Consider the following 72,089-nt stretch of genomic DNA (forward strand, 5'->3'; position numbering starts at 1 on the left):
AATTGTTTTGAAATGTACTTAGGAAATGACAAGTATCTGGCTCTAACTTTAATAGTTTCAACTTTAAAAAACCTTGGAGATAGATTTTTTTCTTTTAACAGGAAGAGGAAAATATTATTTTGTAAAAAGTGATCTCAAAACCTTTTGATTAAATTTTTCATCCAAGAAATTATACTTGTCAATAAACAAATCCATGGGTGTGGGTATTACAGAAGAGTATTGTAATATAATATTTTTTAGATTTCGATTTATATAATTTAATTAGATTTCTCAAAGCTACAGGAATAGGAGCTTTGATAACTAAAGAATATCCAAGTTAAACTTTATCTTAAGATTATCATAACTTGACATATTACATCTTCATCCATTAAATGTATTACAGCCCAAACTCCTTTTTCAATCCCATCTTAATAAAATAAAGTTTTCCTCTTATGTAAAATACATCTGTTATTCCAAATTATAGCCTTATGTGGAGTAAAATGATGCTTGTACAGCATTTTCCAGTAGAGTAACACCTGCATATGAAAATCAGATAACTTAAAAGGCAGTTTTAATGGTTCAAAATCACATCTTTTTTTTATTATTATCTTTTATTGGAAAAGCATGTTGAATTTTACATATTGTTGGGCATATGAAGTACAAACTTTGCTAATTTTAATTTTAACTTCCAGAATCTGGCAGTACGTTTTGGGAGTTCATTTTTAGTCCATCTCTGCAAAACGGACTTCAGGATGGACTAAAATGAACTCCCGAAACGTACTGCCAGATTCTGGAAGATGAATTCTTCAAACAGTTGTACTAGAGGATGTGGTGCTGGTCCTTCAAGAGTCACTCTCAACCTATCTGTCCATAAAGCCTATAAAAAAACCTTCTTCATGTATTTTACAACACTTCAGCTTGTGATTCTTATCTAGTGGGGGTCATTTTTTAGGATTCTTTACCTAACTGAAGTCTCTGAGATCCTGACACCTTCACTTCTGGAGACTCCAGGTAGGTTGCAGCTCTGGAAAATGGTGGCGCTGGAGACTAAAGGGTTCCTGATGGTTTCACCCTTAATTCTTCACCTTAATTCTTAATTCTTTTGCAGTTAACAGATGTCTTTTCTTCACCACCTGTTTTTGTCTGACCCTGCTGACCCAACGAGCATTTCACTGTCCAATGGTCACGCCTTAACTGCAATGTCTAGTATTGCATTAGTATTGCATCCTTCTCATGGGCATTTAATACTTTTTGACTTTTCAGTCTGAGTTAAATCTCTTTTTTGGCTCAATTTATCTGTAAAAGAAAACATGCCTAATAATTCTGCACACCTGAATATAAGGTGATTTTCATTTCCAGCCTTAATGAACAATAATATATCACTTATACATTATTAAATACTAAATCAATAGTAGTTATTAGGATTACTGTGGTTTGGAATTGGTCAAATGTGCCTGGAAAAAAAATATGATCAGAAAATCAACGTGCCTAATAATTCTTCACTCCCTGTATATCTATTAAAATACTGATATTCTGGTCTATAACTCCTGCCCAAACTGCAGGAGTTTGAATCGCCGACAGGTCCAGATATTTAGCATGCCAAATATCTCACGGGCATCTGCGACTCATCTGCGATTCTCTCTGATCGCGTTTTTGATCATCCACACTGCGTGATTGTCACTCGCATGCACAAGCACCTATGATTTCGGGCATTTGTCGGCGATTTCGCAAAACCTGTCGGCGAGTCAAAATCGGGCAGTCTGAACTTGCCATTACTTAGCAGAACTGGTGGACACTGTTGTGGATTCACAAATACCAGTACTGGATGGGCCGTTTTATGATAATAAAGGCATAAACGTTTCAGAAGTGCAACAAACACAGACTACTAAATCCTACTTGCAGCAGAAGGGTCAGCGTAGTTTTTATGCCACACCACTCAAGTCTCAGCCTGCTGATGCAGAGTATGTGCAATACCCTACCATTTCGCAATCCATGGATGTACGGTTTACACGCCCGGTTCAGCATGAGGCGTTCTCCAGGTCACCCCACAGTATATTATAAGTATATCACCAACGATTTGCAGCCATTTAAGGCAGTGAGGAAAGGTGAGTGGGGAGGTGGATGCAGCTCGACTATTCTCAGACTCAAGGCCAATTTATACTTATGCGTCGAGTGTACGCCGTAGGCTACGCGTGTAGCCGACGCCGTCGTGAGCATTTATACTTCTGCACTGTTGTCCGCGTCAATGTGCAATTACACATGCAGACGCTAGGAGGCAGTGTCCTCGGGCATGATGGTGTAATCAAGACAACAGCCGAAGAAGAAGCAGCTTGTTGTGTAGAATCTGTACATTCATGTCGGAATATCAGCAGCAGTGAGAGAGCGGCTTTTCTTGCAGCTTGAGTTGTTGTATCTAATACAAATTAAGCATATCTAGTTGATTAGTAAAGTTAAATAAGGCGATCTGGTGCTGGAATGCGTTTGTGAAATCATGTGCTCGTGGTCGCTGTTTTCACTAGCGGTGGCTCGAGCAATCGATTGCTGTTGCGGAGAAATGTACCCTAATGTGTCCCTGTTCTTGATATACAAAATATGATTAACGTCTTTGGTTTTAATGAGAAAATAAATAAACTATACTCAGCGGATCTATGTATTTATTTACTAGCATAAAGAATCACTGGACTACAAAATATTGTGTTATAGCAGACGTAAGGAACTATAATCCCATTTCTGGACACACACACACACACACACACTCCTATCGCAGATTTATTTATTTATTTGTTGACCTGAGGCGGTAGAGGTTCTGGCAGACCAATCACAGCGCTTGCGGTCCGCATAGAATTGACGCGTTGTTACATTTTTGGAGAGGTGCACGTCAGGGTACGGCATAGGGTACGCGCGTATCACACAGCCTACGGCGTAGGTCCGACGCAGAAGTATAAATTGGCCTTCAGTCAGCTTCACCCTTACAAGCTGGGCAGTATCAAGGTAATCTGTAAACAAATAATCAAATGTCTGATGTTGTCAAGTTTATCGCAAGATGTGAATTGGTATCCACCGACATTACGCAGTTTAACAATCATCCAGAGACTTTCAGAGCATGGAGGGCATCCTTCTTAAATGCCACTAAAGACCTTAACCTGTCACCTAGCGAGGAGATTTAGGACTTGCTAGTAAAATGACAAGGTTGTTAGTCAGCTAAGCATGCATGAATCAGAGCTGTGCACATTAACCATCCACTACAAGGGCTCAGTCTGATTTGGGAGAGACTTTATGAAACATATGGCTTGCCGGAAATGGTAGAAAGTGCTCTATTCAGGAAATATCAAACAGAGAAAGTCACAGACTGCGCGAGCTAGGAGATTTGCTCATGGAGATTCAAGCAGCTAAGCGGGATGGCGATCTGATGGGTTTTTCCTATCTAGACACTCCACTGGGAGTAAATCTGATAATACAGAAATTACCGTTCAGCTTACAAGAAAAGTGGCTCACAGTGGGGTCTAAGTACAAAGAGGACTACAGGGTTTCCTTTCCACCCTTCAAATTCCAAGTAGACTTTGTATGTCAGCAAGCTAAAATGCACAACGATCCAAGTTTCTTTCTCACAACTGTACAGGAAGAATCCCGCAAGCCAAACAGGCAGTTAAACAAACCTGTTTTTCCCAGAGCTGTCACGACACACAAGACTCAGGTCTCCTCTGAAAATTCATCAGCTTCCAGTGAACTCAAAAATAAGGTAAAGCCCAGGTTGCTTCTCTAAACAGAATACAACAAAGAAAACTGAGAATCAACTGGTTGTGATTTAAGTGTTATATCTAGTGCACTTGTCAGTAATGATAAATCACACTTACCCTGAGCCAGCAGCTCCTCAACTCCAGTAAACTTTTTCTTGAAGAGCAAAGCGACCCCTGCTCCCATGCGGCAGTCTTCACTGATGCAGTGCGCCAGGGCATCGGTGGACGGACAGGTGAACAAATCTCGACACGGGAGCGTTTCAGGAGTAGCCATTGTAACACTAGACTTGTAGACCGTTTCCTAGCTTCTTTAAATACCAAATTCATTGGGTAGGACCTGTAGCTTCGAGGTGGTTAGAGAGAATATGACGCCTTAAATAGTCAGCTTTAACACACTTTTAATCATGTTACAGCATCTAACCCCTGTTCTTTGAATGGTATTACACACTGTTAGACATTTCTGTAATTTGTACAGTTATTTACTATATATCACCCAGTATAATACTGTAAATTCTCTTTACAGTAAATAACTGTAAATCCCGTTGCATCATGGGTATTTTCAATGACGTCAAACACCAAATACAGTGATTTCCTGTATTTTTAAAAAATAAAGTATAATACTGTATTTACCACAACGGCCTCTTTGGCACAATTGGGATCGACAGGATTTGCTTTAGATTTATATTAGGAACCATCAGTGCAGCGTTGAAAGTTTCACCCGAGGAGAGAGCTCACGGTTCCAGAGAACATAACTGTGTCCGGACACCCTGCGAAGATTTTTTTCATCCCCCGTGAGAACAGCAAACAAGCAAGGTAAGTGTGATTTGTACTATCCGCGGTTGTCTGCACCCCAATTTTAGCTTGTCAGCATTGGTGCTAAAAACTGAGGTAAACCTAACGTTTTATATAAAAAAAAAAAGAGTAGTTTATTGAATTAGATTAGGAACCGGTGCTGCGTTGTAAGTTTTGCCCGAGGAGAGAGCTCACAGTCCGGACAACATACTTTACATAACGTTAGGTTATCATTTGCTTAAACTTTCCTGCTAAAAACTGAGGTAAACCTAACGTTTTATAAAAAAAAATGAGTTTATTGAATTCGATTAGGAACCAGTGCAGCCAGCGTCGTAAGTTTCGCCCGGAGGAGAGAGCTCACGGCCCGGACAACATACTTTACATAACGTTAGGTTATCATTTGCTTCAGCTTTGGTACTAAAACTGAGGTAACGTAAACCTAACGTTTTATTTTTAAAAAGACTTAACGTTAGTGAGTTTATTGAATTAACTTTACCAATACAATGAAGATTTTGTTTATCGAGCATATTAAGCGTACATTAGGACGACGTTAGTAAATTAACGTTGGCCACTAGTTGCAAAAATAACGTTGTTAACAAGCAAAGTTTACATTATTTACTTTACATTTTAGATAAGAATACCAGGAGCCTTCCTGTGCTGTGCGACACTGGAACTCATACAACGGTAAGTAACGTTACCCCTCTTTGTTTCTCCACATATTGTTAATTCAAAGTTTTTCTTGTATGTTTTAGTCGGGTCTGTTTAACTGAATCACAAAATTATTTAGTTTTTCCACCTCTTTTTAGCTGTAACTACCCATGTACCATGTTTTTTCATAAATTATATTATACTAAAATAATCCAAAACCAGGACTAACAGAATATAATTTTATTTTCTGGAATTTAAGCAGTCCTGGACAATTTTTGGATGATTTTGGCAGATTAAATATAATTTATGAAAAAAACATGGCAAAACTTTAGAATAATGTTGCTCAAGTGCAAACCTGAATACATTTCTGAACACAAAAGAAGATGAAGAATGTTTGTAACCTAACAGATTGAGGCACCATTCACTTCTATAGTAATTTTTTCCTACTATGGAAGTGAATGGTGCCTCAAAATTGTCTGGTTACAAACATTCTTTAAAAGGAAGGTTTAGAACAACAGGGCGAGTAAATGACAGAATGTACTTTTTTTTTTTTTTTTTGGTGAACTATCCGTTTAATGACGGACCATTATTCTAAAGTGTTACCAAAAACATTTAAAGCAAAGGCACTAAGGGTGATGAAATTTAAAATATCTTTGTTCTCTTAATTTTCTCGTGCTTTAAGTTTTTTTCGTGAGGAAAAACCCAGAGGAGGGAACAAGATGCACCACCAAAACCGGAGTGAGTCGGAAGACCGGGGAAGTTGTTAACAGGAAGACAACTGTAATCAACAACAGAGTGTCATCCTTCCTTCGCCACCTAATGGAGTTTGAATGGAAAAAACTTGGACTAGGTGAGACACTTTTTTAATAGGATATGTAATGTACACAGACACTTACGCTGCATTCACACAGGGCGTCATGTCGGTTATTAATTTTATCTGACTTGAGACAGCGCCGACGCCACGTGACAGTGACGTATGGCATCAAAGCACCGGGAGAGCGAGTCGAGAGCAGTCGGCTAATACAGCCGGTGCAGTTTCTCCAGAGCGACTGCACGGACTTTAATGATGACACAGCTGTTCCACGATTGGCCAGATTCTCTGCATGACAGCGATCACATGTGTTTCGTGTTTATTCTAAAACCTTCAGTTCCTCTAATGCGCACAAATCTGTTTTTTATAACAGTTAAACCTCTTTTCATGTAGTTGCGATGTTATATTGTCATGTTTATCAAAATAAAACAGATGAAAAACGTAGACCCCCACTTCATTGATAGTGTAGGCCATAGACCGTAAAAAAATATGGACGACGCGACTTCATTGACTTCCGCTGACCAAAGTTGAAGCTTTCATAGGTCCGCTCACGGCGCTGACATCTTGGGACCGAGTCTGCGCAGTAGCGATCTCGGGACCGGAGTTGCGCAGTAGAGAACAGGAAGTATTATCAAAAGCCCGCCCACACTCTCGCAGATGCAGAACAATTAATTATGTTGGTGTGAAATAAACAGTTATGGAAGTGTAGAAATGAAAGGTAAAGCTCCAATCTCCTCCCAAAAATCCAGAAAAAAGTCCGTTAGTGCCTCAGTGACAACTTCACTCAGGGAAGCCGTCAATCTCAGCTGTCAATCATGACGTCACACCCCCCGTTTTTATAGCATCAAATAACTCACTAAAACTAAACTTATTTAAAAAACGAACACTTGAAATGAAATTATTGTAATAAAAACTGCCTAAAATGACAGAAACCATCTTTAGGAAACAATTATTTGAAGTGTAATTAAATTGTTTAGTGTGTCTCGCGCCCATACAAATACATGGAGAGGCGGGGTTTAGGAGCTATACTGGGACCGGCCACCGGGGGGCGATCGAGGCCCAAAAGCTTCAATTTCTGACTGGAGCACTACAGGCTTGGTGTAGGCTTGTATGTTAACTTTATTCTTGTACAAACACACGCTGTATTAAGCAGTGCATAAAGTATTACATGACAAAAAATGTCTCTGAAACATCTGTGTATTGACAAATATTGCATTTATTTCACTTCAGCTGATAAAGTGTGCAAACACAGCGCAAGCGTCACTGCGGGAAGCAGAAAGTGTCCGACTTCACGTCTCCGTTTGCAGCTCCTCCCCGCCTGCACGCGGCTACTCACGCCGATTGGTTGCATCCAGCCGCAGCCGATGTCCAACACACCTTTCAACTTCTGCTGCTTGCAACGTGAGTGAAGCGATGCGACGGAACCAACAAGAACTGACAAAATGTAAAATGTGTATCTTGAATGCAATGCAAGTTGCTTTGGATAAAAGCGTCTGCCAAATGCATAAATGTAAATAAAATGTAAAATAAGTGATATTGAAAGCACTCTGATTACTTTTATACATGATTTTCTGAAAATAAGATTTTATTCGAGGATGTTTTAAAGTGAACTTTTTCCACACATTTACATGTTTAAGTTAAAGCACTTAAAATGTTTTAAATAAAGAATTTTATATTTCATAATAATTGTGTCTGTTTGTATTACTTCTGTAGAACAGATTAATGTAAGAATTTATGTAATTCAGTAAGTATTAATGATTGAATAGGACTAGGATTAATGCACTGTTAACCAAGGTTTACAGTAACGGTACTGTATTACAAAATTACAGTAACATGTAGTTACTGTAAACTGAAATGCGGTTATTGTACTGTAAATCTCAAATACAGTAATTTACTGGCAACAGTGTTGCCAGTAAGTTACTGTAAAATCTCTTATAAATGTCTAACAGTGCACAATCAAAATAAAATGTTTTCTTCCCCCTCCAAAAACATTTATGGTAGTATAAATACTATGTAAATGATGAATACGTTGGTTTAATGCATCATCTGATTAAATCAACCAAATGCTGTATACGAACCAAGAGATGTGTAAAACATCAAATGGTCGCTAGCATTACAGCAAAATGTTGGAAACGTAGTTTTAGTGGAAAGGGGATAACAAACATGCACATAAATAAAATTACGCACAAAGAAGAATGGTGATGTTTAAAAAAATAAAGTGGTAAAACACTGTTTCAGAAAAAACTTGAACAAAATCAAATAAACTTTTTAAGCAAAAAATAATAAGCGCATGAGGACGAGTACAGCACCCCTAAATGTTGATAACGTCAAGATATTCATTCTTGCCTATTCATTACCATAAAGTTTTGTATGTTTATATTTATTTCACTGCATACCGTTAATGAGTTTGCCTTAATGACTCTGAAATGTTTTATTAAAAGACGTCACAGAGGACCGCTTGAGTAACAACCTAATCACGTCTCTCATTTACTGCTAAGTTTTACCGCCTACAGGTATCAACAACCCAGAACATGTAACAATATCATAATTATATATAAGATATCATGCATGACACCTTTGTAAATGACTAAAAACTAATATTTAAGTTGAACATATATTAAAAATTGTAAAAAAAATTAAGAGATGTTAAACAATTCTACCGGTTATTGAATAATTATTAAGACAACCATGACGACATCCGTTTCATGGATCAAACCTAAAAGGCAGATGCCTAAAAGATAGTATTGGAGCGTGGGGGGAAATAAAACAGCCTGAATCATCTACCTTTTTACTTAGAATGACTACTTATCAAGGTAACTTTTTATTGAAGTTCGCATATTATAAACAAAAAAACGTGGTACCACATCATTCTCAAATGTAAAATGTTGTAACTAACTGTAATAGACGGGAGTGTTTTAAGCGCAATAGTGGTAAATGTAACAGAAATGTGTCTTGGCTTGTGACCACTTCCTAGATAGACCAGAAAGACGATCTGAAAGAACATCATAGTTTAATTTTCTTATGTTGTATTTTGTTTGACCGTGCTCAAAGAGTAGTTGTCATCTAAAAACAGTCCTTGGAAAGTGATTCATAAAAACTCAAAATATTATTTTCACTAAAACATGGTAAAACTGTCAACTTTCATATTCAAGTGTCCCATGAAGGAATTGAACAAAATAGGCTATAATTTGCTAGTTAGTTCACATGCATTATTTTACACACACTCAAAAAAAAGGATACGTTGGATTTACTTAATTTTATGTCAGCAGGTTCCACGTAATTGGAATATGTTGGATTTAATTAACATTGTTTATTTCAGTAAACTTAAGTTTTTTACATAAGATTAATTCAATGCCATTTACTTAAATCAGGTTAACATTCCTAATTTTGTCCAAACTATTTAATTTAATTATTGTAAAATGAATATAAAAACATAACAAATAATACAGTTGTATTGATTATTTTTATTTAGTGAAGTACTATGTTTACAACACCTTAGATCTTATTGGCTAGCCAGAAGATGGTTTTGTCACATCCGTGGCGTGCCCAAAGTAGTTGTTTGTTCTTATTGAAACAGCTTTAATTGTTATTAGCAGATCCTCAGCCCAAGCACACGCTCTACACTTCACCACAATAACCTCCAAACATAACACAAACTTTTAAATACCAACATAACATTAAACATTAAAAAGTCTCTCCATTTCTCATCTGGTTAAAAATGCATCAAATAGCACTTTATTTAAAACATTTACTCTCTGAATTCAGCCCCTTTGCAAAGCATGATGGGAAGTGAAAGTCTCGTTTGATTGGGTTACTCGATTGAAGCATGTTATCAAAATGAAAACCAAAGAGTAACAGTTTTAAAGGTCCTGTTCTTCGTGATCCCATTTTTCAAACTTAAGTTAGTGTGTAATGTTGCTGTTAGAGCATAAATAATACCTGTAAAATTATAAAGCTTAAAGTTCAATGCCAAGCGAGATATTTTATTTGACAGAAGTTCCCTTTCAAAGCCTACAGCGAACGGCCGGTTTGGACTACATCCTGGTACATCCTGCTTTAATGACGTCAGTAGAACAGTTTGTCGACTAACCTCCGCCCACAAGGATACGCGAAAAAGGGGGCGTGGTCTTGTTGCTCCCTCGTGGAGAAGAGGAAGTGTTGCGTTCGGTTCGGTTGCGTTTGTCGCCATGTCGTTCAGATTCAAATCACCTTTGTTTGGCCTTCAGGGGCTGTAGTTTGAGCGCGTTCATCTCCCCGTTATGGTAAGAGGCGTGACCTTCCCGGGCAAACGTGTGTAAGCTGCTGTCCAATCACAACACGGGAACCGCAGGCACAATCAGAACTCGATACGTGTTTCTGAAGGAGGGACTTCATAGAACGAGGAAATTCTCAGGCCGTTTTGAGGACAGTGAAAACAGCAGTATACAGATAAGTAAATTGTGTGAAAAATACTGTGTTTTTTTACACATGAAACATGAACACATGTTATATTGCACACTGTAAACACAATCAAAGCTTCAAAAAAACACGAAAAACGGGACCTTTAAGTCAGTTTAAAATGAAGCAATTACATTTGAACCTGATATAATGGTGTTAAATCAAGAGGAATTGCTTGAATAAAGTGAAAAACATCATAAAATCTTTTTTTTTTTTTTCAAGACTTTTTTAATGTTTTTGAAAGGAGAAGGCTGAATTATTTAATTAAAATACAGTAAAAACACAATATTAAGAAATATTAATACAATTTCTAATAGTTGCTGTGAATATATAGTAAAGTGTCATTTATTCCTGGGATCAAAGCTGAATTTATCATCATTACTCCAGTCTTCGGTGTCACATGACCCTTCACTAATCATTCTCATATGCTGTATTTTTCATTAAAATCAGGACCAATATAATTTTTAAACAATCGGAGCTCCATTCCATAAAATTACAGATGTCAAGCTCCTGAAATGACATATAACCACCAGAACGGCACCATAAACACTCCACATTCTACACTACACACCAAGTCTTAGACCAGAGCATTGCTTTATATGGACTGATCTCATCGTAGGTATTCAAATTTAGTGATATTAAACTTCCCTGTATGGTAAAGATTTCAAAATCTGTAAAACAAAAAAAAAACTAAAAAATCTAAATGATTTATTAATTGCCATATGCACCAGGAAAAAACAATTATAACCTTAAGAAGTATGCCTGTCATTCATTAATGTTAATTATAAGCATTTCAATAAAAATAGCATTCATATTTCTGTATAAATAGCATCTATATTGTTATGTTAGTAAGTGGTGTTTAAAATTGCTTTAATGAGCTGGTGAGTTTATGGTGAGATGAAAAACTGTTCTTCAAAAGCAAAATGAATGTCCTATTATCACTGTAAAGCTGCTTTAAAGCAATCTGTGTTGTAAAAGCGTTTATAAATGAAGGGGACTTGACGTGTTGTGGACCGCTTGTTATGGGCCGCTTTGTGCAAGAAGGTCCAAGGCCACTGTTTTGCCCCACACTGTAAAAATATTTTAGTGCTAATTTCCTCTAGCTTTTTCTTGTTGTCTCAACTTTTGTAAATAACAAAAAACAACAACCTTTAGTTGAGTCAACTTGACATTATTTGTTTTCTGGAGAGATGTAACTATTCTGTAACAAATCTTTTGTAGTTGAGCCAATTCAAAAATGTTTTTTTTTTTAATGAAATGGAAGCGAGTCAGATCGCAGCGCATGATGAGAATACTATACATGGCTTTTGTACGAGGTCGATGGTAGGTCACCTCATTGCTGGTAGTAATTTATTGCGTGTGAACATGCTTAAAAACAACAGGTGCTTAAAAAATAGGTTCAATGCATACAATATACGGATACACATGTGCTGTCCTCTGCATGACAGACATTCAGAAAATAACTTTAGCGCGCTTATTTACCCGAACCTGTCCCAAACACACACACACACACACACACACGGGTCCCCTGCGCCCTGTAACACTCCGCTTTGAGAGAGATAGAGATGTGAGTTAGGAGGACCCTATGGGTCAAAGACCGTCAAACGCTAGTGAGAGGAACTTCAGGAAAAAATAAAAATAAAAACAGGTCATAGTATATATGGACGGCAAGAGACAGTCAAGACTTAAAGATTGTAAGATGATTTTTATTTGATCTAAACACTGCACATTTTCAAATGATCAAAACATTTAACTCGTTGCAGATTTTTGTCAACCATTCATAAGCCGCATGTCTTTCCTCATCTCTCTCTAAACACTGATTGCAATTTTGTGTGACTCCATTTTATTTAAACTGAAATGGCTGGTTCAGTAGATTCTCTATCAAGATGATTATTTTATAAGCATTTCATTTATATACCTTTAAAGAATATTTTTTCAACTTTACTTAAATTAGTAAGATGTTTATTTTATAAGCATTTCATTTATAAACTTTAATGTTTTTTCAACTTTTGCTTGAAATATTATACTGCCTTTTTTTGCTCTGGAATGCGAGGGAAGATGTCAGAGGGGGGCGCGCACACACAGACACACACACATACAGGCGCGCGGCCCCTTGTTTTTTGAGAGGCAATATGACCGTTCAAGACGAACGCAGCTGTGTGAAAAGAGGGGGAATGATTTCTAAACATGTAAGTTGATTTTTTTTGTGAATCCCGTTTCATACATTGCTTTGTTTCTAAAGCTGTATGTTTTCTTCATCTCTATCTCTCTTCTGGAGGATTTTTTCTAAAGCCGGTTCAGTTAAACTATTCCTTTACTATTGTTTTCATTTTTTTTGTCACTGTTGTAGACTGTGCCTTCACATTTTCTAGTATTATATTTGGATAAAAGTTTCTGCTATGAATGGTGCAGTTTTGGGAAACGATAAATAAATGATATAAAAGTGGCCCCATTTATATACCCTGTGTAATGCTCTGGAATGCGGACACGCTCCTATAAAAAACACACACACACACACACACACACACACACACACACACACACACACACACATAGGGTAAGTCATAGGTCAAATCTCACTGTCAAAATCAAACACACACACACACATAGGGTAAGCCATAGGTCAAAACTAACTGTCAAAATCAAACACACACACACGCACACATAATGATTTAACATAGGGTAAGTAAAAAAAAACATTAGCAATGATAGATAGGGTCAAAGGTTAATCCCCTTACACACTTTGACAAGATGATATGATGGCTGATGGGAGTATGTTTGTGAGAGAGTGAGAGATGGTGTCTGAAGAGACACTAAGGCAAATCAATCATTTATCCAAAACAGCTATATCTAAATTTTAATAAGTGGGCCCACAGGGCAAATTGTGCCCAATAAAATAATGACCATGGGTGAATTTGGTTAAGTTTCCTGGTCAATACTATTGTGGCAGAAAAGGGAAAAAACAGTGCCACATTTGCGCAGTGTATAACATCTAACTTTCTTTTCAGTATATCATGATGGAGCAGATTCAAAAGTATAAATATTGCAGAGTGACACTTGAGTCCATGTATATCACCTTAAAATACATCAACCAGCTTCAGCAACCCCACATATCATGAGGTAGGGGATTCAGAGCGTGCTGGTAATGTCTCCCTTACCCACGAGAGAAAGCCCATTGCAACGATCACGGCGGCCTTTGACTTTTATGGTGGCGAAAAAAAATACTATGGTAGTCAATGGCTGCCGAGATCTGCTCGGTTACAAACATTCTTCAAAATATCTTCCTTTGTGTTCAGCAGAACAAAGAAATGTATACAGGTTTGGAACAACTTTTTGTGACTAAATGACAACAGAATTTTCATTTTTGGGTGAACTATCCCTTGAAGGTATTGAAAAGTTTCATGATTCAATTTCAATTAAAAAAAAAAAAGTTTAATTTGATTCAATATGACTATAATATGATACAACTAATTTAATATATATCAAGTGCTTATAGAATAATATTGAATTATATCATCCAATTGAGGTTGTGGTTATGTGTCAAAGGGGGGGCAAAAAAAAGACAAGAAAAAGAAAGATGAGCAAGATATTTGGCGTTCATGAAGGAAAGATTGTTGCACCAACACTTTTGAACATTCTTAGATGTGCATGGTTTTGACCATTATACAAGGGCGAAAGTTAAGGTTAATTCATTAAAGCAGGGATATTTATAAGCAATGGTAGAAAATGTTCTGTCCACAAGTGAAAATTTGTGCAAAAATAGACAGAACAAGAAATACATATATATGTAATCTGTAATATAGTGCAAAATGTTCGGTTCAATGAGTTTAGTCATTGAATGACTTTTCTGAGGTAACATTCCTCTAAAGCTTTCTCAGTTTAAGCGATTGCATGAGACATGATTAATTTAGTAAGTTGTGTTGTATCTTTTAACATCCCTTCTAATCAAGTTTATTTGGTTACTAGTAAAAAGAAAGAAATGATTGCTTCATGAGCAGCTTGAACTTAGCCACTACAGCAATCAGTCACGCATGTTAAAGAAAGTTACAATTATATTTATTGTTACATTTCTTAATCAAAAATACTTTCTAACAAAGAACAAAGTGTATTGTGATAAAAGGTGCGCTATAATGTTCTGTTCATTCATTTACTGAAAATGACTGACTAAAAGATTGATAAGAATTGATTTTGCTTCATAAAAATGGGAATCGATTAAAAATGAGAAATAGATATTTTCCTAGTTTGAATCAATATTTATATGGATCAAGCAAAACAAAAACATAGAATGGATCAATTATATTTACTAAAATCAGCAGAGATGTATTAATTACACCAATGATATCTGCGCTAGGACAACAATTACAGTAAATCAAACAAGTAGAATGTCATTGCAAAATAGACACGCCCTTAATTGATTATTAGCAGACAAAGGTTAGCCTGGGAAAACCCAGACAACTTCCGGCAAATTTAGATTTGCTCTGCAAGTAGTCTGGCAAAGACCCCATTCAAACCCATTTCTAAACCCCAGAAATCACGGCACCAATCAGAAACGTTGGGGCGGGCTTTACACGATGACGACAGCGCAGCGACATTGAAGCAGATTTGCCGCTACTGTGGAGCATCACTCGTTCGAATCAGCTATCGCGTCTGTTTTAAGCGATTTAAACTTTTCCTTTTCGTTAAAACCCGAGCAAAGAACAACACTCGAAGCCTTCATATCTAAAAAAGATGTTATCGCTGTCTTACCGACTGGATTCTGCAAAAGTCTGATACTAGCTTGGCCCTTTGGTGGCTAAACGAATGGGTCTTAGCGAGAGCCCTCTGGTAGTGTTAATGTTTTACAAAATATAGTTTTAAGTCCTTTTCAGGCGTGAATGTAGTTGTTTAAAGCTCAAATATGTGGTTTATTTATAAAGAGAGCGCCTTTTTTTTTAAATTTATCTGCCGTTCTCGGAGTTGTGAGCGCCAGTGGTTCAGCGGCGCTCAATTGATCATTGAGCCCGCCGAGAGGCTCCTTTCCTCGGCCAGTCCTTCTGCCGTCTGCCGCTGGCTCTGATGTCTCTGTAGTGGTTAAACCGTCTCGTCTTGTGTAGATCTAACGGCTGATCTTTGCTCTCATTAATCTATAATTTGTTCCTAGACAGATCGTTTTTCGATCTGTGGCCGGTACTTCGGCTGGTGGTCAGGGTGACCTGAGGGTTACGGTGTGGAACAAAGCCCCGACGCTCATGCCTCGGGCCACACCCCCTTCTAGCGTATCGCAACCCGTGAGTGTCCAGGCTGAAATCGCGGGGCCAGCTCCGGCTCCCCCGCGCATTTCGTTTGGCGCTCCAGAGGACGATGCGATGTCGGTCACCGCATCACAAGGTGGGCTCGAGTCCTCTGAGGATGAAGACTCGGCTGTGCTGCCGCCTTCGGGCGCGCCAGCATTGCCCGAGTCTGACCCAGAGCTGACAGCCATGTTGTCTCGGGCAGCCGCGAGTCTAGGGATAGAGTGGAACCCTCCGCCCTGTCCCGAACGCTCGCGGCTCGATGTTTGGTATCTGGGGGCCCGCGCTGACTCACGTCAGTCCCCGCCCTCAATACCTTTCTTTCCCGAGCTGCATGAGGAGATTGCCCGGTCCTGGAATTCCCCGTTGTCTTCCCGTGATCGGTCTGCAGTCTCCTCCGCCTTCTCCATCCTTGATGGGGCCGCGGCCAAAGGGTACACTGGGGTCCCCCAGGTTGAACGTTCTGTTGCGATGCAACTGTGTCCTCAGAGCGCTTCATCCTGGCGAGGCGATCCTAAGCACCCCTCCAAAGCCTGTCGATTCACATCAACCTTGGTGGCGAAATCGCACAGAGCTGCGGGGCAGGCTGCCGCCTCTTTGCATGCCATGGCGATCCTACAGGTCTACCAGGCCAGGATCCTCAGGGACATGCACGAGGGTGGAGTTGATCCGGGGCTCTTAAATGAGCTGCGTGCCGCCACCGACCTCGCTCTCCGGGCGACGAAGGTGACCGCACGCTCCCTGGGTCAAGTGATGTCCACAAATGTGGTCCAGGAGCGACATTTGTGGCTAAACCTGGCCGATATGCGGGACACCGAGCGAACACGTTTCCTCGATGCCCCCATATCCCAGGCTGGCCTCTTCGGCGGAGCGGTTGAAAACTTTGCCCAACAGTTTTCAACCGCCCAGAAGCAGACTGAGGCTCTCAAACATGTACTGCCCCGGCGGCCAGCTGCTGCCTCCACCCAGCCGCCGGCACAGTCGCCTCAGCCTGCTCGCCGCCGAGGACGCCCTCCTAAGGCTCCCGCCCCTCCCACCCGGTCCCAGCAGCAGCCTTCACCCGGGCCGGGTCGCGGAGGAAGCCGTAGGAAGGCGTCCAAGTCCCCTCAGGCCGCCCCGCGCCCCGCTAAACGCCAGGCCAAGCGGCGCTCCTGAGACGGACGGCTCAGGGATGGGATATTCTTTCCAGGAGATGGTAGCAGGACCACTCCTTCCCCCGGTGGAGGGCCGGGGGAGAATCCTTTGTTTAGCTGCTGGCCCCCGGGTCAGCAGCACCCTATTACGGTCAAAGAAAGAATTAACACTCCCATCCCTGAGCCCCCAGAGTCTGGCGATGCCAGTGCGCGCCACCCACGGGTCCCGCCACTCGCATCCCACTCTGTCGCCAGCCCCCTGGCAGAGCAGACCCCAGCGGAACGCGCGTCCTTCCCTGGTCTCCTCTGTCAGGACGCAGCCGTTAACCGCACCCCCACACCGGGACGCCCAACAGCCTCCCTTGTCCGGGTTGGTAACGCTGCATCGCTGCCCCACATCGGGTACGTCTGTAGTCCGAATGACCCCGCTCGTACAGTCCCTGGGAGCCTGGCTTCAGATTCCAGGGCTGTCCGGCTGGGTCGAGAAGACGATCAGGCGCGGCTACGCGATTCAGTTCGCGCAGGTTCCTCCCTGTTTCCGGGGAGTCCGCTTTACTATGGTCGGGGCCAATGCCCCTGTCATGCGAGCGGAGGTTGCCACCCTACTGGCGAAGGGTGCGATCGAACCTGTCCCTCCAGCCGAGATGAAGTCCGGGTTCTACAGCCCCTACTTCATTGTACCCAAAAAGACCGGTGGGTTGAGACCAATCCTGGACCTGCGCATCTTGAACCGTTACCTTCACAAGTTTCCGTTCAAGATGTTGACAGCGAAACGTCTTTTCGAATGCGTTCGTCCCGGCGATTGGTTTGCAGCGATCGACCTGAAGGACGCCTACTTTCATGTCTCCATCTTACCTCGACACAGACCGTTCCTACGGTTTGCTTTCGAGGGGCGGGCATACCAGTACGCGGTCCTCCCATTCGGGCTATCTCTGTCCCCTCGCGTCTTTACGAAGATTGCCGAGGCAGCCCTTGCGCCCCTTCGGCAGCACGGGGTTCGTATCCTGAACTACCTCGACGACTGGCTCATACTGAGTCACTCTCGAGAGCAGGTTGCGAACACAGAGATCTGGTTCTCCACCACTTAGCCTGTCTGGGCCTTCGGGTCAACTGGGAGAAGAGCAAACTCTGCCCAGTGCAGAGGATCTCTTTTCTCGGTATGGAGATCGACTCGGTCGCCATGTGCGCGCAGCTTACGAGCGAGCGCGCGCAGTCTCTGCTGACTTGCCTCCGTCAAATCGAGAGCAAGAGTGCGGTTCCACTGAAACATTTTCAGAGGCTCCTGGGGCATATGGCATCGGTAGCCGCGGTAACGCCGCTCGGTTTGCTACATATGAGACCGCTTCAGCACTGGCTTCGCGATCGAGTCCCGAGATGGGCATGGCGGTCTGGCACGCTCCAGGTCCAAGTGACCCGGGCCTGCTTACAGACACTCACTCCGTGGTCGAACCTCAGCTTTCTACGGGCCGGAGTGTCCTTAGAACGAGTTTCCAGGCATGTTGTTGTATCAACAGATGCCTCCGCCACGGGCTGGGGTGCCATGTGCAATGGACAAGCAGCCGCGGGCTCCTGGACAGGACCCCAGCGCCGCCTGCATTTCAATTGCCTCGAGTTGCTGGCAGTACGGTTCGCCCTGCACCGCTTCCGAGCGTTGCTGAGGGGTCAACACGTACTTGTCCGGACAGACAACACGGCCACAGTAGCGTACATCAACCACCAGGGCGGTCTACGCTCCCGCTGTATGTCTCAACTCGCCCGCCATCTCGTCTTATGGAGTCAGAAGCACCTGAGGTCCCTTCGTGCTATCCACATCCCGGGGGTCCTGAACCGTGCAGCCGACGAGCTCTCACGGGTTCAGCCACTTCCTGGAGAATGGAGACTCCATCCCCAGACGGTCCAGCTGATTGGGGAACAGTTCGGCGACGCACAGGTAGATCTGTTTGCCTCCCAAGACTCTTCCCACTGCAGCCTGTACTATTCCCTGACCGAGGGCACGCTCGGCACGGATGCACTGGCGCACAGCTGGCCCCAGGGCCTACGCTTATATGCGTTTCCCCCAGTGAGCCTTCTCGCACGAGTTCTGTGCAAGATCAGGGAGGACAAGGAGCAGGTCATGTTGGTCGCCCCGTATTGGCACGGCCAGACCTGGTTCTCAGAACTGCTACTCCTTGCGACAGCCCCTCCCTGGCCTATTCCTCTGAGACCGGACCTCCTCTCTCAGAGACGGGGCACTCTCTGGCACCCGCGCCCAGCGCTCTGGAAGCTCCACGTGTGGCTTCTGGACGGGGCGCGGCAGGTTTGGGTGGCCGCCACCATCACTTCCGCTAGGGCAGAGTCTACACGACACCTCTATGCGTTGAAGTGGAACCTCTTCGTCACCTGGTGCTCTTCCCGCCAAGAAGACCCCTGGAAATGCCCGATCGGGTCCGTGCTTGAGTTCCTCCAAGAGGGGCTGGAGCGAAGGCTGTCTCCCTCCACCCTCAAAGTTTATGTGGCCGCTATATCTGCCCACCACGATCTCTTGGAGAACAAGAAGGTAAGTCAGCACGACCTGGTCACTAGGTTCCTGAGGGGGGCGAGGAGACTGAATCCTCCTCGCTCTCCTCTCGTTCCCTCTTGGGACCTCTCAGTAGTCCTAAGTGCTCTGCAGAGGCCTCCCTTTGAGCCTTTGCGGTCGGTCGATATTAAGTTCCTGTCGATGAAGACGGCTCTGCTGACCGCATTGGCCTCTCTTAAGAGGGTCGGGGACCTACAGGCATTTTCGGTTGACGAAGCGTGCCTAGAATTCGGGCCGGCTAACTCTCACGTGACCTTGAGACCCCGGCCTGGATATGTGCCCAAGGTTCCTACCACTCCCTTCAGAGATCAGGTAGTGAACCTGCAAGCGCTGCCTTTGGAGGAGGCAGACCCAGCCTTGGCATTGCTCTGTCCAGTACGCGCTCTCCGCGCTTACGTAGACATGACGCAGTGTTTCAGGACCTCAGACCAGCTCTTTGTCTGTTATGGTGGAGAGCGGAAGGGAAGTGCTCTCTCAAAGCAAAGGTTGTCTCACTGGATAGTAGACACCATTGTTTTGGCTTACCAGCAGCAAGGTAGACCATGTCCCCTTGGTGTGAGGGCACACTCCACCCGGAGTGTGGCCTCCTCTTGGGCGCTAGCGCATGGCGCCTCGCTAACAGACATCTGCAGAGCTGCAGGCTGGGCGACACCCAACACATTCGCCAGATTCTACAATCTCCGAGTGGAGCCAGTGTCCGACTTTGTACTCGCCCCCCCGAGGGGCCGGTAATGGGCCAGGCTCAGGTGTCTTCGCTTGCTCGCCACTCCACTCCACGGACTGGATACGTGCGATATTTTTCCTCAGGTGAGCTCCCCGAGAGCCCTGAGCTCCTCCAGCACTGTCGACGCCGACATCAGTTCAGTCTGCCTTTTCGAGCCCAGACCCTCATGTCCGGCCAGGTGCCCCGTGTGCATGGTTCCCTCCGGCGACCCCCACACGAGTATTTCCACCGTAAGCCTCCTCAGTGAGCAGGTGTCTTTCCCTTGGCAAGCCCTGCCATCCCTAGGGTTAAAAATCCACCTTCGGCTGGTACCCTAGAGTTCTTCCATATGCAGCCCACAGCGGGTCATATGTGTACTCTCTAAGTCCTCCCTACGGGTAGGCATCTTTGGCATTCCCTCACTGGGATATGCTTCCCAGTGTACCTTGGTAATCCTGTGATAAGTGGGAGTCCTACGGCCTTAAGTGGCGGGATCTCACACTTACGCAGGGCACTGGACGACAGCTGAGTGGCGCGGTTATATTGGAACCCCCATTCGTCAGTCACTGACGTACGTCGGAGTGACTGAACGAAAGGGAACGTCTCGGTTACGTATGTAACCCTCGTTCCCTGAGGAGGGAACGGAGACGTACGTTCCTCAGCCACATCAGCTGTGCTGCTGGAACGCGGAGTTCAGATCTTGGCTCCGCAGCAGATACATAATGCGATGTTGCCACCGTACTTCCTTATATACCCACGCGGTGGGGCGGAGTTACGTATGCAAATTCCGCATTGCCCATGGCATTGGCACGCCATTGGGCGCTGTTAAACACCTCGAAGGTAATTGGCTTCTAGGCGAAACCCCCATTCGTCAGTCACTGACGTACGTCTCCGTTCCCTCCTCAGGGAACGAGGGTTACATACGTAACCGAGACGTTTCATAACTTTATATTTTTAAGATATTAAACTTTACCGTTGTAGTCTCCTAGCGCTGATTTTGACTGAATTGCTTTATTTATTGTATAGCTTCTTATACCTTTTACTTATACTTTTATGATTGCTATGGATGATCACACATAAACTGACATTTAACAAAAAGAGACTGGGTTGTGTTTTGTGTCATATTTAATTTATTACAGTGATAATCATAGCCTATATTATGTGTGTGTGTGTGTGTGTGTTTTTAAATGTAAACGAAAAGAGGCTGGTTTTTTATATTTCGTTTTGTTATAAACATGCATTGAAGATAATATGCATTGCCTGCACTACATATACAAATATATACTGAGTGATACTGTCAAGAACGGTGCTTGTCCATTAGCAGACTAGGCGGACTAGTTTCCTCCCGTCCTCGGGAGTTCATTCTCCGGAGTCAAACTTGGTAAGTCACGGAAGCAAGTCAGAAGTTCGCGTACGAAATATGTCATAAAAAACACCACTGCCTCATTTCATAAAAAAAAAATTATAATAATTAAACATAATAATAGCCACACGAATGTGGTTCAGGCAACGCATAGCTAGGCCTACATTGATTATCTTATATATTTATAATAAAACGAAGTATAAAACACCATGCCTCTTTTCGTTTACATTTTAAAAATAATATATTAAACATTAATATGTGGTTTAGGTAAAGTGACCAGATTTCTGAAATGGAAACCGGGGACATTTCCTATTTGAGAACACAAGTACAGACAAGAACACATATTGAGAAACGGCCAGAGTCTCAGATGTTTCTCCGTCGCTCTGCATACGTCATCTCCCTCATCGCTCTGATTGGTTTTAGGTCTATCCAATTGCGCCGAGAGGCATTTGAGCGACGCCCGTTGGTGACGCCCCTTTGGAAATGATTTGTCTATGAAGCTTTGCCAGACCATAACTCAGTTACTACTGAGAATGGTCTGGTTTTAACCAGGCTAGACAAAGGTATGAATAAGTTAAAAAAGTTAAAGAAAACTGGGTTGATTTAAAGGTTTAAAGAAAGCATGGGTTGCTAAATTAGGAATATTTTCCGGAGTTGCAATATTGATAGGGGGTTATTGTTCTGTTGTGTACTTCCACATTAATATCACTAGTTGTCAAAGCCACGTGAGGACAAAGATGAATAACCCTCTACAATGAGCAAAGTATCTGGTTGAAGATAAGGCTACATTGCAAAAAGATCTTTTAGTGGTATCATGCATTTTTATATTTGATATATTCTACATTGCTTTGACAATAACAGGCAAGGCTGAACCAATTGTATGCTCACGCTTATAATCAAGAAGTAGGGAGCAAAATAATCTTTTACTGAAAAACACCTGAAAAAAAGAAGAGAGATGGTTCTAATGTTCCTCCGGAGTGTGGCTGCATAATCTGGTCATCGGTAGAGACTGAGTGACCTATTTTAGTCTCAGCATAACTGAGGAAGATGGATTTTGAAAGTTCACGTCTGGGAAAATGATAGTGAAGGAGGGGCTTAGATAAGCCCAGGGGAGGGGAATGTAGAAGATTTTACTATTTAGAAAATTAGTCATTTCATTTCATTTAATATAAGCTATATTTGTGATCACACTTATTTTAACTGTGTGCTGACTGAGTAAACTTTCAGAAACGCCTGAGGGACCTGCAGGAGACTTGGAATGTGAATAAGCAGAAAGAAGCACAAAGAATAGTATCTAGATTCTTGACAAAGAGAATATGCACAGACACTGTTGTAATGCTGAGAACAATTTATTTGTTAGCCCTTAAAGCTTTAGAACTCATTAAAACAGATTAACAGATCATAAAGATTGACACAACTGTGTGGATGACAATGTGTGTGACGTTACAAGAATCAGTTATTTTCAGCCACTAGCACATTCCCAATGATCTCATATTTGATGGTGTTCCAATCAAACACGTTTCCCTTCGGCACATGCGGTTCCTGATTTGAATATAACGCCTTAATCTGACTGCCAGAGAGAACATAATCCCACATTTTCAAATCTGTAATTTCTCCTACAAAGCTCTGCTCTGGGTCAAACTTCCCTATATATGTATCAGGGTCCTGGCCGAGCAGGACGGTGCCGCCAGATTTAATTGAGAGACCTTTTCTATAGAGCTGGAACACATTGCGCCGTCCATCCACCCAAAAGGCAGTAAGACCAGTCGCAGAGTGCCAGGTGACGCACACGTGAGTTTCAAAGCTGGAGAGAGGAGGCAGGCGGAAAAACGCCCCATCATTACTAGACTGAATATACAAGGACAAGCGTCCGTCTTTCTCTCTCCACACGTTCAGCTCGTCATATTCAGGCGTGCGGTAGGCAAACAGAATGATATCTCTCCTGCCCTGGAGCTTCGGCGCGACGCGCATGCAGAGGGTAAAAGCTTTAAGACTCAGTGGCTTTTCAGGAGTGAGTTTAACAAAGCTTGAAACAGTCTTGGTTGGAAACAGAAGCGCTTTACCACCAAGACCCACTGAAAGACAAAACACAAAACAAACCATATTTTACTAGACACACAAAATCCTTCTCATACCAATCCGTGAAACGTCTTAATGTAAAACGTGGTAGCCTACCTTCAGTAGCCGCTGCTGTCAGAGGGAGCAGACAGAAAAATAAAACCAGCATCTTGCTGCAGGTCTGAAGGAAAAAGTGCAAAAGAAAAATCAGCACTCCTTTTAGCATTAAATCATTAAATTACAACAGTTTATTAATAAGTGTTCAGTCACTGTTAAGAGACAAAGACACAAAAGGTTCAAGAGAAGAATACTTACGATGTTCAGCAGGTGTTAGCAGAGAAGATCAGTTCAGGTCAGATGTGTGTCTCTCAGATGATCGTGACTACAAGTGTCTCGAGTATTTATTTGCAGACTGGGTTGAGCCCAGATTCACGGACGAGCCTCCCAGTCTTTTTTTTCTCTCCCAGTTTAACCTGTAAAAGGGAAGTTGACGTGTCCTGCTGTGACATTACATGCAGTTTTGCAGTTATTGAATGGAGTTTTCCGTTTGCAGATCACAGTTATGGATTCATATAATGTGAGACTATATGAAGCATGTGCACTATAAAATAACACCAAAGGACTGCAGAAACGCTAGAAGATCATTTAAATGATGAAAAACAGATAAAGTAGCATTTCAGATATACACAATTTCATTGTATATTCACATAAAATTCACACATAAATCTTAGCTTTGGTGTTTTTGACATTATAATGCTAGCATTTCCCAGACTCATACTCACCAGATCAATACAATCATGTTTTATGACAAATACCTTTCATAGCGTTTATCAGAGATATCAAATTCATTAATAAAGTTTGAGAAATGTTTGAGATGTCTTCTGAAACTAGAGGAGACAAATGATCTCCCAGCATCTTTTTCTTTAGAAAAAGGTTACTTTGCGTAGTTTGTAGTTGTTTTGTTGGGGTTAGTCTAAGGTGTGCTTGTGTTCTGATCACTGTACTTGTTTAAACACTGTTCGTGAGAAAACGTCTTATTTATCATACAGCAGTCTTTATAGCTGATAGGCAACAACCTTTTGGCATATGTGATCGTCTTTTTTAATCTGAACACCATTTTTTTTTTAAAATAATATTAATAACATTTTAAAAAGATTTTATAGTAATGTGTTGTAGGTCAGTGCAATATATTTGATATAAATGCTGTTCTTTTGAACTTTCTACTCAAATCATGGAAAAAATTATATCAAGTTTTCCACAAAAATGTGAAGCAAATGTTTAACATTAATAATAAAAAAATATTTCTTAAATCATAATGATTTCTGAAGAATCACACTATCAATGTTGATCCAGATATGATCCAGATATGGCACAATAAAAAACTGTGGTGTCTCACCCTTTCCACAAACAGTAACTGTAAATTAAACAAACTTTGTTTGACTTTGGAAACTTACATGTATAATGTGCAATAAAAATCCCTAATAAACATTTCTTCACATGCAAGCTGAAATAGTGATCATCCTGTCCAGATCAGCAGCGAGCACTGCTCAATAAGTGACTGTTGTTTTGTTCAGTTCTAACAGTTCATGCTTTGCACAGACTCTATCTGTATGTGTGCTGCACAAGTGATTAATCACGTTTAACTACTCAGTCATTTTTTGAATTGATTGACACCCCTAATGTACTATAGCACAAAGCTAAGCACAGAATCTAGGTGTCTTGACATTATTTAAATTATGATGTTCAACTCAAGAAAATCAAAGCTAAATATCTAAATAAAATAAGTTTTTTGCAAAATTTTAGGTTGATATCTAAAACAAAAAAAATATTTGTGCACAGATATGTTCCCCATTTCGATCACAACCTGCTGAAGCAGAAACAAGAAGATATGATGGCTGATGGGATTATGTATGAGTGAATGAGAGATGGTGTCTGAAGAGACACTAAAGCAAAGCAATTATTTATCCAACAGCTATATCGAAATTGTAATATGTGGGCCCACAGGGCAAATTGTGCCCAATAAAATAATGACCATGGATGAATTTGGTTAAGCTTCCTGGTCAATACTGTTTGGGCAGAAAAGGGAAAAAACAGTGCCACAATTGCACAGTGTATAACATCTAACTTTCTTTTCAGCATATGAAAAGAAATTTAAAGGTTGAAGTATGGGTTGCTAAATTAGGAATATTTTTAGGAGTTGCAATATTGAAAGGGGGTGTTCTGTTGTGTACTTCCCATATTACATTACATTACTAGTTGTCAAAGCCACGGTTAAGCAAATGGAGATGCTGAAATGTCAAGATAATAAAAAAAATATTTTAGAGGGAAACCAAAATATAAACAAAACTGAAATATACAAACATTGGATATAGTTTCAAGTATCTCTAATCCCCGACTCACACTCACCAGATCAATACAATCATGTTTTATGTGTGTTTTATGACAAATGCCTTTCAGCGTACAGAGATATCAAATTATTTTAGTTGAGACATTTTTGAGATCTCTTCTGAAACTAGAGACAAATGTCTCCCGGCAAACAAAACAGCAGCAGACTTTAGAAAAAGTCTCCATTTGCTCTCAATCCATCCAATCTGAGATATAAGATACATTTGATTTTTCTGTCCTATGCCGGCAGAGATGAAGCTAAATGTCACTTTACAGTCATCAGAAGAAAACGAGAGTGTGAGCTGAGAGGGAACCGGGGAAATGAAACAGAGGATTCAGTGTTAAAGGGATGAAAGAGGGATTGAGCCTCCGCAGAGTCTGTGCGACTGTGTTGAGCGTTTGTCTCTCAGAGCGAGAGATGCTGAAAACACCATGACGCTGGAAGTTGCTGTCGGGTACCGAAAACAGACCAGGTACAAGAAATTTACTGTTTATTCTTTCTTCTACTACACTTGATATTTGGTTTCTTTATGTAGTTTGTAGTTATTTGTTGTGCTCATGTACTTATTTAACAACTGTACTTGTTTAAACACTGTTTAAGAAAATACATCATATTTATGATAGTATGATAGTCTTTGTGGCCTTAATCTGAACATCCCATATATATATAAAAAGTTTTATATACACATTAGTTTTAGTTCAGTATAAGGTTTCTTAATTATATTAGAAGGATTGCTGAAGGATCATATGACCCTGAGGACTGAAGTAATGCTATTTTGATCAAATAAAATGCAGTCTTGGTGAGCATATGGATGATACCCAAACTTTTGAATGGTAGTGTAAATGAGTGAATTCAAGTTCACCACCATTCAAAAGTTTGGGGTTGGTAGATTTTTTTAAGTGGAATTCAGTATGTATGTAATGGTGAATGAGAGAAAGAGTGAGTTATTTCAGACACATGAATGTGTACAGCAGCATATGTTGCCTGATGATTTATTAAACATCATCAAGACAAGTTGGAGGTTATCCTAACTTTAAGAGGTTATAAGAGGTAATTTTTAAGAAATTGTTCTTAAGTTTTGTCTTTTGAAAAATGTTGGAAAAGGATTACATTTTTAAGGAATGTTTTTGGCAAAACAAAATATTCTTATATTTATTCTTAAGTTAGAAAATTGCAGTTAGGATAAATCTTATTCTTAAGAATGTTTTATGGATCCGGCCCCTGGTTATGACATAATAAAGTGTGCAATAATAATCCTCAACACAAACCTTTCTAAAGAACTCTTATCTTCACACACACAAGCTAAAATAGTGTGATCTTCCTGTCCAGATCAGCAGCGAGCATTTCTCAATAAATGACTGTTGTTTTGTTCATGAGGCATCTAACAGTTCATGCTTTGTTTTGCACAGACTCTATTTGTATGTGTGCTGCACAACAGACATTATGCAACCATTTCTCAGACACTCACACACACTCCTACACCTCGAATACTCAGTGCCCACATGTATTCATGCATTCTTGCATTATTTTTTTTACTTTACAAAATATTTTTTTTTACAAAAGATTTTACTTTACAAAATATAGAATAAAAATGCTACTGCAAAAACCTGTTAATTGTAAAAGTATGTTACAAGCAAACACATAGCAACACACTCACCACCACTCAGAAAACCCAGAAACTGCATAGAAACACACAACCACACAGAATACCAGAGAAACTGCATAGAAAAACATTAACAACCACCCAGAACACCCCAGCAACCACATAGCAACACAAACACCACTTAATACACCCCAGTAACTGCAAAGCATCACACTCACAATCACATAGCAACATACACACAACCATGCAGAACACCACAGAAACTGCATAACACTCCAGCAACAGCGTAGCAACACACTAACAACCACTCAGAACACCCCAGCAACACACTCACAGCCACTCAGAACACCCCAGCAACAGCATAGCAACACACTAACAACCACTCAGAACACCCCAGCAACACACTAACAACCACTCAGAACACCCCAGCAACACACTCACAACCACTCAGAATACCCCAGCAACAGCATAGGAACACATTAACAACCAGTCAGAAAACCCCAGCAACAGCATAGCAACACACTAACAGCCACTCAGAACACCCCAGCAACAGCATAGCAACACACTAACAACCAGTCAGAACACCCCAGCAACAGCATAGCAACACACTAACAACCAGTCAGAACACTCCAGCAACAGCATAGCAACACACTAACAACCACGCAGAACACTCCAGCAACAGCATAGCAACACACTAACAACCAGTCAGAACACTCCAGCAACAGCATAGCAACACACTGACAACCTGTCAGAACACCCTAACAACAGCATAGCAATACACTAACAACCAGTCAGAACACCCCAACAACAGCATAGCAACACACTAACAACCAGTCAGAACACCCCAACAACAGCGTAGCAGCACACTAACAACCACTCAAAACACTCCAGCAACACCATAGCAACACACTCACAACCACTCAGAACACCCCAGCAACAGCATAGGAACACACTAACAATCACTCAAAACTCCCCAGCAACACCATAGCAACACACTCACAACCACTCAGAACACCCCAGCAACAGCATAGGAACACACTAACAACCAGTCAGAAAACCCCAGCAACAGCATAGCAACACACTAACAACCACTCAGAACACCCCGGCAACAGCATAGCAACACACTAACAACCACTCAGAACACCCCAGCAACAGCATAGCAACACACTAACAACCAGTCAGAACACCCCAGCAACAGCATTGCAACACACCAACAACCAGTCAGAACACCCCAGCAACAGCATAGCAACACACTAACAACCAGTCAGAACACTCCAGCAACAGCATAGCAACACACTAACAACCAGTCAGAACACCCCAGCAACAGTATAGCAACACACTAACAACCAGTCAGAACACCCCAACAACAGCATAGCAACACACTAACAACCACTCAGAACACCCCAGCAACAGCATAGGAACACACTAACAACCACGCAGAACACCCCAGCAACAGCATAGGAACACACTAACAACCACGCAGAACACCCCAGCAACAGCATAGGAACACACTAACAACCACGCAGAACACCCCAGCAACAGCATAGCAACACACTAACAACCAGTCAGAACACCCCAACAACAGCATAGCAACACACTAACAACCACTCAGAACACCCCAGCAACAGTATAGCAACACACTAACAACCAGTCAGAACACTCCAGCAACACACTAACAACCACGCAGAACACTCCAGCAACAGCATAGCAACACACTAACAACCAGTCAGAACACCCCAGCAACAGCATAGCAACACACTAACAACCAGTCAGAACACCCCAGCAACAGCATAGCAACACACTAACAACCAGTCAGAACACCCCAGCAACAGCATAGCAACACACTAACAACCAGTCAGAACACTCCAGCAGCAGCATAGCAACACACTAACAACCAGTCAGAACACTCCAGCAACACACTAACAACCAGTCAGAACACCCCAGCAACAGCATAGCAACACACTAACAACCAGTCAGAACACCCCAACAACAGCATAGCAACACACTAACAACCACTCAGAACACCCCAGCAACAGTATAGCAACACACTAACAACCAGTCAGAACACTCCAGCAACACACTAACAACCACGCAGAACACTCCAGCAACAGCATAGCAACACACTAACAACCAGTCAGAACACACCAGCAACACACTAACAACCAGTCAGAACACCCCAGCAACAGCATAGCAACACACTAACAACCAGTCAGAACACCCCAACAACAGCATAGCAACACACTAACAACCACTCAGAACACCCCAGCAACAGTATAGCAACACACTAACAACCAGTCAGAACACTCCAGCAACACACTTACAACCACGCAGAACACTCCAGCAACAGCATAGCAACACACTAACAACCAGTCAGAACACTCCAGCAACACACTAACAACCAGTCAGAACACCCCAGCAACAGTATAGCAACACACTAACAACCAGTCAGAACACCCCAACAACAGCATAGCAACACACTAACAACCACTCAGAACACCCCAGCAACAGCATAGGAACACACTAACAACCACGCAGAACACCCCAGCAACAGCATAGGAACACACTAACAACCACGCAGAACACCCCAGCAACAGCATAGGAACACACTAACAACCACGCAGAACACCCCAGCAACAGCATAGCAACACACTAACAACCAGTCAGAACACCCCAACAACAGCATAGCAACACACTAACAACCACTCAAAACACCCCAGCAACAGTATAGCAACACACTAACAACCAGTCAGAACACTCCAGCAACACACTAACAACCACGCAGAACACTCCAGCAACAGCATAGCAACACACTAACAACCAGTCAGAACACCCCAGCAACAGCATAGCAACACACTAACAACCAGTCAGAACACCCCAGCAACAGCATAGCAACACACTAACAACCAGTCAGAACACCCCAGCAACAGCATAGCAACACACTAACAACCAGTCAGAACACTCCAGCAGCAGCATAGCAACACACTAACAACCAGTCAGAACACTCCAGCAACACACTAACAACCAGTCAGAACACCCCAGCAACAGCATAGCAACACACTAACAACCAGTCAGAACACCCCAACAACAGCATAGCAACACACTAACAACCACTCAGAACACCCCAGCAACAGTATAGCAACACACTAACAACCAGTCAGAACACTCCAGCAACACACTAACAACCACGCAGAACACTCCAGCAACAGCATAGCAACACACTAACAACCAGTCAGAACACTCCAGCAACACACTAACAACCAGTCAGAACACCCCAGCAACAGTATAGCAACACACTAACAACCAGTCAGAACACCCCAACAACAGCATAGCAACACACTAACAACCACTCAGAACACCCCAGCAACAGCATAGGAACACACTAACAACCACGCAGAACACCCCAGCAACAGCATAGGAACACACTAACAACCACGCAGAACACCCCAGCAACAGCATAGGAACACACTAACAACCACGCAGAACACCCCAGCAACAGCATAACACACTAAAAACTAGGGCTGCAGCTATCGATTCTTTTTGTAATCGATTAATCTAGTACTTAATCGATCGATTAATCGGACAAAAAAATGTCTGTGTTTTTAAACAACCAAAACAAATAATACATAACGAAAATGAAGAGGAAAAGCAATTTAATTTATTAACATGCACAACAGGTTTCATGCTGTAATCTAGCCCTGACATCAAAGTAAATATCTTTTATGTAGATTTCTACACCTGCAGCATTTACCATTAGGCTACTAACAAATAATATATCATTCCTGGGGTGAGCCTATTTGCTATGGTAACCTAGCAACCTGTTTGTGTGTGCATGTGCATGTGTGTGTGCATGTGTGTGTGTGTGTGTGTGTGTGTGTGTGTGTGAGTGCGTGTGCGTGTGTGCGTGAGGCTTCATTGCAGTTTGGTACAGCACTAATACATACATTAATTTTCAATAGAACGCTGCATTTGGCTTGCATCACTTGCATTGCGGTGCATTTTAGGTGAAGCATCCGTTCGAAAAATCGCGTCACAACATCACGTCCCGGTATATACAGTGAACGCATGCTGAAATTATTGTTGCGTGGCTACATAAAAGTTTAAGCATATGTGATGCATTGCCACGATTGGTCTGACTGGCGTGAGAGAGAGGAGGGTGCATGTATGTGTGTGTTACTGATTTTCTACTATTAAAGTTGGAATTTTTCCAACAAATACAAAAAGTGCATTTCTTTGTGATTTTAAAATACTTGAAGAAAACGGTTCACTTTCAGCAGTTATTGTCTATGGGGCAGATTTCTGTTTGTTGTACATCAGATACAGATAAATTAACAAAGCAGTAGACCTACATTACATTTATTTGGATGCATTAATGAGAGAGGGATTGTGTGTGAATTACTCATTCCGTCTCTATTCATTACGAAGCTGTGGTTTGTAATTACTTCAAGGGTATTCAAATGTATGCCTATAACGGTTGAGTTGAGTTTCTAAGCTACTTTAGTGACTCTACTTTAGTCACAGGACGGCGTTGACACTGCGTTTCTGCGCAGCTCTCCGCGCGCGATCTTCACGTGAAAAGAGGTCTGCCTTCAGGGCGCGCGCGTTGTCAGAGACGTGACACGGCTCGGCTCTCTGTGTCACAGAAAAAAGCTGAGCACTGAATGAATAAGTTTTCCGTATTGTTGTTTTTGAATAGTGCACAATCGCTTCAATGTTCAAACTGGCAAGGCTTTAAAAGCATTTACTTGACAAACTTTATGAGGATGAAAGTGAAAGCGATCTGGCTTCGGGGCTTGCGAGCGCCTTGTGTGTGTGTGTGGCAGCCATAAGAACGGTAATCAACTTACATAAACTGTGTAAAACATGCAGTTACTATAGTGATTCTGGGCATCTAGAATCTAAACTAAATTCAAAATGTATCACGCGCTATGGTGTGCTTCCTGAACATTTAACAGCGGTCCGTGTGAATCAGATGTGCGCGTCATAGGAATTTAACGAGGCTTCGAGGCAGAATTTTTGCCTCGAGGAATTTTTGTAATCGAGTTAATCGAGTAACTCGATGAATTGTTTCAGCCCTAATCACAACCACGCAGAACACCCCAGCAACAGCATAGCAACACACTAACAACCAGTCAGAACACCCCAATAACAGCATAGCAACACACTAACAACCACTCAGAACACCCCAGCAACAGCATAGGAACACACTAACAACCAGTCAGAAAACCCAAGACACAGCATAGCAACACACTAACAACCACGCAGAACACTCCAGCAACAGCATAGCAACACACTAACAACCAGTCAGAACACTCCAGCAACAGCATAGCAACACACTAACAACCAGTCAGAACACTCCAGCAACAGCATAGCAACACACTAACAACCAGTCAGAACACTCCAGCAACAGCATAGCAACACACTAACAACCAGTCAGAACACCCCAGCAACAGCATAGCAACACACTAACAACCAGTCAGAACACCCCAATAACAGCATAGCAACACACTAACAACCACTCAGAACACCCCAGCAACAGCATAGGAACACACTAACAACCAGTCAGAAAACCCAAGACACAGCATAGCAACACACTAACAACCACGCAGAACACTCCAGCAACAGCATAGCAACACACTAACAACCACGCAGAACACTCCAGCAACAGCATAGCAACACACTAACAACCAGTCAGAACACTCCAGCAACAGCATAGCAACACACTAACAACCAGTCAGAACACTCCAGCAACAGCATAGCAACACACTAACAACCAGTCAGAACACCCCAGCAACAGCATAGCAACACACTAACAACCAGTCAGAACACCCCAACAACAGCATAGCAACACACTAACAACCACTCAGAACACCCCAGCAACAGCATAGGAACACACTAACAACCAGTCAGAACACTCCAGAAACCAAACAGGCCTGACATTGTTGAAAAATAGTTTTAGATTTACCAATAAAATATATTTTACTGTAAAATACTGTAGGATTTATTTGATACATTTTTTATAATACATTTCTATTTTTGTGGGTTTTTTTATTGGTTATGTACATTTGTTTCAAATTACATTACCAAAATGCCTCCTGTAACGCCTGAAACATTGTTGCCATATCTTTAAGTGAATTTCTGGCAACCACAGCTGCCAGAGTTCCTGCAGAGCAGCAACAACTGTGATCATTCATTCTTCTAATTCTACTCTCTCTCGTTCACGCACTCCGTGAACCCATCCAGTGGTCAGTCAGGGCAAAACAGCTGTTATGTGTCACTCTAAGATAAGGGCCAGCAGCACCCAGAATAGCACGAGGACAGACTCCTGCAAGACTTCTTGAGCCGTTATTTAAAGTTTGTAAGGATATCGATTATATCTGGAGCGCTTTACTACCTGAAATCCTTGAGCTGGGTTAGTACTTCATCTGCAGATTGTGAAACTTGTGTGCTTGTAGTGGGTTTCTGAACTAACACCACGTTACTTGTGATTACTTTGTACGTTTCTATTAGTGGTATTTGCCAAGTCGACTAACACCATTACTATTTCTCAAAGGGTTTGTGACTAGAACAAGCCCCTAACCATAAGATCTGAACGGCATGTGCGCGTTGTGTGCATGTGCATTGTCCTCATGTTGAGGAAAGATGTGTGTGGCTTACGATTTTCACCTGCAAGCGAGATTGATCAGAGTTAGGGATAGAGTCTTTTGAATGACCATGGCAGCACACTCACAAACTCTCAAAAACAGCACTGCATAGCAACACACTGAAAACCACTCAGAACACCCCAGCAACTGTATAGCAACACACTGAAAACCCCTCAGAACACCCCAGCGACTGCATAGCAACACACTGAAAACCACTCAGAACACCCCAGCAACTGCATAGCAATACACCGACAACAACTCAAAACACCCCAGCAACTGCATAGCAACACACCAACAACAACAACAACTCAGAACACCACAGCAACTGCATAGCAACACACCAACAACAACAACAACTCAGAACACCCCAGCAACTGCATAGCAAAACACTGAAAACCACTCAGAACACCCCAGCAACTGCATAGCAACACACCAACAACAACTCAGAACACCCCAGCAACTGCATAGCAACACACCAACAACAACAACTTAGAACACCCCAGCAACTGCATAGCAACACACCAACAACAACAACAACAACTCAGAACACCCTAGCAACTGCATAGCAACACATTGAAAACCAATCAGAACACCCCAACAACTGCATAGCAACACACCAACAACAACAACTCAGAACACCCCAGCAACAGCATAGCAGAATACAACCTCTCAAACACCCCAGCAAATGCATAGCAACACACTGAAAACCACTCAGAACTCCCCAATGACTGCATTAGCAACACACTAACAACCACTCAGAATACCCCAGCAACAGCATAGCAAAATACAACCTCTCAAAAACACCCCAGCAACTGCATAGCAACACACTAACAACCACTCAAAACACACCAGCAACTGTACAGCAACACACTAACAACCACTCAGAACACCCCAGCAACAGCATAGCAGCATACATTACAACCTCTCAAAAACACCCCAGCAACTGCATAGCAACACACTAACAACCACTCAGAATACCCCAGCAACAGCATAGCAAAATACAACCTCTCAAAAACACCCCAGCAACTGCACAGCAACACACTAACAACCACTCAGAACACCCCAGCAACAGCATAGCAGCATACATTACAACCTCTCAAAAACACCCCAGCAACTGCATAGCAACACACTAACAACCACTCAAAACACACAAGCAACTGTACAGCAACACACTAACAACCACTTAGAACACCCAAGCAACAGCAAAGCAGCATACTACCTCTCAAAAACACCCATGCAACTGCATAGCAACACACTAACAACCACTCAGAACAACCCAGCAACAGCATAGCAACACACTAACAACCACTCAGAACACCCCAGCAACAGCATAGCAACACACTAACAACCACTCAGAACAACCCAGCAACAGCATAGCAACACACTAACAATTACTCAGAACACCCTAGCAACCCATTTAAAACACTCAGAAGACCCCAGCAGTATTGAGTATTGCACAGGAAAGCACCACTAAAAATTTCTTCAAATGTAAATATCTAGTTTGCATCAGTACAATAGTTCTGTTATTCTGATAAATGATTAAAGAATGTCAGTGGGCACATAAAGGAATGACGTGAAGAACAAAATGGACTGGACTTTCCCAACAATCAGTGTCCAGTGATGGCAGCAGTAGTTTTCAGAGTTGCTAGAGAGGACAGAATGGATGAGGTGTATGTGCACAATAACAGCAAGAGAATAAATGAGTATAAGAATGTGAGATGATACGTGTTTCACAAAGCAAATGTGGCCAGAAATGACTCGGCAGATATTAAAGTGTGATAAAACAAGGCAAATGGTTAATGTCTCTAAAAAACTGACCCCGTTTCACAACACTCTACACTTACACTAGCCTGGTCCTACCAGACTCTCGAACATTTCATTTGTACAGAGAGTCTGGCCACTCTCCATTGACGACAAGCATTAACTTCCATGAAGGCGTGAACTCTGTTGAAGTTTAAAACTTCTGGATCGGCCCAGAGCCACTCTGAATCTGCCATAACCAATCGCTAACGTCTGGTCATGACGCATGTCATCTCAAACTAGCGCAAACATCACGTCATCGTTCTCAGCCACTCCCTCTGTTCGCTGATTGGGCCGGTTAAAATTTGACCAGAGAAAACCAGAGAATATACTGCAATCCCAGACGGAGTACTGAAGGAAAATGAAAATTGAGCGGAAGTACGTAGGAGGGTGGAGCCAGGCTACACGTACATACCAGTCATGACTGAACATTAGCCATAGTTGCGTAAAAAAATAAATAATAATATTAATAATTTTTCAATGACCTTCTATTTTGAATTATTTTATTTTTAATCTAATTGTTTTAATAAAATTAGTGGTGGGCATAGATTTTTTTTTATTATCTAGATTAATCTCACTGTAATCTTGGAATTAATCTAGATTTAAATGGCTCATTTGAATTCTGCCGAAGGCATTCAGAATATGTGTACTCGTAAGTGATCGTTTGTCTTTTTGTAGTTTGAATAATAAATAACTTCTGTCCCTTTAAGACCTGACGCACGCATGGATCCCAAACACTGTTACTGTGAGCTGGTTAAGACTGTGTTTACGTTAAAACTCACCAAGATGGGCATTGAGACATTTTTGAGTGTATTTGACCATTAATAAACTGGAAAAAGGAGATCATTTTTGCACTTGTATGTCAGAGGCGGCTTTATTACGGTATGTGTGTGTGCGCTTCAGATGCGAGTGCGAAATCTGCGGGAATTAGTAGAATTAACGTTATGTGCAACCCTGTGCGAAATTCAGACCGGTCACACCAATACCAACATGCTGTCATGAGGAAACACCCGTTCGCAATGTTCAGAGGATTAAACGAACTGAATGAGAGGAGGCGGGTGCGTGTCAACTCGCTGTCGGTCGGAGAGGAGAGGAGAGCGCAGCTGATATGTAGAAAATGAACATTGTATCGTTTCAGATATTTCAGTATCGCTACATAGCGAAATATCAATATTTTTTGATAACACTAGTAGGCATACACACAGGTTCGAAGACTCGTTCTCTCGCCCCCTACAGTGCAATCCGGCTAGGTGTACATCCGCACTAAAATATCAAGGTGAAAGTCACCATAGCTTGCGTAGTATAGATCCAGCTCCCAACACAACTTTAAGAATAGATTAACGGCAATATTTTTTTTAAGTCTCACGTTAACGCAGCACGTCAACGCCGATAACCACCCACCACTAAATAAAAAAAAACAAATATTATGAATTATAAAAATATTTTTTACAAAGTAAAATGTTTCCATAACTAAAAAGGCATTTACATACATGTCATACTTCATATTTTACAAAACTGTACGTAGATTTAATTGATTTCAGTCTTACAGGAATGTCAAACAAATTACAATGAATTTTCTGTTTTATAATTGATGTTTATATGTGAATAAAATCCATTTCACAAGTAATGGGTAATGGGTAATATATAAAATGAAATGCAGACATACTACATCCGCCATGTCGTTACTGTCACAAGACCTACTAGCATCAGCTTCACTGTCATTCATAAAACTGTGGCCTCATGGGATAGTAAAGTGTCCATTGAATCTGAACTTCAGAATCTCTGTGGAAGTAGTAGGTTATCAAGCTACTTTTCGCCTTTTTCATTTTTTCGAATACTACGAATTCTGACATGCTACTCTTTTGGCGTACTGTTTTTTTGCATACTTTAACGTAGGGAAGTTTTCAATTTCTAATGCAGCAAATTATACAAAATCATTGGGTGGAGGTGCATCTACTTTAACCAACATTGGTGCAAGTCTGTGATTCTGAGGGGATCTGTGTGCGGTCCCGATATTGAACTGTTGTCGGTATCACTTCGCCCATTTTACTTGCCCCGTGAGTTTCCACCAATATTCATCTCTGTTGTATACATCCACCCAAAAGCTAATGTGAAAAATACATCTGACATCTTATGTGAAACAGTGCATCGGTTGCAAAGCACTTCTCGTACAATGGAGAAACACTCAGTAAGGCAGGTGGTGAACTAGCAATACTTCACAATGAGCAAAAGAAAGCATATGGCTGTGTCTGAAATGGCATACTCTCTTGAGTAGGTACTTCTTACTTCGCAAGCGCTAAAAACCTGTGTGTAATATGAATGTAATCTGGACGTACTACATTCGCCATGTTCCCCTTATCATGTGACCTACCAGCATCAGTTGCGTCATGTCACCGCCTTTCATCTCCCCTGGCTTCATGTGATGGTAAAGTATCCATCGTATGCAATGCACACTTCAGACTCTTGCCGAATTAAGTCATGCTGGGACTTTTTGCCTACTCTTTTATGAGTGAATTTGTACATACTTCTTTTGTCACATACTAGTATATGTGACAAAAGTATATGATATATAAGTATATGATTTCGGATGGGCTTTTAAACCTAAAAAAAGGAAGTATCTGTAGAAGGAATGGAGTGATGTTAATATTCAGGAGAGGGCTCCCTCTGGTGGTTGGATGAGTGAGTCTCTGGCTGTGGCCTTACAAAATCTGGATTGCATACCAAAACCTCTGCAATCAGGGCAAGCCTTCCTAAACCTGATATTGAACCATGACGGACTGACAGAACTAATACCTCAATGAATCAAAATCTACGTGTCCTTTAAATCCAAAACTGTGGTTTAACAGCAAAGTCTTCTAACCTGAACAGCTTGACGGTTATTGATGATTAATTCGGTGTCCATCTCTATTGTCTCTCTAGGATGGAGGATCAGGACAGGGTCAGTCAGGCCTCCAGCAGCGCCACAGTGTCCTTTCTGCCAATCAGAGACAAGGCGAGTCATATAAACATATCTTTATGCATTTGTACACAAACACAGGTAGACGTTCAAACCCAATGACACCATTTGTGTGATTTATATATGTGCAGAATCATGAAAAAGTGCAGGCGTTTGGAAAGAGATGTCAAGCGGCAAAAAGAGACCCCAACTGTCCTGTGGTGATCAGAGGATGGCTGTACAAGAGGGTAACTTTACGCTTTAACGCATAATACTGACCATCAATGCAGTATCACCAGATCATGACCAATAAAGATCTCAGAGAAATCTTTACAAATATCTTAAAACATGTTTTTACTTTAAATACAGGGTGTGGATCTTTGTATTCACAGTGATTTTCTACATTATTTACATTTATGCATTTGGCAAACGTTTTTATCCAAAGCGACTTACATTGCATTCAAGGTACACATTTTACATTTTGTCAGTTCTTGCTTTCGCTGGGAATCAAACCAATGACCTTGGCGTTGCTAGCACCACACTCTACTGTTTGAGCTAAAGGAAAGCCGGGAAACATTATGAAAATAACTACTTTTTTCAGCAAAATCTTTGATATACAGACCCTGATATATCTACAGTTTGAGTATGTGTTGTTATTGTAAACTAAAACGTTTGGTGACACATTAGGGAATTGTAATAAAGCTGAAATAAAATACAATATAAATATCAGATGAAAAATTTAAACTTATTAATGTAGCATTAAAATGACTAAACCTAAGACAGAAATAAAAAATAAAGCTATATAGAAAAATAATACTAAAATAAAAAAAAATTAAGAGACCTTTTCTGAACTTGTTTTATGTTATGGCAGCGGCTATTTGCACAAAGTGAAAATAGCATATTTCCTTAGCATCTATCACTTTTTGCACAAAGTGAAAATAGCATATTTCCTTAGCATCTATCACTTTTTGCACTAAGTGAAAATAACATTTTCTTAGCGATAGATGATATTCACACTAAGTGCACATAGCTGTAGATGCTATTTACTAAGTGAAAATAGTGACATACTCTATTTACACCATGTAAAAGTAGTTCTTTGCAATATGTGTAAATAGTAATTAGATACTATTTATACTTTATTTTGAAAGATACATACTATTTGCACCTGAATATTGTTGTACATAAACAGGATGCAATAATAGAGTGCAAATTATTACATTTATTACAATTATTAAATGGATGCCACCTTAATGGGACAATAAAAGCCCTCCCTCCCTACACCTACCCCTGACCCTACCCAATAAATGATTTTATTATTATTAAACATTTCAGTAGGCACTTTATTTCCATTTTAAGAACATTTCCTTCATTTCTATTGAAAGTAAAGGCCTTTCCAATGTGATATGCGATAAGAAAAGAGAGAAGATCGAGCTCTGCAAAAGGCGGATTCGAACCCGGGTTATTTTTTTAGCCTTGTTTTGGCATTTTTAGGCGGAGCTAGTTTGAATAGCACTTGCCAACAAGGCACACCATTTGCACTTGGTGTAAATAGACACTCCATTATTTTATACCACCTACACATTTTTTACTTTAAGATCCACAAAAAATATACAAAATACAGATTCATAAATTAAAAACATGGTCGTCTTAGAAGTGTAACTGCATTTTAAATACATCAATGGGTCAAATATTTCAGATATTTGTATGTCATCATAACCATCTCTTTCTATAGGACAGCACTGGACTGAAATTGTGGAAAAGAAGATGGTTTGTTCTCTCTAATTACTGCCTATATTATTATAAAGGTAAAACCATGTTATTGTTTTATACTAGATCTAAGTGCATTCCTTTCCATTTCAAAAAGACTGAAATTACCATTTTTCTTATTCCCTGAAATGTCTTTCTCCAGACAGCCGTGAGGAGTCGGTTCTGGGCAGTATTCCTCTTCCCAGCTACAGGATTCTGTACTGCTCACCTAGAGAGTGCAGGAACCGCAAATATGCATTCAAGGTGAGAGTGAACGTCTCCTTAAAAATCCTAAATGTACAGTACATACCTCATATTCTCACTGTACACATTTAGGTGGTTCATCAGGGCATGAGGCCGTACATCATGAGCGCTGAGACACAGGAGGACATGTTGGGCTGGGTCAGGGCTCTCAGCCAATCAGCAAGCATGGAGGCTGATGATATAATGAACAGGTGAACCTCAAACTTTTTATATTTCAAATTCTTTTTTATGGATTGTGTAATTCACCTTACCGCTTGTTCTTTAGACGCTGTGCCAGTTTTCAGGACTTCACTCAGATGGGAGATAACTCTGAAACGTTGGAGCTCCAGCACATGACCCCGTTTCCAGAAAGAAACGCCCAGACCGCGACAAAACTGACCAGGGTGCAGACAGAACCGACTCTACTGGATCACGAGATGACCGGGATTAAAATGAAGACACCAGAACTGAGAGGAAGACATGGGAGCAGACCAATGTAAATGATCTGAGACGCTTCACAATTATACTGCATGAATGACCTTTAAACTCACTATAACTGGACAATAAACTTACACTTTTCTAGCATTTAAGTTAGCCAAGGTCAATCAAGGTTTCTTCTGAGAAAGCAGTTGTAGGTTGTAACCCTTGTGCGACCTTATGGACATTTTTGACTTTTTCAGTTGTTGTTTTTTTTTTAATATAATTAATGCCAACTGCATACATTTTGGCACAAGTGTGTATTTTATTGGAACTTTATTTCACCCCCATTCCCTTTAATACATCTATTTTACACTAATAACACAAAATAGTTTCACTCAGGACAAATTTTCACATTGAAATGTTTAATTCTAGGGCAATTTAACTATAAAATGATGCAATCTTTGTTGGCAAGGCTTCAAAATGTTCATTTTGATGGTGCCATTTTCTCAGATTTGGCCTATAAAGCAATACTCGCTTTATTCCTGTTTTCTGCTTTTGCATATTATAGAGCCAATTGGATAAATTATGCATCTATAATTGTGAGTTGGTAAGGATGTCTGAGTGTGGTATGCATGTAATTATATATATACACACATGTTTTTTTAGATATTATCCTCCAATTTGGAACACAACTTATGCAGTTTTATGGCTTTGATTTTCTAGCAGTTTTAGAGTTCAATATATATTAAAACAAATATTTTATATAAAATATGTTCATAAATCATTTTCATATACTTAAACATCTATAACTTTTTTTCCCACTTTCTAAACCTTTTTACTTCAACAAAAATCTGCCAAGGGACTTCTTTAAAAATGTTATGACAGTTTTTGAACGGATGTTTTTGGACATGGAAAATTTTGTCCTCTATGGGCCTATGTGTAACTTTTTGTAATTGACACACAAGGGTTAAATGACCCTTCTACCTCTTTCTGAATTAAACAGCCTGTTGTTGCTGATGTATTCATAAGAGCTCTAAGTATAAAATCAGTGTTTCTCAACTGGTGGGTTGCAACCTAAAAATGCATCACAAGTCTGTTCTGCTGGGAAAACAATGCAAAATGCAATTCATAAAACTTATTAAGTGAGACTTATTGCATATTATTGGGCGTATGCACTTCATGGTAATAGTAATTCATTTTAATGACATTTTTTTTTGGTTGGTATTGTGTTGGGACACCACTTGATATCCAATGTAAAATCTAGGCCATCAAGCAAAACCAGTTGCGAATCACCTAAATCTTCCATTTGTTTCGTCCCATCCTTCAATAATGGCCTCTTTGCAATCCCTGCAATACATTGTGATAAATTCAGAACAATCCATGCAAAAATGCCACTTGAATTGTTAAGATCGGCTCTCTTTTTCTCTCTATCAGTGCGGCTGAAGCTACTGAGCACTCCCCAAGTTTGGTAAACGCAGATGAGGATCCTTTTTCCTTCCTACATCCAAAAGCAGCCTTCAAGCAGCCTCCATTTCCCAGAGATCTGTACGGGTCGCCGTGTCACGGTAGCATGGGCAGAGCGGACGTTTGGCCCTTGGATAACTGCTCAAGCGCACCCCTGTCACCATACATCTACACAGAGAGAGGACATGTGCCCGATCAGGTGAAAATAAAGAATATACACAAATGTGCCAATACGGTCATATTCAAAATACACACTTCCTTTAACTGTCTATCTGGGTTTCAGTCTTTTCAGCCTGAGTTTCCATGTTCTGTGTGCTACTCTTCCAACTACCACACGGCTGAACACATGGTGATGTGCAAGGTAAGACAAATCTGTAATATGTAATGTTATCAATCTTTTTTTAAAGGAATTTTCCATGCAATACAGCACAACTGATGTTATCGGTTCTTTTAAATGGTTCAATTAATATATTGAATTTCAATGAACCGTTTCAAAAGAACAATTCTTTCACATTATCACATGGTCTCTGACATCCCTGTGGGGCATATTACATGCTCTAAAATATTATATTAATGAAATTAAGCTATTTATTTAAAAAAAAAAATAATTGTTTATAAGATTTATGCTGTTTGACTATTAAAGTAAATTGTTTTTCACATTTCACGCCTATTTCAAGCTGTTAGATGTTAAATATCTTCAATTGAATTTTTTGTTACCATTTTTATGTAGCTTGCAAAAAAACTAGGGCTGTCAAAAGATTAATCGTGATTAATCGCATCCAAAATAAACGTTTGTGTTTACATAATATATGTGTGTGTACTCTGTTAATTATTATTTATATATAAATACACACACAAGCATGTATATATATATATATTTTTTAAAGTTATTTTTATATATAAAACATTTATATTTATATATATTATAGATTATATAAATGTATATACAGTACATACATGCAAATATTTCTTAAATATACATGAATGTGTGTGTATTTATATAAAAATAATAATTTACAGCGTACACACACATATATTATGTAAACACAAACTTATCACGATTAATCTTTTGACAGCCCTAAAAAAAAGGTAATTTACTTTTGAATGGCTGTCATTGGAGAAAAAACAAAACAATATTGCATATTGATTGTCATTATGGCAAATTAATTAGATTTTATTTTATTTTGCTCCAGGCAGGTAAATCAGACATCCTCATGGAGAGAGAAATACAGCCAATCAGAGATCTGGAAAACGATACAGATGTAAGTGCACTGTAATGTGTGTGTGTGTGTGTGTGTGTGTGTGTGTGTGTGTGTGTGTGTGTGTGTGTGTGTGTGTGTGTGTGCGCGCATGTGAGAGTGTGCGTGCATGTATGAGTGTGCCTGAGTGTGTGCACGTGTGTGTGTGTGTGTGTGTGTGTGTGTGTGTGTGTGTGTGTGTGTGTGTGTGTGTGTGTGTGTGTGTGTGTGTGTGTGTGTGTGTGTGTGTGTGTGAGTGTGTGTGAGAGAACTCATGTCAATTTATTGGATTGTTTCAAATATTAGGCATTCCAGCATAACACTACCTTCATATAATGCATATTACTATTGCTAGGCATGTGCATGAATAGGGACCTCATTTTTAATGTTATAACCGTGACATAATAGTGTGCGTGCTTATTATTATAAAGGTAATCTACAGACAGCACGAAAAGATGGCTTTTGATGCGTTTTACATTAGCGATGTGAAGTCTGATTCTTTTACGCAAACCAGCGGCCGATATAATTGTCAAATTCAAAAGTTATTTTGTTGAGTTGTTAATGAATTTCGAATTCAAATTTTTTGTTTTGGGTGACCTATCCCTTTAAGTATATTTCTTAGGGGAATACAAAATGTACTTAAATGTATTCTTAAGTTAGAAAATAAGAATAAAATAGATTTTTATTCATATGACTGTACTGTTGACTCAAGAGCTACTACAATCGGATGACTGTTACATTTGTAACATCAAACATACAGCTTAAAAAGAGAACTGTAAATGGAAATGTAACATTTTTACGAACCTCTTAACTTCTGTTTTAAGATGATTTTTGTGAATCCGGCTCTTTGAGCTTCTCTCAGCCATTGTCCTCCTCCTCCTCCTGTCCTTCAGGTGGTTCTCACTCGTCTGTGCGGCTGTGATAAACTCCTGCAGTCTGTCTCTATGCAGCTGGCTCAGTTACAGGCAGATAAGGTCTGTCACACAAAGATCACGTACACTGAAATAATGCACACATACAATCAAACAAACACATCACAAAATATTCCTGCCTGCTCTTTCCCATTCTTTAGAAAAGCGTTGAGTATGCTTTAGAAATCAAATGGCTGGGGAGGGAAGACGGACTTCCTGGAGAGCAGGAAGTATCCCAGAAGGCTTTGCTTCAGGAGGAGCTGGTTACACTACGAGCCAGAATATGCGATTTGTCATTGGTAAAGTACTGTGTGTGTGTGTGTGTGTGTTGTCTATGGTTGAATAATTAATCTCCTGTGATTTAATGAAATAAATGTATGCGCTGCATGTTTCAGAGAGAAGCGTGCCAATGTGTTCTTACAGCGTCTCGCTTCACAGTAAACAAACTCCATCTGCATCTGCTCTGAGTTTGAGTAGCTTTAATGTGCATTTGTGAACACACAATGTCCCAGCCCAAAATGTCCCGGCCATCTTCTCATACTTGTAATGAGAAACACTTATCAACAAAATCATAAAGAGAATCGGTTTTCAGTCAAAATATATTTTGATGGTTTAACGTTTGAGAATGAAGAAATTAAGGCAGCCATTAAATATTAGTTTTGTAACTTTACAATTGTAATGTATTATATAATATAAAATTATATATTTTTTTACAGTATTTTACAGTGAAATTACAAAATGTAATATTTCTTTTGTTTTTAGTAATAATGATGATGATAATTATTATTATTTTATAGCCATATTGATATATAATAGTCGCGCAGCCACACAGCAAACCAAGATTTTTTTTTAAATCACTTTTTAAATTGCAATCGCAATCATCATCATAAAAATCGGAATTCGGTTTTCTTACTGAAAATGTGTTATGTTTATGTCACTTTAGTAGAGCCGATTCATGCATTAATAATCCAGCGACACCTCTCTTCATCAGGAGATGGACAAATTGTGGAGTGATTATGAACGGATGGAGAGCGAGCTGTCCGTTTTCCATTCTCATCTCCAACACATCCTGCACTTCGGAATGCCGCAGGTAATGCCACATTTGAGCACAAGATGCTCTGCTCCTATTAATGTTCTTTTGTGTGCCACCATCAGCATACAGAAACATCTGATTTCTTTACAGTTTTTGGCATAGAGACTTTAGACTGCTAAATGGCTACTTACAGATTGCTAAATGGCAAAAAAAAATAAAAAATAAATCCATATAACCCCAGGAGCAGATTCAGGCACAGAGGCAGCTCTGGATGATGGAGGATATCTTGTGTGGTTTGAGGGTGAACAAGAGCCGCTTTATGGCCTTACTGGGTCTACAGACGCAGGGGGGTGAGTAAATGTGTCAGTCTGTGTCAATGTGCATTCATTTAAACACGTAAATGCTGTAAATAATTTCTCTTTCTGTCCTCCAGTTCCTCAGCCAAAACCTGTTTCCTACTTTGAGGGCGAGTTAGGAGGCTTCAACATGGTAATGAGATGCACTATACGCACAACGTCATAGAATGTCTCTGAACAGATTCACGCCCACTTTTAGGGGAAAATAAACTAGACTTCAATACAAAATAGCGGCACAAAACAACGTCCGTTCACAGCCGGCAGGCTTGAATAACTTAAGAAATCACCAATATTAAACATGTCAAGTAATTATATGTCCACCCTGCCTGCCATAGAGTGTGAAAGATACATCCACACACTTAATTTGGTCAATTTAAAAAACATGTCCCTTCATTCTCCAACCGTCAAATTGGTGTAACAACCCCACCCAGTGGCCAGAGGTGTCTTACCCGGACATTTACACGTACCTCATCGAGTCACCAGGTAAGCCAGGGAATGATTTAACTTCGTTTTTGAATCATGAAGTACAGATGATGCTATCGGAAGCTAAGTCAGGCTAGTTAACTATGGCTGGACAGAAAATTGCTCTCATTACTCTAAATATAAAGACATAATATATACATTTAAAGCTACACTATGTAACTTTTCCGTCCACTAGAGGTCGCCTGTTCAAAACAAAGGCGTAGTTTGATGACGCCACGTTTGAGCGCAGAATCTTGGGACATGTGGTCTTCACCTCACAGCCGGTGGAAAACAGTCAGGATAAGACTCAGGCAGAAATCATGTTCATGGATGCGATTATTAACGTTACTGTAGTCTGAAGCAGAGCAGGACCGAGTGTTGTGGAGCTGAGCAAGGCCGCAGGAGCGATTGAAGAGCGGGACTGTTATTATGGCACAGTCGCCGGCGAGACTTTTATTATGACACGGTTGCCGGCGCCACTTCCTCTTTTCCAGTCATGAGTATGAGGTAACGCAACTCTGTTTATCATATTAGATATATCTGAGTGTGTTGAAAGGGAAGTTATGACGTTCGCTCGGCGGCTGCTATGACACTTGTTCACGCTGCAGTGAGAGTAAAGTGTTTCACTGAATAAAACCGGAAACTGAGGGTAACGCAGATATGACTCAATCGACAGGCGACTCCCTCAAACGCATAGCTCACCCGTCCCGGTTCCTTGGTTAAAAGAGCAATTTCTCACGATTTACAAATAGTTGGAAACATTTGGGATATTCTAAGTACTCAACTGAACAAAATATATAACCCTGGCCTAGTGGTTTTTAGATATTTTACTGCAAAAATCTTACATAGTTCACCTTTAAAGATGTTTACTGGCAAAAAACGAAGTAAAATCATTCACTTGTTACACCGATTTGACGCTGGGAGAATGAAGGGACGTGTTTTTAAATTGACCAAATTAAGTGTGTGGATGTATCTTTCACGCTCTCGGCAGGCAGGCTGGACATATAATTACTTGACATGTTTAATCTGAGTGATATCTTAAGTTATTCAAGCCTGCCGGCTGTGTACGGACATTGTTTTTATCGCTATTTTGTATGGAAGTCTAGTTTATTTTCCCCTAAAAAGGGGCGTTGACTAAATTAACAGTTACGTTCCCAGATGTGCCGGTAGTCTGTATACTACATTTTCAGGAAATTAAATACAATGTTGTTATCACATCGGCCCTGTCCAAAATGGAACCCTAAGCCCTTGTGATCATTCGATGAGTCCGCACTTTCGTGATAGCCGCTTTGACTGACGGGTAGAGGTCTGCTGCGAAGCTCGCCTCCATTCTCAAAAGTGCCAAATGACAAAATGGGAAGCCATTATAAGCAGCCATTATAAGTCCACAAGCGACATGAAGTGTGCCATATGGGACAGGGCCAGTCTCCATTTCTCACGTCACCTTCAATAATCAATTCTCAATTAAAATGTGTAACTTTCACTAGCTTAGTGATTTTAAATCTTAGAATTGAACCAACAAACTTCCGTTTACCAGCCCCGAGTCTTAACCAGTACACAAACACTGCTAAAAGTTACACCAAATTGCCATGGATCAATGTGTGGTTGAAGTGTAGTTGGACAGACACTCTGCTGTGTCAATTTAATTTCAATCTTTCTCTGTAAAAGGAGTGTGTGACTGAAGCAGAGCAGCAGGACTACATGAAGATTCACCAGAGTTATAAGAGATGGACCAAAGAGAGGCCTGCCAATGACAGCAGGATGAGCGCTGAACACGAAGTCCCACACGAACCACTGCATCTGACGCGCGTCATGACGACTACCCTCCCTACGTCTCTAATCGCAGAGCGCATTTTTGTAGACGACCCCTATCCTGAGTTGCCCGAGCGAATCACCCTGCAGTCAGGACTGAGGAACAGCCAGAGGAGTGCTGCGAAGAAACCCAGCAGAACGACGCATGAGACGGCCGACAAGAACAGACACTTACACTGGGCCGACGGACCGGAAGAGATGATGTCGCAAAAGAAACTGCCTCAAAGTCCCAGAGAGAAGGCACTGGCTGATAGAAAGGTCTGGACACACCATCAGCAGGAGGTGAAATCATTTATTTCATATTAAAATGCTGTTCACTTTCCAAAACACATTTTCCTGTTGTATAGTGATTCCTCCATATGATATTAGGAAAAATATCTAATCAAGAGCTTAGAAAGAACCCACAGCCTGCTGGGAAATGTAGTTAAATTAGAAACTAAATGAGTCCGAGTGTAATCATAATACATACGGATGACTATATGCATGTGTGCATGAATGCATGTTACAGCTCGAGCCTGAAGCCTTGTGCCTTACAAACTCTGAGTCTGACTGCGACGCTGCCATGAGCTCTCAGAAACGCCAGACTAAACTCAGACAAACGGATAAAAGAGACAGAAGTATGAGGTATGGATATTTACACCATCTACACCCGTGAACAAAACAAATGTTAAAGCTACACTGTGTAACTTTTTTAGTTTATTCTTAGCTAAAAACACTTAGTTTTTTCAAAAATATATGTGCTCATTAATGTATATTTACTTCTTTCAAGTAATAAAGTATTTTCGTAAGTTTATAATATGCCATTGAAAATACATACGGGTAATGGGTTCGAATGCCGGTCGCCATGTTGCCCCTCCATCTTGAAAATACATCAGCCAAAGAGGGACATACATGTAAATTCAAGCTTCGCCTTTCGCGTTTTAACACTCGATGGCACCGTGTCGAATGTGGACGAGGTCGAACTGGAAGCCATGTTAATCTTGGACTAAATCGGCCACCGTAGGAGTTAAAACGAAATCGGAATTGAGAGGAACAGAAACTAATATTCACTGGATGGTCACATAGCTTTTCACCACTAGATGGGGGAAAATATCACACAGTGTAGCTTTAAATTGACAGTAATGAAAGATATATTTGCATGAATACAAATACATGCTTTCACTGTGAATGGTTTCAAAATTGCATTTAATCTTTAATTTCTCTGAGCGCTGTATGTGGTGCATGTCTTTAAATCTCAAGCTTTATGCCGTGTTTAATTCAAGCTGGGTTGTTTTAAACTAGCAGAACAGCTTCTTTCTATTGCTATGTCATTTACATCATTCTTATTGCCACTATATGTCTCTTATTTTTCTTTTACTTTCAGTGCAGCCAGAGAGCACTTCATAGACGACATTCATCCCTTGAAACTTATTACAGCCAATGAAAAAGAGACTGATGTCCAGAAATACACACCAGGTTACATGCAGCATCTGTTTTGCATTATGCAGATATATGCATTATAAAATATTTATATAGAATTTTCAATAAAAAATTATGTTAATTAATCCACAATAGCTAATACACATTCATATTAGCCACATGCTGCACAATCACAATTTGTAAAGAATACAAGAATTTCATTTTAATGCAAGATGTGTTAAATAATAATAATCTAGTCATGTTTCTCTTCTTTTCCAGATTCTGCTGTTGTACACTTGAGCAACGGCTACAGCAGTGATAGACGCAAATTTAAAAGCCACAACAGAGAGTCGGCCAACCCAATAATGCCACAATGTGACGACGCAAAAGTGCACAGTGAAATAAAGGACAAAACAGCACAACAATCATCTTGCAATGACATCATCGTCATAGAAAGCCACTCCATCAATCATATTTCAACTCTTACAGTGTTTAAGGGACATCAGGGAAACAATCAAACACACAAACCTCATAAAAAGAACAGAAGTTCTGACAGACAAAAGCTGTCAGTCTCCGCTAACGTGAAATCTGAGTGCTTTCTGTCAAATAACCGACGGTGCGAGTTAGTCCCGGTCTACGTTCATGGAGCAGCATCCCTCCCTTCAGTGGAAAATCAACAATCAGACCAGGGAACCAATCAAACGCCTGATAAACCAGTGGGAGGAGACTGTGGTCAGAGGCAAAGTCCCAAAACAACATACGAAATGGCACATATTGGCCAAACAAATGGAAAAAGCTACACTGACCTCAAAGAAATGCCCGATCAACCACCAGACGCTCAGCCAATCACATCTGACAATCAGTTCACGTCCAACTCTGACCAATCCAAACCAGAGCTGTGCATCTATGAGGAAATCCAGTTTAGCCCGCCCATATCTGCAGAGGCTGACGAGAATCAGAGAGATCAAACAAGTGGAGAGGAATTAAACCTCACCATAAAAGAGTCTGGACCGTCTGAGGTCAATGGGACTTACAGTACAAAAAACGCAAGTAGAGCAGGAAGTGATGTCATGTGCAAGAGAGAGAAAGAGCAGAAAGTTTACAGCTCTGTCACGAAGAGCTCAGTAATAAACCATCACGTCCAGGACTGCAGGCCGCGGATAACCGTGGTCAGCACCAGCCTGTAGACATGAGCGAGGCTGAAGAAAGTGTGAGAGAAAGAGATATCAGAAGTGGACAGATCATCGAACAGCTTCAATCCTTCATGGCACCAAGCAAAAGCATCCTCCATGATTAGGGACTGCGTGTGAACCCCCTGAACTGTAGTTTTAGTTGAGAATGGGTCACAGAGCTGATTCAACACTGGTCATTTTTATGTAATTTAGCAACAATCATGAGAAGAATTTGTTCTTTTTATACATGCATATTAAATCTCCAGACTACCAAGATAATACCTCTAAATGCATACAAACTCTCAAGTTTATTAATTGACCTGGAAATATTACTTACATTTCTACATGAGCATTAATCAATTATCAACTTTGTGATTTGTGAGACCAATTATAGTGATAGTCTAATAGTAAACACATTTGTGGCTTATTAATTCAGATGCTTTCTGTGGTTTTGCCAAGTAGGCCGTGTTCCTGGATATTTGCTATAAACAGTTTGATTTTAGGGTTAGGGTTATGACTTCAACACATTTTCAACACATAAGAAAAAAATCTTAATTATGACACAGTCTTCATTTTTTCTTAGTTATGCCTTAGCATGTCATAATTTTGACTTTTTAATGTTATAATTTCAATTTAGTGTCATAATTATGGGTTACACTTTATTTCGATAGTCCACTTTAAACATTCTACTACACTCTAAAAAAAAAAGGTTCTATATTGCACCAAAAATGGTTCTTGGCTCGTAATCATAGGGGAACCTTTTTTAGTGCTATATAGCACCAATTTTGGTGCTTCAGTGGTTCTTCAGCGGTTCTTCAGAGGTTCTTCACCGGTTCTTTGACTAAGGTGCTATATAGCACCTCTGAAGAACCGCTGAAGAACCACTGAAGCACCAAAATTGGTGCTATATAGCACTAAAAAAGGTTCCCCTATGATTACGAGCCTTTTTTTTTAGAGTGTAACTATAAGTAACTTTGCAACGACATGTCAACTAACTGTCATTAGAGTATTAGTTGACTGTCAGTAGACTGGTAGGTTATGGTTAGGTGTTAGGGTTCGGGTTAGTAGAATAAGTTGAATTGTAGTTGCCAAATTCCTTATAGTCAGTAGAATGTCTGTTGGGGGACAAACAAAATGAAGTTTTAGTAAATATTAATCAGACAGTCTACAAATACTCTAATGACAGTTAGTTGACATGTAGTTGCAAAGTTACTTATAGTTAGTAGAATGTCTAAAGTGGACTATCAAAATAAAGTGTTACCTAATTATGACTTGGAATGTCATAATTACAACTTAAGTGAGTTTTGATTTTTTATGTCCTAATTTCTGTTTAGTATATCATAATTAGGATTAACCAAAACATGATTATTTTCATATGCAGGTTTCCATATCCTCCAGTTGAAGGTTGACTGTTTGTCTGACAGGAATTTTGGCCCAGAAGCAAATAAAAGATGTTGATCCAAGATGTTCTGCTTGGTAAAAGACATATTCGTCGTGCCTAATGAACATATTAGAAGTTTATTGATTTTAATAAAGAACTTTGTACTTTCGTTGCAGTGTTATGTGATGCTATTTTTGTTGTTATCTAATTAAACCATCTTACGTTTGAACCTACAAAACAATGCTGCTGATTCCTCCAACGTTTTTTATTCATTTATTTTTGTTCTATTCTATTTAAAGCTGCAGTCCGTGACTTTTTTTGGGTTAAAAATGATCCAAAATCAATTTGAGCAAGTACATGACCAGCCAGTGTTCAAAACTATCTCCTTACCTATTCACAACGGTATAGCTTGTAATGTGTTATAATTTAAGTGGTACTGGTGGATTTCAACGGGAATTTCGAGAATGTCTTTGCGTCAATACGTCACGTTTGTACACATAAAGAAAGAGTCCAGCTAGTAGTCGTATTGCATGCGAGGATGCTGCAGGTGGTGGATCATTTATAGCCTTTTCTCACAGCAGCTGGAATGATTAAACTTATCATTTTAATGGCGGATTGTAATCCAAACGACAATCATCAGTGACAACTGGAGATTCACCCGTAGTCAAAAGCAAAAGATTAGACTGTACAGAAACTGAACACAGGTAACTCTAATACATACTAAATACACAGTCACACAATGCTGATGTTGTTAACATTAACAATTTTAGAGCAAAGTATAATAATTATAAGAATTTGCACTGTTTGATGTGACATGAGCTAAGTGATCGTTAGATTTAATCACCGTTGGTAGCGCAATTTATTGTAATGCTTTTTCCCCCTTAGTAAGTCAGAACAAAAGTGGAATCTGTGATTCTGAAGTACAGTATCCACAGGTGCAGTGACTGAAAGCCACACATACCACTTTTCCACTGGTGCTGGTTCGGAGCCAGAGCCTAGTTTCAAATCTTTTCACACCCAAAGGACCAGCTCCAAACCAGTAAAAGTGGTTCTTAAGTAGCCCCAAAACATTGCTGGTCTAGAAGTAAGAACCGCTTGCGTCAGGGGCTGGGGGCAGGGTTACCGTGACCAACAAGATGAACACAAACTTGAGATCCGCCATTTTTTTAAATAGCAGCTAATTAAGCTAATAGCAGCTCGATTGTAATCTCTGTCTGTACAAATTACGGTGAGCTGCACGAATGTGTTGGATTCGCAGTGTTTTGATGCCGATGCAGGATCGTAAAGCCATGTGCATCAATAGTAACGCAACGTTTGCCATTGTTGATGGAAGGCTTGTTCGAGATGCAATGGCGCTGTGCAGACCGATCGACGCATGACATCAAAGTACCCCGAAAGCATACGACTCCTTATGCTTTTGAATCGCTAATGCTGTATTTTGATATCATGTGCTGAACTCATGATGCATCTTGAACAAGCCTGCTGTGTTTGTGTTTCCCGCTGCCTCGCTAGTGTTGCTGAGGAAGATGAGACGTATACAGTGACGTAAGACTGGCTCTGTGGTGGCTCTCAGCATGTGGAAAGACAAACCGGTTCTTAGAAGGCTCGTCAGGCGAAACCAACTCAGAACTGGCACTAGCACTGCCTCTAAACTAGCACCCGGTTCATTCTGGTGGAAAAGGGGTAACATACTCCTCAAAACATTAGATTCATCCACGCTGAGGAGACGCCGATGCACAATCACGTAAAGATAATTCCGCAAATATCTGCAATTGCAGGTTTCAAATAGAGATGGCGTCAAAGAGGCAAAACTTACATGCAGCTTTAATTTAACAACAGTAAACCAGAGAGCCTAAACGTTTATGTAAATCTAATCTCAATATAACCAAGTGAGCAGAACACTTCACATAGTTGTGAAAAACTACAATTCTGTCACATTTACTCACCCTTTACTTCTTCTGTGGACCACAAAAAACGGTCCAAGCTCCTTTTCCATACAACGTGATTTGTGACGGCTGCCATGCTTCAAAACTGAATAAAGTATCATACAAATAACATCATAACAGCCAACACGACTCGTGCGGTACATTACAAGCCTTCTGGAGCCATTTAAGTCGTGAAACATCGTCCTGAATCTCAATGCGATATGCACTCGACTTTGTTGACAGATATTGACAAATTCAACTTTAAGGTTTAATGGAGTTTTGATTTATCTCAGTGACTGTTTTGATTCAACACAGTGACTCGAATCTTTCCAATCTGTTCAACAAGCAATACTGACACCTGTCGCTCATTTGGTTCACAAACGAGATGCTTCATTCTGTGCCGCTGTTCCGTGTTCAGAGGCCTGTTGCACAAAAGTAGAATTAAGACATCCAGGATAAATGACTGAACTGAGCTCAATGAAGCCAAAACAAGTGCGTCTAGGCTTAATTGGTTGCACAAAGACCAAGCCAGGATGATCAGCCAGGTTAAATCCTGGATAGGTGCTCACTCACGGCTCACTCAAATAGACCCGCCACGGATCACAGATTCACTGATTCACCATGGCAACTAGAGCGGTGTACTTTTCCCCGTCGGAGGCACAAATCCTCATGGAGGCATACGAGGAGGTAAAAGACATAATTAAGAAGAAAGGCAACACCGCCACAGTGATAAAGCAAAGAGAAAAAGCGTGGCAAAGTATTGCAGACTGCCTGAATACGTAAGTATTGCACAATTACACACAATTACAATCCAAATAGTTAAAGGTAGGGTAGGTAAGATTTGGTTAAAAAACTTTTTTTCCAAATTTGTTTAAACTTTCTTTATATATCAATACATAATTAAAATGTAAGTACTCTGAAAAAGAAAGTATAAAAATTGAGTGTCTGTAGACCTCTCACGACTGTTTTAAAGACAGCTCATTATTTCCATTCACTCCACCTTCTCCCTTCTGGGCTCTTTCCAAAGCCACGCCCCCAAAACACATGAACCGACCGCGATCAGCTCAGCTGAAAGACGCATTATTTACCTGAGGCGAGCGGAGAAGTGCATGTAGTGACATCATGTCAGAATCACATGTAATGAAAAATCTAACTTTATCATTATGAATATAAACAAATAAGATGTATTTTAGTACTCACTCTCAAGCTAGAATAACGATACTGGTAAAGTTCAAAATACACACACAACACAGTGTCTACGACACACACAGATACAAGATAAAAACATCAGTAAACATTGTTAGAGTATATAAAAACAAACCAAGGGCCGACATAAACGTGCAGGTAAAGTTCCCGGTGAACATGGTAGAAGAGTTTAGACAGAGGGTAGTAGCTAAAGCTAACTTAGTTCTAAAAAAAAGTTCCTGGATGCGGTGTACTAGCTTTTACACATGCATTTTGTTATCTAAAGTTACATTTTGCGAAATTCAACACAACAGCGATCAACTTGAGCTAAGCATATTGAGTATTTATCATCTCTACTAATGGCTCGCTAAGTGTATAACATTGTAACTTTATGCTAAGTAATGGTATGTTAGCTATATTAGGCAGCTACGTGTGCTAGTGATACATACTTCATGAAAACATAAACCAAAATAATTTATAATCAAAATGAAAGATTACCTGTCCAAAAGAAATACAGCCTCTTGAACTCAAACGGGTGCGCCAGAGTTTCCAGGTTTTCACAACAAAATCCGCCCAATTGCTACTCAAAACTAGCCCAAAACAAGCCCAATCGTGGGGGGTAAAATATGTGTCTTTTTGGTAGGGCTGCCTGCTAAAATTCGCAAATCCCGGGGCAAAATATCACATAATTGAGGTCGCTTCAACCTGCGGACATGAAAAACAGCCCGCGGCAACAGTGTTTGAAGTAGCCCGACTCGGCAACAGTGGGGTGCGCATGTGGGCAGATCCTGGAGCAAAAGCGGCGGTAGCCATGGTAGCGAGAGAGAGTGACAGGCGCCCAAGCCAATCACTTGATTCTTGTTTTTTGCTCAGTAGTACGGTTTAATCTTAGCCATTGTACTCTGCTTCTTATGTTGTCCACCGATTTTTCTGTGTTCTCCTGCTTTTATTAATGTAAAGCTGCTTTGAAACAATGAAACAATTGTGAAAAGCGCTATATAAAATAAAATAAAATTGATTTGAATAAATAGATGATGTAATAATAATAATCACTTTAATTTATATAGCGCCTTTCAAAGGACCCCCAGGAAGCACAGCAGGCCTACAACCATGCCCATGCCAGGGCCAGAGTTGAAATGACCTTTGGCCTCCTGAAGGCACGCTTTCACTGCCTTCACAAATTAAGGGTCAGCCCTGTGAGGGCATGTGACATTACTGTGGCTTGTGCTGTCATCCACAATGTGGCCTTCCTGAGGAAATAGAGCAGTGCCGGCCCAAGCCTTTATGGGGCCCTAAGCAGAATTGTATTTGGGGGCCCCTCTGTGCCACCGATACGATTGACTATTGTCAATTCTTGATCATTCGTACACCCAGTATAAATTTTATTTGTTGTAGCTGTGTTGCTTACATCATGTCTGCCTGTCATGTTTTTACCCTTATTCGGTTTATAATTGTAACAGTATCAAACCCACAAGAGTGATCAGGCGTTAATATTCAAAGTCTTACAGTAAGTCTTACAGTACTACAGTTCACACTGGGATATGTACTTTAAGTAGTCTCTTATGCTTAATATGCTTACTTTTCCCCAGGATTCTTTGATGAATAGAACAGAAGGTTAAAAAGAGCAGCATTTCTCTCTGAAATAGAAAGCTTTCAAAAAAATCCTTGTTCAACACTATAATCATAGATGTTTGATGAGCATCAAATCATCATATTAGAATGATTTGTGAAGGATCATATGACACTGAAGACTGGAGTAAGGATTATAAATTCAGCTTTGATCAAAGGAATAAATTACACTTTACGATATATTCACATAGAAAACAGCTGTTTTACATTATAATATTATTTTACAATATTTCTGTTTTTACTGTATTTTTTATCAAATAAATGCAGCCTTGGCGAGAAGAAGAGGCTTATTTTAAAAACAAGAAATTATGATTTCTTTCAAACATTAAACAGAGCTTTTATTTTGGCGGAAATACATTTTTTTTTGTATTCCATTCGACTGTGTAGAAAGAACCTTTTTATTTTCTAAATAAAAACTTCCAAAATGTAGGCTACACAACTTATTTCAAGGGAGAAACTGGAAGCTATGCTGTCTACTCTGTCCAAAACATGCAGCACGTCAGACAATATATGCGCACTAAACCATATAGCCCATTCTCAAATCCATATATTAGAAAACTTTTTGCAATTCATTGCAATAATTGTTTAAGGTCATTTCGCGATTTCAATCATCATAAAATAACTTTGCCGGAGAGTAATTTCTTGTGCTATTGGGGGCCGTCTGATGGCCAAGGGGGCCCTAAGCAGCCGCTTAGTTCGCTTATGCCTTGGGCCGGCTCTGAAGGAGAGGGCCCCAGAGGGCCACCAGCCATGGACTGGGACACTCCGGCAATCTTCCCTGATGACGACAGTGGTCGGCTGCTGAGGGACCAATATGTGTTGAATTATTTTAGCTAGAATGTTTGCTTTCAATTTTGGTTAAATATGTCCTGCGGTGGCAGAGGAATTTGGGGGTTTTTTGTGTTCAATTTGTATTATTTTTTAATTGTTTTGGCTTCTTATGATGTTTGTGCTGTATACTGTGTGTAATGCAAGCTTGCAGGGAGGCTACTGCATCCATTCATTTGTCTGTTCAGTTGATGAGTATGGATTTGTCCTGCATTTATTTCAGTGTGCAGACATGCGGGGTGTGTTATATACAGACCTTTGAATGTGTATTTATCCTTTTGTTGTAAATGTCTTGATTCTGTGCTTTCCATCTTGTAGAGTCACTGTGTGACTTCAGTTTCGAAAGGAGCTGATGGTTTACCTGCTTTGTTTTATCCTTATTCAATAAAGGAACATAATGTTACACTTTGTGTTTTTATATTTATATGGAATGTGTATTTTATAGGACGATTTATATTTTTTCCTTATAAGAAGGAAAAAGTCATACATTTATGAGGCTGGTTCTTTCTGCGGAAAAGATGCATATACTTTTTACAGTCCTGATACTTCTGACAATGTGATGCTGATGTGCCAAAAGATTAAGTATGTCCTTGTTTGTGAAACCATACTGAAGAACAATTCCACGAAATGCCCCACAGCTGTCATTTTAACAACCGTCCTCCTCTAAAACAACGAGTTACAATATTATAACTTCATTCTCGAAGTCTGTGAATTTTCTTTTTTTTCCTCTGTGGCCCTAATATTCTATAATTTTATATATAGCCTTATAGTCTATGGGAAACTGTAAATTATCTTAAGACAGCAACATCATCTAAAAATCATAATTTATCCAAAATTATTGAAATTAATGATCACAAGGTTTAAATAATGACAGTGGGTCTAGTTATATGTGATAACAATGTATAGCGGGCAGTGGAATAACTATTGGTTTCCGAAATCTCCATGGTAATTTATACCATAACATACAACTGCCACCCTATCCAGCTTTAGTGCAACCGGATCATGGATAAATTGAGCCAGGATCACCAAGATATCCCGGCTTAATCCCTTATGTGCAATAGGCCCCAGATTGGTTCAGATCATCATAGGTTCCAAGATAATAAAACAAAACAAAAAATACTCCTTAGTGAAGGGGGCGTGTTCGTTTAATAGGTCAACCAATGAAATGATCCATCACAGCCCGCACTTAAATGTTATTGGTTCGCGCTATGGTCACTCAGGGAAGCACTCATGAGCTTCAAAGAGAAAACAACTTTATTTTTTAAAATGTAATTATTCCTATCCTCTGACATATTAGTCAAACTCAGTACTCTCATTTCACAGAATAAGAAGTCAAACAGTGAAACTGCGTGGAGTTAAACTCATATTTGCATTACATTTGTGTGGGTGTTCCTATGAGAATTGAGCCGTTCTTGTTTCATCATGTGTCTGCAGGTGTTTTTATGCTCCATTGAGTGTTGAGTTTGTTTATAATATAAATATATATATATATATATATATAATTTATATAATCCAATGAAAGACCCGAAACAAAAAGGACATAAAGACATAATGTTATAATTATGTTTTATTTAATGACTGAATAGTGATACGATCATGATATAGTCTTGTGTACTTGATGAATTTAATCAGCATAATGATAAAACTTTATATCATGTGATATCATCATTCAATCTAACTACAGTAAAAAAAAAATATATATGTATATGTATTCTCAAAATCTCGGGATACATTTAGGTAATAGGCTATAGGCTATAAAGTTGATCTTTGATGTATTCAATCATTAAGTTTTTATTGCATGTGTGTGTTAATGAGTGACTGTCTTCAGGTAAATGATCTGGAGTGTGTTTGCATATTGATCAGATGCTTCAGTGTGTGAGAGTGTTTATAGTGCTGTGAGTTTAACGCTTCATCACTAACACACACAACAATCTTCATCAACATGACCTTCATCATCGTCTTCATCTGGACTCTTTTATACTGCTTTATACTACAAGGTGAACAGTGTAAATTTGAAATAAATACTTTAAATGAGATCATTTTAATACAGCTTAAAATGTCACATAATATATTCTTATGGACTGATGAATGAATTGTTTTTTAGTCTGTAGAGCTCAGGTCACAGTGACTCAGACTCCTGTGAAAACTGCCACACCAGGAGAAACTGTTGAGATGAGCTGCAAACTCAGTAGAGATGAAACAGACTGCAGCCCAAGTGTGTCCTGGTACTCACAGAAACCTGGAGAAGCTCCTAAACTCCTGATTTACAGAACAAGCAGCCGTCAGTCAGGAACTCCATCTAGATTCAGTGGCAGTGGATCTAACAGTGATTTCACTCTGACCATCAGTGGAGTCCAGACTGAAGATGCTGGACATTATTACTGTCAGAGTCGACACTGGATCAACAGTAAAAATGTGTTCACACCAGTGATGCGCGGGTCAGTGTTTAAACAACCCGCACCCGACCGACGTTTTCAACTAACCCGCCCGCAACTCGGACCGCAAAAAAAAAGAAGAAAATATTGTACCCGACCCGCTTCCTGACCCGCATTTTTTAAAAGTAGTAAATGCTCATCGTAGCTCATTGGGCCATTGAGAAAATGTTTCAGGCCCTGACGTGGTGTCGCTCAGAGGTGCAGCGGCGAGAGCAGGCCGTTCTTGAGGCGGCCCATCATTTTCCATTTCAGCTCCAGATGCATATTATTGATGAACGCGATGTTTATGTTTCGACCCGGCTTGAAGAATTCATCAGCCCACATTTGGAAAACATTTGGAAAAGTGTGAAAGCCCTTAGGAGCGCAAACTGTTATTTTTCTGAAAGCTGTAGGCCTATGATATAGCCTAGTGTTATGTAATACAGGCTTGATTTATTCATTTATTTCGTTTAATTTTCTTAACAATTAAGATGCTGCATGTGTTTATCCAGTCTAATCGAAGTGTGCGTCTCTCCCCCGACTTTCCCAACAAAAATCCCGCCCCTTCTCAGAAAATACATAAAACTGACTTTAAATGCGTTTAAAAGTAGCCTACTAAAATGGTACAATGGCATTGCTCAGTTCAACGTTTTGGGAAATCGGGCATTTTGTCCCGCGTCAGCATTTATTCAAAAGTTAATAACGCTCAACATTCAAAAGGTAAATAAGGATTTATTGACGATCCGACCGACCGTGACCCGAATATCATTAAAAATATTTTTGGATGACTCGTAACCGCGGATGGCCGCGGGCACCCGCTCATTTTGGATCAACCCGCGCATCACTGATGTGCATAGCTACATATGATGGTGTTTTGATCAGCTGAGAACTCGTGAAGAGCTTAAAATGTGTAAAGGAGTCTAAACAGCAGCAGGAGTTCCTCCATCACACACACACACACCAAGATCTGCTGAGGAGACGCGGTTCTGATGCCTGTGCCGAACTGTGATGGGCAACATCACGACTATGACGAGAAAAAAAAAAAACAAGCGTAGTGTTAGTTCTGGCAGCTCACATTAGTCAGGCTCGCATCAGCTGACTATACGACTGAAAATACTAAAAGGAAAGTTTGTTAAGAACCAGAATCTAAAAGGATATTCAGATATCTTTAACACTTCTTGAGTTACAGACATGCAAACTTGAGGCAAAAAGTGCTTTTCCCATTTTTTAAGGGTCACCGTTGGCTTATAATGTAACAAAGATCGATAAAGTCAACGGATTTCACTAATAGACCTACCAATCTCTGAGTTAAAATAATGTCTTTCTTGACAGCAGGGCTGCGTTCAGCCCCGACAAAACGTTGCAAAACGTTTTTTAAACGGAAACGGTGCTGCGTTGAACACCCTGTTCTGTTGACGCAAGAGTTGCAGCTACGGCAGCTGAGAAGGCCATTCTTTGTGTTCTTTTTGAGGAATTTTCGGAGCCTGATAAAATCGATATAAATACGTGTTTAATACTGTAAAATACATGCAATCACTGCCCTTACCGTCCAGAATAAAAGACAACACCCTAATCCCATTTATTTAACTTTTTTATCTCCTGGTAATCAATTCTAATTTAAATAATTTTATTTCTATTTCTTACTTTTTTAATAGCTTGTATTTTCTTTCTCACTTTATGTCAAGCAATTACCATATATGAAATTTGGTAGGCCTATATAAATAAATGTATATATATATATAAAACTCTTACGACAATCATGTCTTCTAATATCTTCAATTGTTGTGTATAGCCTACCGAGCTGCAGCGGACACATTTGTAAACATCTTCACTTGGACCCATTGTGTGAGCTATCTCTTTAATACCGCGTGGTTTATATACATGTTGCTGCTGCTTGGGCTAATATTTCTGACACACCCACCAAACGAGAAAAAACACATCTCAAACCTGTTGCACACCGTTTCCAGGAAACATGACGTTCAACCGGAAACCGTAGCAAAACGTTGCGCACCGGTTTGAGCTTTGAACGTACCCCAGGAAATATGACATTGAACATAAAATAAGAAGGTGAAAACTGTAATTTTTCACAGTTTAAAAAAGTTTAACCACTCCTTCACAAAAAAATTTTTTACTCAGTAAATATACATCTGTGAAATTTAATATTTTGTCTTTAATCACTATTAATGTTCGTCTTTCTACAGACAAATCATTAACAGAATCAAAAGTTTGAGCCAGGGACTTCTGGTTGAGCTTTGTTCACTGAACTATTGTATAAAAGCAAAATCACATTCTCAATCATGGTGACATTCTCACTAAACAGTGCTCGTTATACTGCTTTATATCAATAACGGATTATGATTAAATGATTGAAATGACAATAAATTATTATATTAATGTGAACTTATGTGAAGTCTGAATGAAACGGCAAATTAGACCAACTTAAATCTGTCGAGACTGAAGAGTTTGCATAGAGAGTGTGTTTTACATGAGCGACACGCTTCAGTCTCTGTGTGTGTTTATAACTCTCTCATCAAACATCATCAACAACTGTTTTTCACTAGAACTGAACAAACAACAAAATGACTTTCATCACCATATTGATCTGGACACTGGCAGTATTATGTGGAGGTTTGTGTCGGTCAAGATTACAGACGTTATTTACTTGTTATCTTTATGTGTTTTGTGAAGATCTATGGTTGTAAAAGTGTTAGTGATTTCTATTCTTTCTCTCTTGTCAGAATCTGTTGGTCAGGTGACAGTGACTCAAACCTCAGAGCTGCTCTCTCAAACTGGACAATCAGTCGCTGTGAGCTGTAAAACTAGCAGAGATCCAGAGTGTTGTTGTAGTGGCAAACAGTGTCTGAGCTGGTACTCACAGAAACCAGGAGAAGCTCCTAAACTCCTGATTTATGGAATAAGCATCCTCCAGTCAGGAACTCCATCTAGATTCAGTGGCAGTGGATCTAACAGTGATTTCACTCTGACCATCAGTGGAGTCCAGACTGAAGATGCTGGACATTATTACTGTCAGAGTCACCTCTGTTCAGGGGGCTGTATGTTCACACAGTGATAAAGAGTCGTACAAAAACCTCCATCAGTCAGAGTCACCGTGAACTGACAATGACAGAAACTGCAGCTGCACACACACACACACACACACACACACACACACACAGAGGACAAACACAGGAACTACACATGAGCTCAAAACTGACTTATGACTGAAATCAGCTCTAATAGACTGTGATCTTGACTACTGCAATGCGCTTCTGGCTGGACTCCCCTCTTGTGCGATCCAAACACTTCGAATGATCCAGAATGCAGCGGCACGTCTGGTCTTCAACGAGCCCAAAAGGACCCACGTCACACCACTCTTCATCTCTCTGCACTGGCTACCACTCGCTGCTCGCATCAAGTTTAAGGCGCTGACGCTTGCCTACAGAGCCACCACGCGCTCAGCTCCTGCATACTTTGACTCGATTCTACAAATCCACACCCCCACCAGAAGCCTTCGTTCAGCCAATGAGCGAAGGCTTGTGGTACCATCACAGAGAGGCAAAAAATCCCTTTCCAGAACATTTTCATTCAATGTTCCCAGCTGGTGGAACGATCTGCCCACCGCCATCCGAAACGCTGATTCGTTGACAACATTCAAAAGTCAACTAAAAACTCATCTCTTCCATGAGCACTTAACCTCTTAAAAAAAAAAAAAAAAAACTTTCCTTTCCTCTTTCTCCTCCTCTTTCCCTCCCTACTCTAGCCTGTGCTACACTGAGAAATGTACACGGACTAAGTATTTCAGGCACTTGTTGCGCTCACTCGACTCTTCACGACCAATCGCTTATTGTACCCCCAAGTTGTAAGTCGCTTTGGATAAAAGCGTCTGCTAAATGCATAAATGTAAATGTATGTATGTATGATCTGTCCTGACAGACGGGTTTGAATATGCTCATAATCAGAGAGTGTAAATTGATATGAAATCAAACAATAATAGTGTCATATGTTGTTTTGTTTTGATATTAAACTATACAGTAACACTTTTGTATATCACCAACAATATTTAACTAGTTCATTATAATCTTAAAATATTAGTTTAAACATATTGGGCTTGCTGTCCACTGATGAGAGGCTTGATGAAGCAGCTTCAGCTTGAGCTCTGATATTCCCCTCAGTGAATAAATATAGGATATGATTATGAAGGGAAAGGCACTGAAGATAAAGGTGAAGTTTGGGGAGCTGGTTTGATGCTGGAACAGCTGAGACTGAGGAGAGGTAAGCAGCCGCTTATATACTATGGCTGTTTCCTGTTGATTGGAAGATTAAATTATGTTTAGAAACTTCATAAAGATGTTTTGAGCAGTTTTCCAAATAGCTCCTTCATCTCAAGCTGATTATGAACTTCTGACTCATAACTCATTTCTCATGAGCAGAAGTGAAAGTGTTCAGTTCAGAGCGTTGAACCAATCAAAGAGTGAAACTGTGAGTTTGAGGTGTAAATCTCATTTGCATTGTCAGGTTTAGTGATTGTGATCCTCTCAGAATAGAGCAGCTCCGTCTCCAGTGACCATGTTCAAACCCCAAGAGCTTCATTTGACATTTCCTGCTAAATGCAGCTGTTCTCAACTATTACAATCAATCAAAAGCAGCTGAAACTTTAGTGCAGGACTTTGAATGAACGACACACTGATCAATGATGCAGTCCAACACAAATGTAAGGCGTTCAGAAGCTTTATTGAATGAACAGCAATGGCAGCACATTGACAGACGGCTTCAGTATTGAGCTGTAGATCACGTGACTGCTGTGAATCCTGCCGGACGCTCAGATACGGCTCGTCTTCACTGGAGAAACATCAGCAGGAGCTCTTGAGGAACAAGGCCTGTTGATCAGCTCCGTCATGTGTTACTCTGCAGACGAAGCGCTCTGAGCCTTCCCAGCGTGCTTTGCTGAGGCTCAGGACGCTGCTGCGGCTGTAGCGTCCGTCCCGCTCGCTCTCTGCGCTGGTCTGAACCCCCTCGGTGACCTCTGACCCGTCCAGCGTCCAGCTCACCGTCGCCCCCTGTGGAGAGTAAGAGCTGAGCAGGCAGAGCAGTGCGGCTGATTCTCCAGAGATCTGCAGAGAAGAGGGCGGCAGCAGAGACACGGAGGGCTTCACGGAGGGCCCAGCTGCACACACACACACACACACACACACACACACACACACACACACACACACACACAACAGAAACATCTTTAGCTCATGAATTAAATGTCAGACATGGTACATCAGTAAAACTCACAATCATGTTCACTGTAATTCATTGCTGCTTTCATTCATAAACCACACAGACACTCCTGAGTAAAGTCTGAAAATATTCTCCATTATAAATTTTTATTTACAATTAAGAAATGTACACTGTAAAAAATGATCATAATTTCAATGGTAAAAGACTACAAATGCTGCAGTAAACACTTGGTTATTAGTTAACAGAAAATACTTTTACTATATAGAGAAAAACTGTCATAAATCTAAAAGATAAATTAATGTAATTTAACAGTAAAAACTATGAAATACTAATAAACTGTTTTACTGTATATTTTACAGATTTAAACAGTGCATCAAGTGTAAGATCCTGTAAATGTATAAATATAAATCGGTTCTCTAAAGCAAACATGATATACTGTAAAATTAATGCTAATTTGTTTCTTTCTGAATTAAGTCAAATATATAAACTTTTTAATAAAAATAAAACATCTCTGTCCAAGGGCAAATTGATCATTTTAGTGTGATATATTTTTATGAGAGAATCGTTTTATTATTTCAATATATTCATTGTATTTTGAAAGTAGTCATCATTCAGCACATTTTCTCATAAACAAAAAAAAAAAGTTTGAATATTTTTAAAGGTTAATCAACTGGATTTCTTTTTGCCTGATGATGACATTTGAAAACATATTTATTTTGTCTATATTCATTCAGATTTTGTATCATGTACAAAATGAAATATATTAAGAAATAAGCAAAAAAAATCATAAAATATTGCAATTAATTAAAATACTTAAAAAATGTAGGTGTGAAGTTGCTAATATAAAACATTAAGCATGAATATGAACATGTTAAAAAAAGGAATATTACCAATAATGACTTATTCATAATTTTGCAGAAAAAAATCATTCAATATCAATTGGTGCAATGAATCAATAAGATTAAATGATATTTTACAATAAATAAGAAAAGTAAAGCTTTTTAATACGATATTGTTTATAATAATTTAATAATATTGTTGCCAAATGTTCTTAAATAACCATACAACTTAATTTAAAACACACACACACACACACACACACATTATACATTTTCATTAGGTAATTTAAGAAAGACTTACTGATCGTCAGTTTAGTTCCTCCACCGAAAGTCCACCACAGTGCTTCATTCTAGTGAAAGCGTCGTACAAAAACCTCCGTCACACTCAAATGAACACACACTCCAGCAGAGAAAGAGCCGAGCGATACACACACATGATTATTGGATCAAACACATTATACAGCCTCATCGTCTCTAAATCTCTCTTGATGCATGAAAACTATTAAATCTCAATAATTAATATAATCAGAAAGACTCTGAGCTGATCTTTACACATCTTTATTGGGAGTTTCTAAATGCAGAATTCTAAATTCTATTTCTCAAAGCATTTTAATAAGTTTTGATGACCTGTGACCTCTGGAATGACCTTTGATGTTTCTTTTAGTGATGCAACTCTGACATTTTATTCATCAGAAACCTGTAGACTCACGCAGAGTAAAACAGAAATGACTTCTACACACACACACACACACACACACACTGGATCATGAGAATGAAACACTGGATCAGTTTCCTCTGCATGTGGGCATTTTCATGTGTTTTCCTCCAGAGGGTTTTTGCTCAGAGTCACTTTGCATCGGCACGTGCTTCAGCGCTCCGAGTGTTTATAGCGTTCAGACTCACACACTTTATAACACACTGCTGTTGACCACGGTACAAAACCAGCAAACACCATGAATCTCTTCAGCAGCTTCATCTGGATTCTGACGGCTTTTATTGCAGGTAACAGAAGTCAAAGCTGCTCATCTTTGAGTCTTTAATGTTCATTTGAGTTGATGAAACACATTCATGTTGTTGTCAACAGCGTCCAGAGGAATCACTGTGACTCAGCCTGAAGCTGTGACGGTTTCTGAAGGACAAAACACCGCCATTATAAACTGTAAAACTGATCCTGGGATAGATGGCTGGGGTTTAGCTTGGTATCAGCAGAAACATGGAGAAGCTCCTAAACTCATCATTTATGATGTAAATGATCGCTATGGTAACAGTTTCAGTCGATTCAGTGGAAATGGAGCATATGGTGGGACTGATTTCACTCTGACCATCAGTGGAGTCCAGACTGAAGATGCTGGACATTATTACTGTATGAGTCGCCACAGTGTCAGTGGTAAATATGTGTTCACACAGTGATAAAGAGTCGTACAAAAACCTCCATCAGTCAGAGTCACAGTGACTGAACTGAAACTGCAGCTGCTCTCACACACACACACACACACACACACACACACACACTCCACAGTGAAGAAACGACTCAATATGATCTTATTGAACTTGAGCTTCATCAGTTTTTGACCTTTTTGATTGTGATTTTTTAGAAGTCATATTTGTCTCCTGTTATCATATTACATCCTTCATGTAGAAATTCAGTCACTTTTGATCTTCAGTGGATATTTTTCCGTCCTTCACCACATTTGTGATTTTCTTAATTTATGATTTAAAATATTCTCCTTTCTAAACTGCATCATCAGTGTCATAAACATGTTCTGATTGATCAATTTAATAAGTCTATATTAAGTTCATCCCTCATAATGCAAAAATTAACATCATCACAAAAACCTCAGAGCAGATGATAATAATTTATATTAATATCTATGTTTTATAAGCAATATATTATATAAATATGAATAAAAAAATTGAAGACCAGATCACCCAACAGGAATTGTACATCATCAAAAACAGCATATACATGTCACCATATTTAAAATTTACTTTATAAAGATTTAAGAAAGATCAAACTCAGTTGATTCAGTGTCTGACAGAGACTCGTGTGTGTGATGATCCTCGACTGCAGGAACACACATGGATTTGGTGTCAAATTTGGAGATTAACAGCTGACGTTTCAATCCAATACAGTAAAAAATATTCTCAGTCTCACAGCAGATATTCAGATTAATATACTGAAGCTGGTTGTAACGAGGACTCAGGTGGATTGGGATCCATTTGCAGTTTATTAAGATTACACAAACTCACAGTGAAAGCAGGCAGAAGTCGGTAATCCAGGAATAACAGCAGTATCACAGGCAAGGCATAAATCGTGGTCATAACAGGCAAGGGTCAGGGCAGGCAGCAAACAGTCGAATGAACAGAGTCCAGGCAAACACAGATCAAAAGGCAGGCAGCAAGGGATCAGAGTCGATAAAACAGGCAGGGTCGTAATACAGGCAGATCAGGATAACAGTAGTAAACGCTCAGAAATGTCGCCGGGGCAGAACAAGACTTCGCGGTGAGTGTGTGAGAGTTCAGGGTATAAATAGGCAGGATGATAAGGATCAGGTGTGCAGTAATCAGTCCCGGCATGTGGGAGCATGGGAAATGAAGTCCGTGAGAAGGAGTTAGTACTCTGGTGAGTGCGACCTCTGATGGCCGACGGTGGGATCTTCACCAGCGATTGTGACAGAGCCCCCCCCCTGCGAGCGGCTCCTGACGCGGGCGCACATCCGACGCCGGGGTCTTCCTCGGGGTCGTAATACCGGTTTCTCCGGGTGGGTCCTATGAAAGTCATTGATTAAGTTGGGGTCCAGAATGTCCTCTGAAATGACCCAAGACCTCTCCTCCGGACCGTACCCCTCCCAATCGACCAGGTACTGGATCTGGCGCCCCCGGCGTCTGGAATCTAGCAACTCCCGCACGGAAAACGCCTCCTCGCCATCCACGATCATGGGTGGGGGCCCTGCTTCGCTGGACTCCTGCTCCACCCTCGGACCATCGGCCGGTTTCAACAGAGACACATGAAAGGTTGGAGAGATGCGGTAAGTGGCAGGTAATTCTAGACGATATGACACTGTGTTAATCTGTTTGATTATTTTGAATGGACCCACATACCTGGGACTGAGTTTCTTGCACGGTAGCCGTAACCGTAGGTCCCGAGTGGATAACCACACCCACTGTCCTGGTGTGTAGTTAGGATGAGGACGACGATGACGATCCGCTTGTTCCTTGACCCTGTTTATTGCTCGTTGGAGATGCACATGAGTTTGGTTCCAGATGGTCTCGCTGCGTTGAATCCAGTCGTTTACTGCAGGAACCTCGGATGGTTCCCCGGACCATGGAAACAGTGGTGGTTGATAGCCCAGAATACATTGGAAGGGCGTTAATTTGGTAGCGGGTTTGAGGATGGAGTTCTGTGCATACTCTGCCCAGGGAAGAAAGCGACTCCAGTCCGTTTGGTTCTGCTGGCAGTACATTCTGAGGAACTTGGATATTTCCTGATTCAGGCGTTCAGTTTGTCCATTAGACTGTGGGTGGTAACCAGAGGTGAGGCTTATATTGACATTTAGTAGTTTGAAGAAGGCTGACCATACCCTTGACGTAAATTGAGATCCTCGGTCCGAGACAATATCCTCCGGAAGCCCATAATATCTGAATACGTATTGGAGCAGGTGCTCAGCAGTTTCAAAGGCTGTAGGTAGCTTAGGCAGAGGAATTAGTCGACAACCCTTGGAAAATCGATCAATCACCGTTAGTATGGTAGTATTACCTTGAGATGGTGGTAGATCAGTGACGAAATCAATAGCTATGTGAGACCATGGACGATGTGGGATGGGTAGTGGTTGTAACAGGCCTGCTGGGAGCTGTTTTGGGGTCTTTGCTGCAGCGCATGTATGGCAAGCATTTACGAAGTCTGTGACATCAGTTTGTAGCGAGTCCCACCAGAATCGATTCTTTATCAGCCTGGTTGTAGTGGTGATTCCTGGATGACCGGAGCTTGTAGAAGAGTGTACCCAACAAATTACCTTCTCCCTGAGCCCTGGAGGAACAAAGGTACGATCGTCTGGACATGCTGCGGGAGGTGGGTTTTGGTCGTGGGCTTGTGTAATTTCTGACATGATGTCCCATTGAACCGGGGCCACGATGAGAGTGGATGGGATGATCGGGTCTTGAAGGGTGTTCTGTGGAGCGTTGTCGAATTGACGTGACAATGCATCTGCCTTGGTGTTCTTGGAGCCTGGAATATAGGTAATAGAGAAATCAAACCGAGTAAAGAATAGTGCCCATCTAGCTTGCCTGGGGTTAAGTCTTTTGGCTGAACGCAAGTACTCAAGATTGCGATGATCCGTCAGAACCAGGAATGGATGTCTAGCTCCCTCGAGCCAATGACGCCACTCCTCAAAAGCTGCCTTCATTGCTAGAAGTTCACGATTGCCCACATCATAGTTTTGTTCCGTTGTTGAAAGCTTTCTGGAATAAAAAGCACAGGGAAATAGTTTAGGCGGGTTACCTTGCCGTTGTGAGAGGATGGCGCCCGCGTCAGGAGCCGCTCGCAACGGCAAGGTAACCCGCCTAAACTATTTCCCTGTGCTTTTTATTCCAGAAAGCTTTCAACAACGGAACAAAACTATGATGTGGGCAATCGCGAACTTCTAGCAATGAAGGCAGCTTTTGAGGAGTGGCGTCATTGGGGTTCATCCGATCATCCACATCACCTGCTGCCGCGGGATTCTTCTTCGTGGGGAAGAAAGATGGTGGCCTTCGTCCTTGCATTGACTACCGTGGTCTTAATGACATAACCGTCAAGTTCAGATATCCTCTTCCGCTGGTACCTGCTGCCTTAGAACAACTTCGAACTGCCAAAATATTTACCAAGCTTGATCTTCGATCCGCCTATAATCTCATTCGCATCCGGGAGGGTGATGAATGGAAGACTGCGTTCTCCACTAACAATGGGCACTATGAATACCTCGTCATGCCCTTCGGCCTGTCCAACAGTCCATCAGTGTTCCAGTCGTTCATCAACGACATCTTTCGAGACATGTTGAATCAATGTCTGGTAGTATACATCGATGACATCCTCATCTATTCAGACACCATGGAAGAACACATACAACAGGTACGAACGGTCTTACAGCGCCTCATCGATCATCAGTTGTACGCCAAAGCAGAGAAATGTGAGTTTCATCAATCCTCAGTAGCATTTCTCGGATATGTCATTAGCTCCGAGGGAGTGGCTATGGACGAAAGGAAGGTCCGGGCAGTCGTGGAATGGCCTCAACCCACCACTTTAAAGGAGCTGCAAAGATTCTTGGGGTTTGCCAACTTCTACAGACGCTTTATCAGAAATTTCAGTTCGGTCGCTGCACCACTCACCACCATGACAAGGGGAGGAGGCGAAGTCTTCTGTAACGAGGACTCAGGTGGATTGGGATCCATTTGCAGTTTATTAAGATTACACAAACTCACAGTGAAAGCAGGCAGAAGTCGGTAATCCAGGAATAACAGCAGTATCACAGGCAAGGCATAAATCGTGGTCATAACAGGCAAGGGTCAGGGCAGGCAG

At 40.7% G+C, this 72,089-nt stretch overlaps 2 protein-coding genes and 1 long non-coding RNA gene across 3 annotated transcripts; 1 reads left to right on the plus strand and 2 right to left on the minus strand.

Moving 5' to 3' along the window:
* Window positions 1-22,838: 22,838 nt before the first annotated feature.
* LOC307119788 (C-reactive protein-like) lies at window positions 22,839-23,916 on the minus strand. Its single transcript, XM_079806324.1, has 3 exons — window positions 23,804-23,916; window positions 23,606-23,669; window positions 22,839-23,505 (listed from the first exon to the last, which is right to left on the minus strand). The coding sequence occupies exons 2-3, from the start codon at window positions 23,655-23,657 to the stop codon at window positions 22,883-22,885; spliced, it is 675 nt and encodes a 224-aa protein (XP_079662450.1). The 5' UTR covers window positions 23,658-23,669; window positions 23,804-23,916; the 3' UTR covers window positions 22,839-22,882.
* A 2,353-nt stretch (window positions 23,917-26,269) lies between these two features.
* On the plus strand, window positions 26,270-52,717 carry plekha4 (pleckstrin homology domain containing A4). Its single transcript, XM_079806323.1, has 19 exons — window positions 26,270-26,346; window positions 38,838-38,910; window positions 39,006-39,101; window positions 40,586-40,658; window positions 40,763-40,863; window positions 40,936-41,054; window positions 41,129-41,338; window positions 42,697-42,925; window positions 43,010-43,087; window positions 43,920-43,988; window positions 44,858-44,938; window positions 45,037-45,174; window positions 45,867-45,965; window positions 46,150-46,258; window positions 46,342-46,397; window positions 48,395-48,820; window positions 49,047-49,162; window positions 49,902-49,993; window positions 50,216-52,717. The coding sequence occupies exons 1-19, from the start codon at window positions 26,306-26,308 to the stop codon at window positions 51,121-51,123; spliced, it is 3,114 nt and encodes a 1,037-aa protein (XP_079662449.1). The 5' UTR covers window positions 26,270-26,305; the 3' UTR covers window positions 51,124-52,717.
* LOC307119789 lies at window positions 38,779-41,729 on the minus strand. The gene is made up of 4 exons (XR_013815675.1): window positions 41,115-41,729; window positions 40,910-41,035; window positions 40,729-40,828; window positions 38,779-38,892 (listed from the first exon to the last, which is right to left on the minus strand). It is a non-coding gene; the product is annotated as an uncharacterized lncRNA (long non-coding RNA).
* Window positions 52,718-72,089: the final 19,372 nt, after the last annotated feature.

This window comes from Gobio gobio (assembly GCF_949357685.1).
Source record: "Gobio gobio genome assembly, chromosome: 23".
Taxonomy (NCBI): Eukaryota; Metazoa; Chordata; class Actinopteri; order Cypriniformes; family Gobionidae; genus Gobio; species Gobio gobio.

What these genes read in the sequence shown, in the direction of transcription:
- plekha4 (XM_079806323.1), top strand. Translation starts at nt 26,306, where the DNA reads ATGACGCTGGAAGTTGCTGTCGGGTACCGAAAACAGACCAG. An exon ending in TTCTGCCAATCAGAGACAAG is followed by an intron (nt 38,911 to 39,005) that starts GCGAGTCATATA and finishes ATATATGTGCAG; the next exon opens with AATCATGAAAAAGTGCAGGC. An exon ending in ATCTGGAAAACGATACAGAT is followed by an intron (nt 43,989 to 44,857) that starts GTAAGTGCACTG and finishes CCTGTCCTTCAG; the next exon opens with GTGGTTCTCACTCGTCTGTG.
- LOC307119788 (XM_079806324.1), bottom strand. Translation starts at nt 23,657, where the DNA reads ATGCTGGTTTTATTTTTCTGTCTGCTCCCTCTGACAGCAGCGGCTACT. An exon ending in GACAGCAGCGGCTACTGAAG is followed by an intron (nt 23,506 to 23,605) that starts GTAGGCTACCAC and finishes TTTGTCTTTCAG; the next exon opens with TGGGTCTTGGTGGTAAAGCG.